General features: G+C 39.0%; 2 protein-coding genes across 5 annotated transcripts in view; one reads left to right on the top strand and one right to left on the bottom strand.

The window, feature by feature from the left end:
* Positions 1-4,741: 4,741 nt before the first annotated feature.
* Positions 4,742-49,293, bottom strand: rcbtb2 (regulator of chromosome condensation (RCC1) and BTB (POZ) domain containing protein 2). Of its 4 annotated transcripts, none has more exons than XR_013817005.1 (13): positions 49,110-49,280; positions 45,957-46,088; positions 41,719-41,869; positions 34,558-34,724; positions 26,922-27,080; positions 23,044-23,151; positions 20,885-21,027; positions 18,189-18,379; positions 16,265-16,391; positions 11,859-11,998; positions 11,542-11,672; positions 5,611-6,956; positions 4,742-5,259 (listed from the first exon to the last, which is right to left on the bottom strand). XR_013817005.1 is itself a non-coding variant. In XM_079822956.1 (12 exons), the coding sequence occupies exons 2-12, from the start codon at positions 46,080-46,082 to the stop codon at positions 6,816-6,818; spliced, it is 1,584 nt and encodes a 527-aa protein (XP_079679082.1). In that variant the 5' UTR covers positions 46,083-46,088; positions 49,110-49,293; the 3' UTR covers positions 4,748-6,815. The 4 variants fall into 4 exon arrangements, 2 of the variants coding, with proteins under 2 accessions (XP_079679082.1, XP_079679083.1); XR_013817004.1 differs by having other exon boundaries at positions 4,749-5,265; positions 5,574-6,956; positions 49,110-49,293; XM_079822956.1 differs by having other exon boundaries at positions 4,748-6,956; positions 49,110-49,293.
* Positions 49,294-61,063: 11,770 nt separating this feature from the next.
* Positions 61,064-64,898, top strand: part of cysltr2b (cysteinyl leukotriene receptor 2b) — an 11,902-nt gene continuing 8,067 nt past the window's right edge. Inside the window, exon 1 of the mRNA XM_079823187.1 lies at positions 61,064-61,218. The gene's annotated coding sequence lies outside the window, so the exon portion shown is untranslated. The remainder of the gene's footprint in view (positions 61,219-64,898) is intronic.

The raw sequence follows: 64,898 nt of genomic DNA, 5'->3' as shown, positions 1-64,898 counted from the left end.
TCATGCCGTTCATCTTCGGAACACAAATGAAGATATTTTTGTTGAAATCCGATGGCTCAGTGAGGTCTGCATAGCAAAACACTGCTTCATGAAGCTTCATAAGCGTTGTGCACCCGCCTATAGGCGCATATTACTAAACACACCCTTTAAAAAACACAAAAAATACTGCCATTGACTTTAGACCAGGTTTTTGTTGGTCAATGGTGCCAACAATGCGCCTGAACATACCTCGTTTCCGGGCGCAAATGCATTTGCTATTTAAACAACGTGGTGCAGGACGTGAAAATGATAACTGCTTCGGGCTGAAACTATCGTCTTGCCTGGTGCCAAATTGCACCGGGTGTATAATAGGGCCCTGTAAATTGACGAGTAGATTTTTCCTCGTTTTAATGTGCTTCTGTTCAGAGAGATTTTTAAATGAATGCAGAGGCTTTTTAGGTCAGGTAGAACCTGCGATCTCTGACCCAGTTTGTTTGCTGGCGTCCATGGCTGCAGTAGACTGTGTTTTCCGCCTACTATTGGGTAAGTTGGCAGTAGGCGGGACCAAACAGACCAAAAAAAACAGACATGTCGACAGGGAACGCACATTTCAATGTAGAATAACTGTAGCATTGTTTTTCAGAGAGATGAGTATGTGAACTCAGCATGTTTCCTAAATACCTGCAAACATATGGTATTTTTATGCTTTAGTACAGTCAAAAACTTACATAGAGCACCTTTAAAAGGTACAGTATGTAATATTGACAGCTAGCGGTTCAAATGGGTACTGCAGTCCAAATTTAAAATATTGGAGAGAGTTGTTTCTCCCGCCCCCCTCCTCCTAATGTGGGTTACCAGGTTGAGCACACGTGGCATTTAGAGCACGAACTGTATATGGAACAGGAAAGAGCGCAATTGACCTATCGGTAAGCCCCTCCCCTCGTACACAGATGAGCCAATGGCAGTTGAGTATCAGTTGCACGGGGACCAGAACTCGGACATCTATAGGTGTCAGCACCATAGAGAAACATTGGAAAATCCGAAGCTCTCATCGGTTTGATGGTGTTTATGCTACAAAAATGCTAAAATGTCGTGCCTGAGGTACTGTAAAACTGACTCCAGGGATCCTGATAGGATTTTGTGTTTGTCATACTCTCGTTAAGTTACGATTAAAGTCGCCGCTAACATACAAACCATAATAACTAACTGTTCTCACGTCATGTAACACTGTAGGTCAAAAACACGAAGGTCTACATTTCAGTGCCTCTCCATATTAAACTGGTTATATGTAAATTAATTTCATTTTAGATATGTTTAAGGTCTACATTATCTGTCCTTCTAAGGAGGACTCCTATTTTGATGGGTATTATAGTCTACAGGTAACGAAAGGAAGAGCTCGCACGCAGTTTATCAGAGTTGTTTTGCAGATACAAAGTTTACCAGTTATTAACTGCACCCTCTAAAAGTCATAAGCTCTGTGTATATGTTTGTTTACTGTTAGTTGTAGTGTTTTTGTGTAATTTGCTGTGTATGTTAATGCAACGGAGAAAGATAGTTTGAGAATGAGACGTTAATGCAGTAGCACACTTCTTATGCTTTGTTTGTTCATCTCTTACGATGATTTTTTGGAGTGAATAACGATGCAATAAACTTGATAAACCATCAGTAAAGTTTGGCCGTCATTCGGACAGGGTATACGCTACATTCTGTGTCCAAAAACATCTTGGGATAAGGTTTGCACACTGACAGCTGTCATTGTAAGATATAGCAACTCCGTTTGTTTGCCGAGTTAGCAACAGTAACGAAGGGGGGCGGGGCTTCCCGATAGGTCAATTGACAATGGAAAGAGACGTGCCTAAAGGCCTGTACACACCGGGACGAATATCGCACGCGCTTATCGCCAGCGTTTTTCGTGACGTTTTTCGGCGCGTCTTGAGTGTTCACACCCAAGCGATTTCCACCGGCGATGCGCCGAGTGAACGTGCACATTCAGTAGATGCGCTCCCGGTACACAAGGTGGTGCTGCGGCACTTACGCTTCTGACACTCGCTTGTCACACAGAAGAAGAAGAGAGAAAGTATTTACGTGCTTGCCAAAACCATAGATATATTATGTCTATGGCAAAAGCATTCACACACTTTTTGCTAACTGGCAAGCAGCATTAGCAGCTCCTCTTCTTCTTTGTCTACTTACTACTTCTTCTTCGTATCAGTGTGTGCTCGGCAAGACTGATTTTGTGCTTGAGCGCCACCAAGTCGTGTTTTACTGTCACTTCAGCAGCTCTAGGCACGTGAACAAAAGCGCTGATCTCATTGGTCGGCCAGTTTTTAACGCGCCGCGTCAAAATAAAAAAACGAACCCGAGGTGTGTTTTTTAAATGACGCTTTTACGCCTGGCGTTTTACGCGTCGGTGTGAACACTCACATTGGCGCCCATTGTTTAGTCACGAGGCGTTAAACGTCGGCGATAAACGCGCGCGAAAATCGTCCCGGTGTGAACAGGCCTTTACGCTGTAAGTTGAACAACTAAACTACATTTGCAATGTTTTTATTGCCGGGGCTTTTTAGGTCAGCCAGAATCTGTGATCGCTGACCCAAATTGTTTGCTTGCTTCCATGGCTGCAGTACGCTGTGTTTTCCTCCAACTGCCAACTCGGGGTGTTGAAATACTATTGGGTGAGTTGGCAGTGGGCGGGATCAAACAGACCCAAATAAAAACAGACATTCCGACACAACACATTTCAATGTAGAATAACTGGCAGTAGCATTGTTTTTCAGAGAAACAAGAATGTTTCCTAAATATCTGCAAACATATTATGGTATTTTTATGCTTTAGTACAGTCAACAAAAAAAAAAACATACAGCATTTTTAAAACTTTATAGTTGTAGTTTTATTAACGTCCTTGATGTAAACGGGACTTTAGTCAAAGTGTGTTCAATAAAAACTTATTAAAATGTATTTAAATGATATATATACACAGTGAGGAAAATAAGTATTTGAGCACCCTGCTATTTTGCAAGTTCTCCCACTTAGAAATCATGGAGGGGTCTGAAATTGTCATCGTAGGTGCATGTCCACTGTGAGAGACATAATCTAAAATAAAAAAATCCAGAAATCACAATATATGATTTTTTAACTATTTATTTGTATGATACAGCTGCAAATAAGTATTTGAACACCTGTCTATCAGCTAGAATTCTGACCCTCAAAGACCTGTTAGTCTGCCTTTAAAATGTCCACCTCCACTCCATTTATTATCCTAAATTAGATGCACCTGTTTGAGGTCGTTAGCTGAATAAAGACACCTGTCCACCCCATACAATCAGTAAGAATCCAACTACTAACATGGCCAAGACCAAAGAGCTGTCCAAAGACACTAGAGACAAAATTGTACACCTCCACAAGGCTGGAAAGGGCTACGGGGAAATTGACAAGCAGCTTGGTGAAAAAAGGTCCACTGTTGGAGCAATCATTAGAAAATGGAAGAAGCTAAACATGACTGTCAATCTCCCTCGGACTGGGGCTCCATGCAAGATCTCACCTCGTGGGGTCTCAATGATCCTAAGAAAGGTGAGAAATCAGCCCAGAACTACACAGGAGGAGCTGGTCAATGACCTGAAAAGAGCTGGGACCACCGTTTCCAAGGTTACTGTTGGTAATACACTAAGACGTCATGGTTTGAAATCATGGTTCCCCTGCTTAAACCAGCACATGTCCAGGCCCGTCTTAAGTTTGCCAATGACCATTTGGATGATCCAGAGGAGTCATGGGAGAAAGTCATGTGGTCAGATGAGACCAAAATAGAACTTTTTGGTCATGATTCCACTAAACGTGTTAGGAGGAAGAAGAATGATGAGTACCATCCCAAGAACACCATCCCTACTGTGAAGCATGGGGGTGGTAGCATCATGCTTTGGGGGTGTTTTTCTGCACATGGGACAGGGCGACTGCATTGGATGACCGGGGCCATGTATTGAGAGATTTTGGGGAACAACCTCCTTCCCTCAGTTAGAGCATTGAAGATGGGTCGAGGCTGGGTCTTCCAACATGACAATGACCCGAAGCACACAGCCAGGATAACCAAGGAGTGGCTCTGTAAGAAGCATATCAAGGTTCTGGCGTGGCCTAGCCAGTCTCCAGACCTAAACCCAATAGAGAATCTTTGGAGGAGCTCAAACTCTGTGTTTCTCAGCGACAGGCCAGAAACCTGACTGATCTAGAGAAGATCTGTGTGGAGAAGTGGGCCAAAATCCCTCCTGCAGTGCAAACCTGGTGAAAAACTACAGGAAACGTTTGACCTCTGTAATTGCAAACAAAGGCTACTTTACCAAATATTAACATTGATTTTCTCAGGTGTTCAAATACTTATTTGCAGCTGTATCATACAAATAAATAGTTAAAACATCATACATTGCGATTTCTGGATTTTATTTTAGATTATGTCTCTCACAGTGGACATGCACCTACGATGACGATTTCAGACCCCTCCATGATTTCCAAGTGGGAGAACTTGCAAAATAGCAGGGTGTTCAAATACTTATTTTCCTCAATGTAAAATTATATATATATATATATATATATATATATATATATATATATATATATATATATATATATATATATATATATATATATATATATATATATATATATATATATATATATATATATATATATATATATATATATATATATTGATTGTAATGCATAATAATGAATATATCACTTGTAAAAAATGAAAGTGGAAAAAAGAAACAAGTGCAATATTTGTATTACAATGTTATATTTGTAATTATAACTTTACCAAAACAGTTGCGTAGCACATCCGTTTCAACAAAGGACATTTATTTAAATATTCAAAGTGCTGTATGACATTTGCTTAAAGGAAAACAAGCAGTTTGGTATCATCTTAAAACAGATTATTCAAGTGTTAAATTATCACTGGGAACATTTAACAGACCCTCTCTTGGCAATCGGGCAGGGTTAGCAGTCCTGACCCTCAGTGACGGGGTTGCAAAAGAAGGAAATCACGCATCCACAACAGAACAGAAACCCCTGACTGTGTGTAAACAAATATAAAAAAGACTGTAACAACTCACCTTCAAGAACACATGGAGAGAGAGTGAAAGCGCTCAGGTTGTGCTTGATTAACACCTCTTAAAGGGATGGTTAACCCAAAAATGAAAATTAGCCCATGATTTACTCACCCTCAAGCCATCCTAGGTGTATATGAATTTCTTCTTTCAGACGAATACAATCAGAGTTATATAAAAAAATGCCCTGGCTCTTCCAAGCTTTATAATGGCAGTGAATGGAAAGTTCTGTAATCTCTAACTTCTGCTAACTCTTGTACACGTGTTCTCATGAGAACCAAGTTTTGCTCCATCCTTTGCGCTTCCGCGTTCAACACGCGTAAGACAGTTAGCGATTAGAGTTTGTAAAGTTTTAAATATGGATATTGTTCTTACACAAACGCATCGGAGCCGTGTGGAGCACTTTTATGATGGATAGATGCACTTTTATGGATTTCAAAACAGAAGCACCATTCACTGTCATTATAAAACTTGGAAGAGCCAGGACATTTTTAATATAACTGATTGTATTCGTCTGAAAGAAGAATGCCATATACACCTAGGATGACTTGAGGGTAAGTAAATCATGGGCTAATTTTAATTTTTGGGTGAACTATCCCTTTAACTTACTGTAAAACCTTGGATTAAAACATGCTTGTTGTTGCAAGTGCTATTTCAGCATTAGGTTGGTTGGCTGATGCTCTCATGAGTGATACAAAAAAATATCTGAAAGGAGTTTGGATTCACTGTGGGTACAAGAAAATCCTTAGCTGTCAACGGAAAGTTAATTATTTAACAGAATATGGGCATGATTAGATTCGCATCACCACCACCAGACGGCGCCGTTTCCCAGCAATAGCAGTGCAGGTGTGCGAGTGCCATGAAGAAATGTCCCACTCATATTTCACTCCAAATTTAAGACATTTATTTATTATATCCCAATATATTCGAATAAAATAAAGTAAATATCATCTTTTCCTATTGATTTTGGGGTGAAGTATGGTTTGGACATTTTCTCGAGTTTTGGGGAGATTCACTCGTGTTGTAAAAATATGACTGGACAGAAGCACGGACATTGACCTATTCAAAATAACACTGTTACACAGAAAGAGTGCAAACATATCAAAAGTAGCATTCCTGTCAGTAAAAAATAACATAAATGACATTAGTTGGATCTGAAATTGGTGCCAAAGTCATGAGATACTAAATTGAAAAAATAACGCTATACCGCTCTTATATGACATATTGCTGTGTAAAGTTACTTCTAATGCCAGAAGAAAAAGAAAATAAGTCATGATATCCTATGACAGCTTTATCTTTGAAACTCCGCAGGAGGTTCGGCTGTTGGCCTGCTTTATAAAGGCCATCATGACAGTAACCTTGACCCAAAACAATTCAGTAACAGAAAAGCAACTCTTTCTCAAGCAACAATTTCCTTCATGAGATGTTCTTCCCTTTTGCTTCCCTTGCTCGTAAAGCACCTCAGAGGTGTTTGTTTGTTTAGCTATTTCATTACAATCTATTTCAACTCGTTTTGCATCCCTTTGAATCCAGAGACACTAGCCTTGAATTCTTCCGCTTGCGTAGGGCTTCAGGTGGGGATGTAATTTAAAGGCACTGGGACCCAGAAGACAACCAGTGCTCTTCACGCTCAAACCACAGGAATTTGGCTAAACTCTCTCCAGATCTGAGGCATTTGAGATAACATGCCTGGATGTGGCAGAGCCAGAGCAGAAGACCTGCCTAGGCTCCATCATCTCTCTGTCAGTTTTTGAAGGCCCCGTAGCGGCTGGCTTTGCTGATAAAGTTCTTCAGCAGATCGTGGTCCATGTCGGCGAAGGCCTGCGTCTGAGTGACGGCCGTCAGGTGGTTAACGCAAAACTTGAAACAGAACTCTTCCAGATCCTGCACATGAAGAGCGGACGGACTGATTCAATGAGAAAGAGAACCACCACCAAAGACCTACAGAATAATATATGAAACCGCAAATATATGTACATGTTTAGGGCTCTGTTCCAAAACCTAGCGAGCTGTCTACCTAGACAGCATTTTTAGACATCATATGTGTGCTATCTTTAGTTATAGTTATTGGGGGGGTGGGATCAATAAAGCTTAGTGTGGTGATATTTTGCATGGGATGCACCGAATCTAGGATTCGGGTTCGCATTCGGCCGAATATTGGGCTTTTTGACGGGGTTCGGTTTCTGCCGAACCTTAGAATTTTTTTCCACGAAACCGAACCCTAGGCTTGCACTATGCGCGGACGTAATGACGCCGCCGTTGATTATGGGAAGGTGTTTACTAGGTGGACCGTTCGAATCCAGTCGGCTGTGAGAAAGTGAAAATTGAACTCGTGAACAGAAAACGTGTTGTTTGGCAGTACTTTCAGTCAAAAGAAGGCGCTTCAAGTCGAGCTACATGTTCAATTTGCAATGCCGTTTTGTCTCGTGGTGGCAAGGACCCTAAACAATAGCCGCTGTTAAAACATTTGCGTATTAAACATCTATAGGGAATCTACAGACAGCAGCCTAATAATGTTGCCTATTCTTAATTTAAATTAAATTGGATGCTCATTTCGGTTAATTTTCCCAACCGACAACCGCTGCTCATTATCCGATTATTAACCGTTAACTGATAAGATTATAATATTGAATTGCCATTAAATAAAAATAAGATTGACGAGTGTCTGAGACCCGTTAAAAAGACATATTTTTCACTTAAATTACCAAATTAAGATGACAAAACGAAAATACACTGAATCCATTTGAAGCTTTGAAGAACCGGAATAGTTTTTTTTTTGTCAAATAAAAACAGCAGGCCTACCTCAACCCTCACCTTGTATGTTTTTTTGTTTTTTTTAAGTAACATGTCTACGTGATGTGGGTTAGCCTGGAGCGCAGCCTGTTGACAGCTAAACCTGCGGCAGAAAACACACTCTCAAGCCTTTATACTTTCGTCTGTCTCCACAGCACGAGCCTCTGCTGACTGCGCACGCGCCTTCTGGAAGTAGACTTTGAAACGACAAAGAACGATTCAGGGTAATTGTTCTATAAACCATCAGGAAATAGCAGCGAGAAGAACAGACGTGACAATGTTTGCTTTAGTAAACTTGACCAAAACCACACTACGAAAAGCCTTAAACAAGGCTTCAGATGGCACTGATGTCCCGGGAATACAGAGATAACGCCTTGCTAGAGTGGCCAGCCTCGGGAAGCGCCTTTCATTTGCTTTTGTACTACTGCTGTATTTTAATACTGCATAGCATATTTAGCAATATGAGCATCCCTACACTGCCGTGGACGTTGTTTACTTCATTAATGTGTTTACTGTGATAATGGACTGAGGACGGGAGTAGGATTCGGTATTCGGTATCCGGTTTCGGCAGAATCTTAACCAGTGGATTCGGTATTCGGCCGAACCCCAAAAATCTGGATTTTGGTGCATACCTAATTGTGAGTATTGTGCATAACTTTACTGTGAGCTCTTATAGGGCCAGATTTACTAAAGAGGGCAAATTAGAATGAGAAGATCATTTGCATAGTGACCAATGCAAATCTACCAAGAGCAGCGCAAGTAAGCGTCTGGTTTAGGGCGGCAAATAATGGCGCAAACACCAGTACATTGACGAGCGCTAAGTTTAGTAAATCACCTTGCATGATTCTCTCCCACAAATGCATATGCAATAAGGTCAGCCACAAAAAATAACTCTGTCCACGCCTTTTCAGCGCTAATTTATCACTGGATGTCTTTAGTAAATCCTGATAGTAGTTTTTAATGCCAAAAGAGGGTTTGCGCTGGCGCAAGCTGTTAGTAAATCTGGCCCATAATGTGAATAATAATAATAATTTGAAATCTTTCTTTCAGACTGTAATTTCACAAACAGCTTGAGTCTAAATCAGTGCTACTGCATCTCTCTCTTTCCCTCTCGGACACGCACAGTGATCCGTGTTTAAAGCAAGTCTGCTTTAATCTCTGTGAAGGCTATATTAACCTGTTAATTCGACACGCAAATGTCGTCACATCAAAACTTTCGCTCACGTTTACCGTATTTTCCAGAGTATAAGTCGCTCCAGAGTATAAGTCGCATCAGTCAAAAAATGCGTCATGAAAAGGAAAAAAACATATGCGACTTATATATGTTTTTTTCCTTTTCATGACGCATTTTTTGACTGATACGACTTATACTCTGGAGCGACTTATACTCTAGAAAATACGGTAATTGTGAGCGAAAGTTTTGATGTGACGACATTTGCGACTGGACTAGAAGTCGCATAGAGAGGCGGTTGCGTTGCATCAAGCGGTTACACCAAGAAGGCCTGTAAGTCATTTATATTAATCTCCTTGGCAACTAACAGGGTGTGGAGACGTGACTCCGGGCAGAGCCTTGTTCAAGCACCCATCTGTGGACTCGTTCCTCCAGCTCTGGCCATCTTGCTTTCAGTCCGCGATTAGCTTTCTTTGTTTTCTTCACTACAGTTAAAGTAACCTCTGCTTTTTGCCCCAGTCCCTCACACGTTTCTCAATCACTCCAAACTTTCTTTCTGCTGCTCAATTATTGTTTTCAGCTGCATATTTTACTACCTGCAGTTTTTAATCTGCAGAATAGGATTTTCTTTTTGGGGGCATTTTGTTTGTGCTCAGTCTTTCTCAGTTGTCTTTAAGTTAATATTTCAGTTAACCGTTTTTTTTTTGCAGTTTTCAGTTGTTTTCAGTTAATTTTTACAGGGGTAGGCTTCAGGAGCAGCATTGAGCGCCCTCTCGCGGCTGTAGACATAAATGGTTTCTCTTGTAATTCAGTATGAATTAATTTTGATATATAAGTCGCACCTGACTATAAGTCGCAGGGCCAGCCAAACTATGAAAAAAAGTGTGACTTATGCCGCGTTCCAGGTAACCCGTAACCCGTGTTTTTCCAACCTTCTACCCGTGAAAGTGGACTGGAACGGCAGCCAAACCCGTGACTTCCCACCCGTGAACTCGTACTAGATCGATGTACTCCCAGTTACGAGTTTTGACGTCACATAGCCCGCGAAGCAACAATGGCAGCCCCCTACGGATGCAGTGTTTATGAAACAAGTATACAAATAACGTAAAATAAAAGGTATAACAGCTTTTCTTGCCGTCTGCGCTGTTTTTCTCCTCCGTTTCCCTCAAATAAGCAAGGAGTAAGCACCTTTGGCGATAGAAATGATTGTCAATGAGCATACACCCTGGACGATCCGCCATGCTTTGTTTACATCTAACTACCACACAATTCCTTGCACTCAGGCAGTTTGGCGTGACTTTGCCTGGAACGCTATAAAGTCGTGAGTCGTGGTTTGAAGTTGTAATTTTGGGGCTCAAAAACCTGCCTGGAACGCAGCATTATAGTCCAGAAAATACGGTAGAATCAAAGAAGCTTATTTGTCATACGACACATGCTCAGCGTTTTTCCCATAAAGGGGCTATATGTGAGAATTTTCATGTATTAACTGCTTTTTTTGCTTGTAACGAAACTTAAAAAACGAGACCTTCCCTGACTTCCTAGGTTGTCTATGAAAGCCTGTTGACTGATTTTTAAGTTAAAAGTGAATCTAGTGTTGTTATAGCTGGTGCCCTGCTATGAACCCTGCCCTCACAGCAAACCGAACCAAACCGTGGCTCCAAAACCGCGATGTGAACCGAACCGTGTCATTGGTGTATCGTTACACCTCTATGCAAGTGACATATCAGTAGGATTTCAGTACAATAAACCTGAATGCTTATTTTAGTATTTCAAAGAAAGTGCTTGTTTGATTTCTCCATATCTTTTTAGATGGTGCATAACATTGCACCATTTCATGCTTTTCATCTTTAGAAAGAGCTTTCCTCCTCCCCATATTGCATGAGAACTGTGACTTGCTTAATAATGTGGAACAAGCTCTTTAAGTGGGTTTTCCATTTACCTAAGTAGACCTGGCAAACTATTGAACAAACCTGTCTGAGATTGATTAACCAGTTATCTTGAAATAAAACACACGCTTTCTTTGAAAAACGAAAATCATTTGGAACACAGTGTAAACACGGACCGTGTAAACTGCAGTGAATTATAAACAGTTGAGAGTGTCATTCTTTCCTTTGCTAGTGTTATAGATGAATGAGTTAAATTGAGTTTTGGTAGTTTTAGTGCATTTTGAATGTGAAATTAACTGCTGTGCCAATATGAAAGTTGGTTATGAGAACTGTGTGAAGAGCTTGACCCAAGTACTGAGAAATGGGTCCTAGTGATTGCACAAAAAACCCTGTAATATGCCAACATCAAAGTCTGCTGAATCAATTGTGAATGTGGTTATTGTGAATATGTCAGTCGAGTTCACATGAGCTATCTGAAAATGTGTCGACTTTGTATTTTTTGTTTTCATTCGAGTATTGAGTTGTTAGCTTAGCATCATCCTAATGTTAATCACTGGCGTTTGGAACAGGACCTATATGTAACCGAATGGAAATGTGGCTGAATGTGTGTCACGCTCACCCGTGCTTCATACTTGACAGCAGCTGACAGCAGTGTTATAGCGTTCTCCTCTGAGATGCCTCTCTTGATGGTCTCCTGACACAGTCTTTTCAGACGGCTCTCGCGGTAGTATGTGGCCAAATCCAGCAGACCTTTAAAATGCAAACGATCACAGGATCATAAACACCAAACAACATCAATAAGACATTTCAGCATACGAGTGCTGATCTAGGGGCTTTCAGTGGACTCCATCTAAAAAACAGTTTTTAATCTGAATTGAATTCAGATGATGGATGTCTGAGAGTGATATGGTAGTCAGCATGAAGGGGGCGGTTTACCAATAGCGTCCTCAGGTGGGAGGTTGATGGTATCAGTATACAGGTATTCCAGGAATGCGCGATACACCAGATAGGAGAACTGATGAATCTCTATGGCCTCTTCATCGGTCTCGTTCAGCAGTGCTCGGAAATGCTCACACCTACCAACACAACCACAAAATGCATTTTTTTTTACTAAAGCTACTTATTTTTGCTGTTTTTTTTATTTATTAAAATCCCATTTATTGTAATAATCTCTTCTTTTTAACCACCATTCAGCTCAGAAGAAGCATTTGTTCACAAATACTAGCTGTATGTTTGTTAGTAAGTGCATCCGGAAATATTCACAGCACTTCACTTCACTTCTTCCATATTTTATGATGTTACAGCCTTATTCCAAAATGGATCAAATTCATTGTCTCAAAATTCTACAAACAATACCCCATAATGACAACGTGAAAGAAGTTTGTTTGAAATCTTTGCAAATGTATTAAAAATAAAAAACGAAAAAATTCACATGTACTTAAGTGTTCACAGCCTTTGCTCGATACTTTGTTGAAGCACCTTTGGCACCAATTACAGCCTCAAGTCTTTTTGAGTGTGATGCTACAAGCTTGGCACACTTATTTTTGGGCAGTTTCTCCCATTCTTCTTTGCAGGACCTCTCTTAAGCTCCATCAGGTTGGATGGGGAGCATCGTGCACAGCCATGTTCAGATCTCTCCAGAGATGTTCAATCAAGAGTCTGGGCTCTGGCTGGGCCACTCAAGGACATTCACAGAGTTGTCCCGTAGCCACTCCTCTGTTATCTTGGCTGTGTGCTTAGGGTCATTGTCCTATTGGAAGATGAAACTTCAACCTAGTCTGAGGTCCAGAGCGCTCTGGAGCGGGTTTTCATCAAGGATGTCTCTGTACATTGCTGCATTCATCTTTCCCTCAATCCTGACTAGTCTCCCAGTTCCTGCCACAGAAAGACATCCCCACAGCATGATGCTGCCACCACCATGCCTCACTGTAGGGATGGTATTGACCAGCTGATGAGCGGTGCCTGGTTTCCTCCAGACATGACGCTTGCCATTCAGGCCAAAGAGTTCAATCTTTGTTTCATCAGACCAGAGAATGTTGTTTCTCATGGACAGAGTTCTTAAGGTGCCTTTTGGCAAACTCCAGGAGGGCTGTGGTGTGCCTTTTACTTCCGTCTGGCCACTCTATCATACAGGCCTGATTGGCTGCAGAGATGGTTGTTCTTCTGGAAGGTTCTTCTCTCTCCACAGAGAAACAGAGTGACCATCGGATTCCTGGTCACCTCCCTGACTAAGGCTCTTCTCCCCCGATCACTCAGTTTGGCCGGGCAGCCAGCTCTAGGAAGAGTCCTGGTGGTTCCAAACTTATAATAATAATAATACATTTTATTTGTACTGCACTTTACATTTGGAACAAACTTCTTCCATTCACTGTGTTCATTGGGACCTTCAATGCTGCAGGAATGTTTCTGTACCCCTTCCCCAGATCTGTGCCTCGAAACAATCCTGTCTCGGAGGTCTACAGACAATTCATTGGACTTCATGGCTTGGTTTGTGCTCTGACATGCACTGGTTTCAGAAAGTAAAATTTAAGACCTTTTTAAGACATTTTAAGACCATAAATATTGAAATTTAAGACCTATACGACGCATTACCAAAATTATTTAAATCAAAGAAATAATAAAAAAAGCAATAAAGCAATGACATTAGTAACCCTCCACAGCCAACAAGGTGCCAAATGCCCAAAACCTTAGGCCCAAAATGAAAATAGGCTAAAACAAACTTGCCCTCAAATAGAATAGATTACAAAACAGCATATTAATAGCCTAATAGAGATTGAACAGGGGATGCACTAGGGAGATAGGATAAACTAGGGATGCACGATTTGGGGAAGATATCTAATTGCGATTATTCTGGTTAAAATGCAATTTTTTTTAATTTTTTTTCAAATGAAAAGTGTATGCAAATAACATTTTATATATTAATGTTAATATATTAACGAGACTAATAATAATGATTATATTCAATAAATACAAATATTTAACAAAATTAGAAATACTACTATTACAATAACATTTTAATTATTAAAAAATTTAAAATAGAGTATTTAAGAATAAATATATCAATATAATAATAATACTAATAAAATAACATTTATATTTTACAGAATACTTACTTTACAAAAAAAAACCTGCTGGGTTACCTGTTAATATGCAGACAGCCTATGACTAAAAATCATTAGAAAGGTCTAAAGATTTATTGTAAAAAATAAAATAAAAAAATAAAGAAATTCTGTGCTTTTTATCTGCGCTTTCGCGATTCGATACTTTTTTGCTACAGTGTAGTTAATAACTTTCTGTGGCCAGCATTTCTGGAAATGAACGAGGAGAACACTTTTTTAAGACCTAACTAAATTAAATTTAAGACCTCGGGTGAAAATCTGGCCGTTTTTAAGACGTTTTAAGGCCTTAAATTAAAAAAATAAAATTTTAGACATTTTAAGACCCTGCGGGAACCCTGTGTTAACTGTGGGACCTTATATAGACAGGTGTGTGCCTTTCCAAATCATGTCCAATCAACTGAATGTACCACAGGTGGACTCCAATCAAGTTGTAGAAACATCTCAAGGATGATCAGTGGAAACAGGAGCACCCAAGCTCAAATTTGAGTGTCATGGCAAAGGCTGAGAATACTTATGTAGGCCTACATGTGATTTTTTTCGTTTTTTTTATTTTTAATAAATTTGCAAAGATTTCAAACAAACAAACTTCTTTCATGTTGTCATTATGGGGTATTGTTTGTAGAATTCCGGATGCACTGTAAATAGTTTATTTTTGACCCATGTAAAGGCCCGTTTAGAACAATAAATAAAGATATAGTTATTCTAAATATAGAAGAATAGCAGGAGGAGTCCACACCACAAGTATGACGGCATAGAGAAACGATATCGTTTGAATCACTTTCAGAACAAATTTTTCCAGCTGATGAACGATAAAAACACTTACAGCCAATCAGAATCCATCCTGCTTTAAAGAAATCTGCATTTCAGCGGCAGATGACAAAACTGAATAAACCGAATTATATTGTCCGCTGGTGTGGACGTGGCAGTTCACGTCACCAGACATTAGACATTAGACAATTGACTGCAAGTAGGTGTTTACAGGGCAATAAAATATCAGCCTTCTCTAAAAACTCACATAACATGGTCTTAGGAAATGCTTCATAAAACTCGTAGTTTTAGAGATATAATCCTCAAAGATTTTAAATGAAGCATGAGCAGACTTGTGGATTCACTTTAATTGTGGTTATATGTTGTTATACCACATCCACATAATATAAACTATATTCTTCATTTTTGTTTTTATGTTTGAACTTATATATCTCCATATTAATTTCAGTCTCAGTAATTCTGAGTCTTGAACTGTAAACTCTCAAGTGTTGGATTTGTAAATATATGTTGGTTATGTGTCTATTCAGAATGACTTATGAGGATCAACCTTTTTATTTTGGGTGTCATTTATGCCCCACTTGCCAAAATAGGGGGTGTGCAGTAAGGGTTAAACTCCCCTAGTATTTATTGCCCCGTTTCCACCGAAATTACCGAATAACAATTTGTCCCAGGAACTCTTTTCCCCCCCGGACCTGCAGCTGTCTGCGTTTCCACCGCGGTCTAAATTACCGTGAAGATTAGTCTGGTGATGTAGGACTGTGCATGACTTCCCAGAGCCCACTGGATTTCGTCCTCCACAAATAAACTTAATAAAGCCTGAACCTTGTTGTCAGTCCATCGGGTGTATTTTTCAAACTCCATTGTTGATTCGAATAGTAAACAACTCTTACTGCACGCACCGCAACAGACTTAAAATAATATGCTGTGTGAGCTCAACCAATCAGCCTGTTTAGTGCCCAAGTTCAACCACAGAAAGTTCCTGAACTTTAAAATAGTACTACCTCACAAGCAGGGCAGTTTTGAGGGGGAAATTTTTACCCGGAACTTTATTATTATTATTATTATTATGTCTAATTTGCAGTTACTTGCATCCCTGTTCCATCTCTACAGATCACATGGTTCCAAATATTAAAACAGTGACGATAGAAACAAAGAGTAATACTTATGCAACAATACGTCTTGTGCAACAGTACAGTCAGGAGTGTGTCTGTACATGTTCATGTCGTAAGTTCAGTGATGGGTGCTAAATTTAATGATAGGAATGACACCGGAGGGGAACACACAAATCTTCTGTTGACAAATCACATTATTTGTTTCCTCATATATACCTGAGGAAAAACCATATTAGAAAGCTCCCTCTGGTTAACAGGAAAACCATCATAAATAATTTTTAGTTAATACACGACGAAAGGCAAAAGGCTTTAGGAGATTATTTGATTGCAGGTTTCAAGTTACCTGATTTTAAGAAGGGCTTTGTGCACGTGAATACACTTGCCATCGACCAGGAACTTCAGGTCAGAGATTTCTGGGCTATCAAACTCTCGCTTTAGCGACTGGGCAACAGTCAGGTAGTCATCTCCATCTAATGAGCAGAAAGGAGTCAGGATATACAACATTAAACAATACATTTCAAAGTGAAGCGTCTAGTTAGGAGACAGAGGGTTCTAGTAGGGTTCCACACACACACACTTACACACATATACAGTGATTAGGCATTAACATTATGACTTTTATTGTGTTGGTCCCCCTTTTACTGTTTCCATGAAAGGGTGTAGATGGTCTGCAACAATGCTTAGGTAGGTGGTACGTGTCAAAGTAACATCCACATGGATGGCAGGACCCAAGGTTTCCCAGCAGAACATTGCCCACAGCATCACTGCCTCCGCCCGCTTGCCTTCTTCCCATAGTGCACCTGGTGCCATGTGTTCCCCAGGTAGGCGACGCACACGCACCCGGCCATCCACGTGATGAAAAGGAAAACGTGATTCATCAGACCAGGCCTCCTTCTTCCTTTGCTCCGTGGTCCAGTTCTGATGCTCGTGTGCCACTGTTGGTGCTTTCGGCAGTGGACAGGGGTCAGATGGGCACCCTGACTGGTCTGCGGCTATGCAGCCCCATACGCAACAAACTGTGATGCTCTGTGTATTCTGACACCTTTCTATCAGAACCAGCATTAACTTCTTGAGCAATTTGAGCTACATTAGTTCGTCTGTTTGATCGCACCACACGGGCCAGCCTTCGCTCCCCACGTGCATCAATGAGCCTTGGCCGCCCATGACCCTGTCGCCGGTTCTCCACTGTTTCTTCCTTGGCCCACTTTTGATAGAGACTGACCACTGCAGACCGGGAACACCCCACAAGAGCTGCAGTTTTGGAGATGCTCTGACCCAGTTGTCTAGCCATCACAATTTGGCCCTTGTCAAACTCACTCAAATCCTTACAATTGCCCATTTTTCCTGCTTCTAATGCATCAACTTTGAGGACAAAATATTCACTTGCTGCCTAATATATTCCACCCACTAACAGGTGCTGTGATGAAGAGATCATCAGTGTTATTCACTTCACCTGTCATAATGTTATGCCTGATCGGTGTATATTACATTATATTATATGAAAGTTGTGATATTGTATTGCACAATTAGTACAAGTAACAAAAAAATTGTCCCATAGAAAGCCATATTTGACAGTAAAGCACTGATTATAAGTTACTGATAAGAAGACAAAAAGTGTCTATTTTGAAGTGTAAATAGCAACAAGAAATATTTTCTTTACACACTAAGTGAAAATAGCAGTATTTTCTTTGCACTAAATAGATGTGTAAATAGTTATTACATGCCATTTATATTTAGGGCAAATAGTGGCAGATTCAATTTTCTCCTCAGTGTATTGTAGTGCATTATTAAACAGTATGCAACAATAACACCATATTCAGCGTTCCCCATATTCATAAATCAATGCTGATTTATTGGGACATACTTGAACTTGACATTAGCCCCTTTCACACACACAGTCTTTACATGTAGTGCTAATTCTTTCCCTTGCCTTGTTTTTATTTAGTGGCCATGATATTTAGTTTTCAGAGTATGTCATGTGCAGAGCACCGTAGTAATGGGAATCGTGCCAATTTCCACGGTGGTGAATTTTTGCATGCTGGTCAGCTAACATTACCCAGCTTTCAACCTAACATTAACTCTCACAACGCCAACTAAAATGCTGTAATACTGGCTCATCTCAGAGCCGGTTGGTTCGTCCAAGACTGTTTAGCAAAGAATTTGTGAGCGATCACCATTGAGCACTAAACACAAGTGTGCTGTAAACATTAACAAGAGCTAAGCTTTAGTATGCAGTGAGAAAGCTGATTTTGGGACGACGCTCTTACCCACAGACAGGAGATGCCAGGTGACCGCCGGCGTGGCGAAGCAGGCGAAGACGTCGTCAGTGCTGGTGAAGTGTGTGAGGTGAGGGTAAGCCACGGCCTGACCCCGACACTGACCCCACATCAGCACCTGACCGCTCTGTGTTTTCGCCGCCGATGTGTGACTGGTGTGGCACGCAGCGACCTCCACCATTCTGCAGGTGACACAGATTCTGTAGTTACATCATTAAAAGCATGTGAAAAGCTTCTCCGTACGTTTGATGTATAAGATAAAAGACATTTCGATTGGTAAACGGTAAAATAACTAGGAAACAATCCACCACATACAGTAATTCATTCTTTATGTTATTTTGACCAGTGATAATTTCGTTGACGAATAATTTGTGTCATAGTTAAAAAAAATGTACTGACGAAAACGAGACAACTAAATGAAAACCAGTTTTGGATGACAAAAAACTATGAGAAAAATCTACTGTCATTTTCGTCAACAAATAAAACCGAGGCGAAGATGTTAGGGAGGGACGATTAGGGAAGAGATCCAGTCAGAACTGATGTCTACGTGTAACAGATGTGCACATTTCAATAGTAATGTGCGGATCTAACCGCTGGACAATGCGGCGCTGTTGCGCTTCTACAGGCTCATACAAGCGCTTCAGTTCAGACTGCTAAAAAACGGCTCACAATCAATGAATAGCGCACATTTATGCCAGGAAATTGTTAATGAACTAATGCTGATGAAGAAATGACAATGTTTACTTTACAATGTTTATATAGTAATATGTCTTAGACGGTTATAACTTGAATGAGCTCCTGCAACTGCAATAGTAAGACATTTCAAAATAAGAGTCAATGTGTATTTCGAGCTTGTTTATAATTAACAGCCACGCATTATATATACGTTTTTGGTTATACAGAATAAACCATTTAAATTCATCTCATTTAATTCACAGTCAGGAGGGAAGACTAAGAACAGTATTTGACATATTATTCAATAAAGTTATGATGGTTAACTAAAACCATAAAAAAAATGAATTACTTGAAATTAAATAAATGTTAACTGAAATTTAAAAAATAATAATACACCTAAAGGGTTAGTTCACCCAAAAATGAAAATCCTGTCATTAATTACTCACCCTCATGTCGTTCGACACCCGTCAGACCTCCGTTCATATTCGGAACACAAATGAAGATATTTTAGTGTAAAGCTGATGGCTGAGAAAGGCTTCAGATAGGCCTCCATTGGCATTCAGTACATTTACACTCACAAGACCCATAAAAGGCACTTAAAACGTCGTTACAAAGTCCATCTCACCACAGTGGCTCTACAATAATTTTACGATGCGACGACAATAGTTTTTGTGCGCAAAAAAAAATTCTAAATAACACCTTTATCCAACTTGTTCTTGTCTTCCGTGTGTGCCTCCACGACGCATGCGCGAGAATATGACGTAGATCCGGCGTTCGGACACATGACCCAGAAGCGATTTGTTTACAAGCAGAGGAAGACGCGCGTGTCTAAGCATTCTACATTGATCGTGCTTTAGGTCTCGGCGTAGTTCTCAAAATGGGGATAAAGTGTGCATTTCATGGATTCCCGAACGCCGGCGCTACGTCATATTCTCGCGCATGCGCCGTGGAGGCACACACGGAAGGCAAGAAGAGGTTGGATAAAGGTGTTATTTAGATTTTTTTTTGCGCACAAAAACTATTGTCGTCGCATCGTAAAATTATTGTAGAGTCACTGTGGTGAGATGGACTGTATAACGACAGTTTTAAGTGCCTTTTATGGGTCTTGTGAGTGTAAATGTACTGAATGCCAATGGAGGCCTATCTGAAGCCTTTCTCAGCCATCAGCTTTCAACAAAAATATCTTCATTTCTGTTCTGAAGATGAACGGAGGTCTTACGGGTGTCGAACGACATGAGGGTGAGTAATTAATGACAGAATTTTCATTTTTGGGTGAACTAACCCTTTAAACTTATTTGAAGGTTTAGCTTAACCTGATATACTAACTAAAACAGAAATACAAAATTATAAAAACTATATAGATGTTTTTAAAAAACAAACAAAAAAACTCTTTCGTGTATTTTTGTAATTATGTCTAAGTATATTATTATAAATATGACTAAAACTAAATGGCATTTTAGTCAAAAGACTATGACATTTGCTGTCACTGATTTTGACACATTATTCAAAAACCGAATCTTGAGTACCAGGAAGAAACTACACAACAAAATAAAGGGATTCATTTGGGATTATTCTAAACATATTCAGAGGCATTGTGCCGTGTCAATGTTCTCTCACACATATACACTACTGCTCAACAGTTAGGGGTCTTTAAGATTTTCAAGTATAGATTATTAACTAAACAGACTTTTTTTTCTAGTCCCAACTGAAGAGCTCTCTCAGTTTCCCACAATTCTTGAGTGGACGCCCACGTGTGATGACAGTTCCTTTTGTGCTTCCTCAACCGTTCATAGTTAACCTACTTTTCTCCCTCAATTTGATTGCGTCTTTGTTAAATGTTAAGGAAATGCATGACATGAACTAAGGGTATGAATATAGTACCAGTATGTCTAAACTGTCACCCAGACGTATTCAGCTGCACAGAAAACCAGGTGAGAAGATGACAGGCTAATTATTTCCACCATATCAACTGTCTAAATCAGTCAGATGTGAAGCCGCGATGTGAATCTCACCTCTCCTTGTCCATGTTGATGAGGGTGGGCACAGCTTGGTTGCTCTTGTTGCCCGTACCCAGCTGCCCGTAGGAGTTCGCACCCCAAGAGTAAACAAATCCCTCGTCTGTAAGAGCCAACGTGTGTGCATACCCACATGCCACCTGTGGAGAGAAGGCAGATCAGGGCTGATAGAAATACCTTATTTGCTGGCGCATCTGCAGCTATGATACATTTACCTGGCAGCTGAATGTTTACACTAATGTGGGGTAATTGAGATAAATGTGAGTAGTATTAGGCCATCCATGAGGTTGAACAGGGCGGTCACAAACCACTGATATGACTGACATGGCTATATACAAAAACTAGTTTGAACAATGATTTAGAATAGTCACAACATTTTTTTTTTTTTTTTTGTCTAATACTTTTGCAATTCTATTTCCTGTTTGTCTATCGATCATTTAAAGGTCATACACAGAAAATAATCTGTCTGGTAACACTTTACTTGAAGGGGTGTGCATAAGACTGACATGACACCTTCATAATCATGACATGACACATGTCATGAACATGAAGGAGTTTTTATGCATGTTCATGACAACTGTCATTAAGTGTCATTCACTCAATTTTGTCATTTTTAATGCAAAGATGACATTATTTGAGATGTCTTAGTTATGACAACTTGACATAAACCAATACATCATAACCTGTCAGTGTCTTTGTCATGACAACTTGACATTACCAAGACAACAAAGCCTGTCATAAACATGACATAGCAGATTAATTATCAAACTTAAGTATTAAAATATTAAATATTATCCAAATTAAGTGCTAATACTCTGTCAAATTATTTTACAGCAGTGTCATGAATATTTTCCTTGACCTAAACTACAGTGGTACAAGTTGAATTTGTCATTAAAATGTCATTAAGTGTCAATACTCTGTCAAATTATTTTATAACAGTGAAAACTCACCTCAAAATGATAGAGTGGCAGCACTGGTTAGGTGTACGCCATTATGATTATGACTTATCCATGATGTAAAAAAGCATTTCAAGAAAATATAAATGTGTGGGATGCGGTTTAGGAAACTTTTTTTTAAAAAACATTATGAACTGAAAAATATTCATGACGCTGTTATAAAATAATTTGACAGAGTATTAATGACACTTAATGACATTTTAAATGACAAATTCAACTTCAAAAAAAGATTTATGACAGGTTATGTTGTCTTGGTTATGTCAAGTTGTCATAAAGACATCTCAAATAATGTCATCTTTGCATTAATTACATAATTGAGCGAATGACACAATGACAGTTGTCATAAACATGCATACAAACTCCTTCATATTCATGACATGTGTCTTATGCACACCCCTTCAAGTAAAGTGTTACCATCTGTCTTAATACCAGGAATGATTTCCTGGTATCAAGACAAACTTAAATAAATATGGATTACAAAATAATTGAAGGAACAACAAAAAAAATATTACAAAATCCAACATGTATAAATCTGTCACTATTTAAAAAAATTACCATTGTTGTTACTGGTAAATAAAACTATTAAACATAATTATTTTATAGTTATATTTTATATGATATAATTGTACAATTATTATTATTATTATTATTATTATTATTAATAATAAATAGAAATAAAGCTGAAATAAAATATAAATATGAGATTTTTAGAACTTAAACCTAAAAACTTAAATGAAAATTAGCAATGTTGCCTTGGCTTCTAACTGAAATAAAATCAGTTTAAGTTGTACTTAAGTACTAAAGTTAATAAAGCTAAAACTGAATTAAATATAGAGTAAAGCTAAATAGACAAATTGACAAAAGCACATAAAATTACTAAAGTTAAAATGATAACAGAAAATCTAAAAAGCTAAATCAAAATATTAACAAATATTATAATAGCATATAAATAATACTAAAACAACACTGCATTTTACTATACTTTACAGTTATTATTTTGAATCAATGCAAACAATTTAATATGCATAAAATTGGGACTTGCATAAAATGCATGTTATTGTTAGCATAGAATATAAATAATTATAGCATTGCTTGCTTGTCCATTGCAAAGTAAAAGCTAAGTTTTTCTCATGAAAAACTCCTCATTTCAGAAGACCACCATATCCCACTGATTAATACCCAGAAGTCTGTGTTTGTCACCTGTACGATGTTGATTCCCTGTAAGGCAGCGATCCGGCAGGGGGTTTGCTGGTTGCCATTGTTGCCCAAACCGAGCTGTCCATTGCAGTTATAACCCCAGCCATACGTCTGTCAACACAGAGCCTCAAGTTAAACCCAGTGCTGATTACAGCATGTAAAGCACAGCAACAACATGAACAACTACAATTACCATTTTACTACGAAAACACTCTCAACATTGGGTATTAACCATAACACAGTTTTAAAGGTCCCATTGCATGGATTGTTTTTATTATTTTATAATGTTTCCTGAGGTGTACTTATATTGTTAGTATAGTTTTTACATCAAATAAATGTCCTAATTTAGAAATAAAAGGCATTTTTTCTATACTGATATTAGCCCTCTGGCTTGAATGCTCTGTTTCAAGGGGCATGTCTGCTGTGAGACTTCAGTGAAAACGCCCACTGTTGTGATTGGCTGACATCTTTGCATTTGAAATGAGTGTTAGATTATGTGGCAGAGGGGGCGTGGTTTAGCGAGGTCTGCAAGCGATGCCAGAGAGAGAGAGACGGACTGCATGTGGACCAGAGAGAGACGGACTGGGCACACAAGATAGCTGAGAAAGTTTTATTATACCGAGTTGTCGAGAGCGTTGTGAGTGCGAGTCCCAGTCACGCGACCCTGTCTTCTTCCTCCTTATTCTACGAACTTTGTAACATGTGGAACCCCTCTCGAAAACTTTTACTCCGTTTTTCTACCATCACAGCCGTCGAGATGAATGACTCGTCAAAGTGTTGATTATAGCATTATTTTTAGATCTTTTCCCATCACACGAAAGGCTGCAGTGATGAGCATTGAGTACACATTAAATCTGTTGATCGTGTGAATGCAGTGATCTAGCGCGTTCTCTCACAAAATACTTTCACCACAACTAACAGCAAACACGACATCGACAGGAATACAGTAAGAGCTTTGTGCAGCATAACAGTGTCATTCATTATAACGGGAGTTTGGGCAAGTGTGCAGATACACTCGCGACGTGTGATTGATAGATCCGAACATTATAAAGAGAATGTTCTTTGATCGCTAATCTAGCGTCTAATCACAATTTAAATAACCGATTTGTTTCATGCTACGAACAGAAACGATGTGAAGTTGATCGTTTTAGTCACTGGCTTGATTCACTGATGCATTACACTGAGGGCATCAAGACGGCCAGCGGCGGGACTGACAGCATTAAACGATTTAGAGAGAAAGTCTGCGTGAACTTGAATGATTAGCTACACATCAGAAATCACTGATCACAGTAATGTTAGGCTGAAACTGATCACAGATCAGGCATTAATGAACACTGTTTGTGGCGGTGCTGTCGAATCCATATGCTAAAGTCTGTTTGTAAAGCCTGTGCTGACATCGCGACTGATAATCTGAATCCATTTTCTCCAAATTCTCTGGTCGGGAAAAGCAGAGGAAGGGGAGGTAACGTTTCCCCGTATGACGACATACAGGGAAGATTCCAGATCGGCTCGTCTGAGCTCTCATTTTCTCAAAGGCAGAGCAGGACACCCAGAACTCGGCTAGAATTTCTAGCCACTTGGGGACCATATACAGGCTAGAGGAACTCATATTAAAGGTAAAATGGTAATTTCATACCATGGGACCTTTACAAAATTCAACGCCACCATATTACTGAATCCAAAAACTATATATGAATGTGGCAAATAAATTTGTAAATCTAAAAAGGCTGTAACTACTTACAGTTCTCACGGTTTCTTGTGTTATATGTGTTTAAGACATACTCAGGCACAGAAATGAGCCTTCTGGCTGAGAGCTGAGACCGTTGACAACAATCACCGTTTGCCACATGTCAAAACTGTAACTGAACTAAATTCCATGTCCCGACAGCATGCCAACATGTCCTGACTGCATGCTCACATTACTTTACTATAATTATTTAAAAAAACAAAAACAAATCAAACAATTATTCATGCCCCATGTCACAGACATTTATTTTCTTCATGTGGCGGCTGATCCAACAAACAGTAATACATGTAATCTTTTAAAAGTAATGCGTTACAAAAATGCATTTCTCCCTAAAAAAGTAACTAATTGGGTTAGTTATTTTTATGGAAAGTAATGTGTTTTGCTACTTTTGAGTTACTTTTTCCTCACCTGGTTTGGGCTTGCTTGTTTGTTTTTTTTAATAACAAAAAAAGCTCTATTTTTGGCAGACGTAAAGGCCCTTTCACAGCAAAAGTGAAATGAATAAGCCTTAGGCTGAAGGAAATGCAAGTCCATGCCTGTACAGTACAACCCCATTTTCAGAAAAGTTGGGACATTTTGTAAGATACAAAAAAAAAAAAACACAGTATTTAGGTATTTAAACTGGTAGCATGATGGTTTGTCATGCAATGCCATCTGAGGGCTTCTTGCAACCTTGCATTGAGAAATTGAGAAATCAGAATTGTTTGACAAGTCTCTCATGAAATTTGGCACAAGTATTGGGCCATAACCAATCTGCAAAGGTGGTGGATGCTCCATTTACACCCAAACACGATACCCTCGCCCATTACCAGTTCACCTGCTTATTGTGGATGGTTTCAAAACTATTTAGCTAGGATATTCTATAATATTTTATCCATCCCAACCATCAAAATTGGTTTATATTTATTAGGAAATACAATTAAGTTGGCCAGTGAAAACATTTTGTCAGTTAAATAAAGGTTAAATAGAATTAACAAAATCACAAATTCTTGATTTGATTGCATTTTACCAAAATGCTAATTTACTTTTCTGGAAATGGGGTTTCAGCTGTGCTACCATTCTGGATCACAGAAGAATAGGACGCAGAAGAAAGTGTATCACTCTTACTTCAGCAATAAAGAAAGAAAAAAAAACACAAATGTGATGTTTTGTTTATTTATATGGTTGAATTGGATCAAAAGATCAGCAGCACAGACATTGGTTAATTAAAAGAGATTAAATGGGGGGAGGGGTATTCTGTATTTTGACTTATTTAAATAAATAAATAAATGAGCTGGACGTATGACGGAGTATTTCTGTGCCAAATACACTCCTTCAGGATTTGAACAAGTTTCGGAAAGTTTGCATCAAACTAAATCAAATGTCTGTGTTTTGTTAGCAATTGGCGAGTAAGTGCATATAATGTCAACAACACGAACGTATAGTGAATCGAACATTATCCAGGGAGTGTGTGTTTGAGATTCTTAAGCTCCGCCCACTGCACGCCTTCGCGAGTTTGGCTATTTTCATAAAGAATCGGTACAGCGTATCTGTTTTTTATAAATATGATAAAACTAAAGACTCTTCAGAGATATGAAGGATGCAATACTACTCTATAGGTACTCAAGATTAACATGAGACTGGCAGAAACTGTGTGTGTTATGACCCCTTTAAAGACAAAGTATACAGTATTTGTGTTATTTCACATTCAATTATTGCGTAATATTCTGATATTCTTATTCCTTTTGAGGAATACTGAATGTGTTTATGTGGAAGTGAGATGAGTAAATGCATGTTCACATTTAGTGTAGCGCTACAATAACATCATGTTCACACACAGCGCACACAACGCCTCTGCACTTACTCACGATTCCTCTCAACATGAGGACAGGAGAGCTGTCGGTCAATACATGGGAAAACAAAGTAACTGGTGTTGCTTATTTGTAAAAGTAACTCAGATATTTTGTTGTAAATTTGAAAGTAAAGTAATGAGTTACTCTACTAGTTACATAAAGTAATCTGATTACATAACTCGTGCCAATTGTAATGCGTTACCCCCAACACTGCTTGTGAATAAATTTCATTGAATTTATAATTTTTTCAATCGATTGTCATCTGTACGTATTGATTAAACCTGTCATTAATTTAAACTCACCTCTCCATTGTCCAGGACGGCCATGGAGCAGAGCTGTCCGCAGGCGATGTTGACCACCACCTTGTTCTGCAGGCAGCTGCTGACCCTGCGCGGGGTGGGCTGGTTGGCCGTGGATCCGGAGCCCACCTGCCCGGAGTTGTTGTAGCCCCAGGCAAACACCTGTGTACAAGAGAGGACAGGAAATGAATCAGAAAATTGCAAATAAATTATTAAAGTAAATGATAGGCCAATTAAAAAAAAACAAAAAAAAAAAAAACCTTCCAATAATGTGAATGCATAAATGTGCATATCTGTCTGGCAAAAACCTTATATCTACATATTTCGCAACATTCATAGGTACAATAAACTTTTTAACCTGTAAGTTGATGAAAACCTAATGCGATGCAGTTACTCAGATGCCATTCTAAATGACGGACAAAACGTATGCCCGAAATTCACTGGTCAAAAACTCAATTTGAGCTTGATTTTGGTAAAATGTTAATAATAATACAGCTGCAAGCAGCAATTATTGAGGTTCAAGCGTTTTAAGACCTTTAAGCACATGCATAAAAAGTTACTACGTTTTATTTAGCAAGCTTGTAACCACTTAAATCATAGAAGAAAATGACAATTTATAGGAAATATATAGTTTATAAAGTAGGGCTGTCAAAAGATTAATCGCATCCAAAATAAAAGTTTGTGTTTACATAATATATGTGTGTGTACTCTGTTAATTATTATTTATATATAAATACACACACAAGCATGTATATATTTAAGAAAAAAACATTATTTTTATATATAAAACATTTATATTTATATATATTATAGATTATATAAATGTATATACAGTATACATGCAAATATTTCTTAAATATATACATGAATGTGTGTGTATTTATATATAAATAATAATTATGCACACACATATATTATGTAAACACAAACTTTTATTTTGGATGCGATTAATCTTTTGACAGCCCTATTATAAAGTTAAAACATTTATAGCCCCCCGGCCCCCACCTATGGGCCGATCTCCATAAAAGTTTGCATGCTTGTTTAAATCATTTGTCGCATGTTCCCACCTATTTTCCTTAAGTTTAGAGATTTCGTTTAGGATCAATAGGCTTTTGGGTGGACTTGGCAATGCCCATTTTCTAAATGACCCTGCTATTGCTATCCAAAGGCCAAAGTAAAAAAAATTTTTTTATAATTATTGACCAAGAGAGTCCCGAGAATTGCGCTGCAGTGGTTTTATCGTGGTTGAGCCAAAAACCTAGGACTAGTTTGCAAATGTTTTTGAAAAAATCTCCAATATTTAACAAACGATTCCGATTGACAGTGGCGGTAAAGTTGCTCAGAATGAGGAGTTCTACCATGCGGTATGAATGCCGCTGGCTTGTGCAAATAGTGTGGTATACAATCCTTTACGCACGTGAAAACGGCAAAGGCAAGTTTGGAGGCCAAGTCAACACCTCAAACTCATTGTTGTTAGGGTTGGGCGATGTCCCCTAAATTGGCAGTTGACGATGTTTACAGTAAAACATCGTGACGGTCGATGATCGTCGTTTGGGGGGGGGGGGGGGGATTAGGTAAATAGGTAGATAATATACTAGATCTCTTTACATAAATACTATTTTCTACTTAAAACTATCATTTCGTTATTTTTACGAACCCAAATAATGACTCATCCGCTAGGTTGCACGTGAGGGGGAAAAAATAGCTTCCTTTCACTTAAGAGTTGAGCTCTTTTTATCTCTTTACATAAATACTATTTTCTACTTTAAAAAAATTAATTTAGTTATTTTACTAGCAGTGTTTTAATGTTTAATGTTTTAGTGTTATATAAAAAATATTTTATTTTACTAACCCAGTGTCTTGTATGTGAATGCTGTTTCACGTGAATATTACCAAAGGAGTGAAGAACAAAGCTTTATTTAGCCTAGAAAGGAAATAATGGTCAGATAGCACCTTTTCATTCTGTTTTGCGATCTGGATCTGTTCACTCGATTTTCCGTGAATTTTAACAATATGCCTAGTCCATTTTATCCCAATGGACATGGACATCTCGAATCTTTTCCAAAAATTTCCTAAGTCTATTATAACTATTCACATCCTTTACTGTGGTAAAGTATAAAAACACTGTGGGACGAATACCTTTTTACTTCAAATTTTATTTAACACAGTTTGTTCTTGTTATTAAACTTGGTAAGGCGCGTCAAGTTTGGTTTATTTGAATAGCGCATTTCACACACGCCGGTGATTTTAGTTTCGTTTTCTCTGGCAGTGAATAATCAAACATTGCCTAATTGTCTTGACCTTGTGGAAGATAAAATCCGCACTTCAGACCTTTTACAACAAGTGTTGCCTTGCAACATCAGGAGAAAACATGAAGATGAAGATATTCGAAAGGTGTCTATCCAGCTTGTGTCCCACATTCCTCTCAAACGCAGAGCGGTATGACGCATCTTTGTGGAGAAATAGTATGAATCATTATTTTTCGAACTACTTTTTTATTGTCTTATATTCTTGAGGTAACCATTATTTACTGAAAATCGTTTAAATGTTTTATAGGCTGTGTTGTTTCACTGACGGAAGTGCTAAAATAAACACACGGATGTTTCAGCCTCAAACGATTTCAAAATGTAGGCTCTATATATATATCTGGCATAGACTACAGTATTTAAAATAGCATATATGCATTAGTTACATTCTCAATTAAATTTACAGAGCAATCCCTGCTAAGTTTTTAGTTTAACTAATACTATAGAAGAGGATTAGTGTGTGTCGCACTCACAACGGGGGCGTGGCATCTTGATGGTGGAGCTCCATCGTGATGATATCGTCCATCGGCACAACCCTAATTGTTGTGCTCCTCAAACCATTCCTGAAACATTTTTGTTTTGTACCAGGGCAAAATATTTGCTGAATGCCTGATCGGTGTATATGTGCAATTTGATAAAGGCACTAAGCCATATTGCATTCGATTTTAGTTCGTTTGATAGAACAAAACATGCTAGGGAACTTATATTAAATTGAGAAGTTTAAAAACACTTTCGGCTCATAATTAACCTGTGGTGGTTTAAGTTTAAGTATACGGTTCTATTTTTCCACACATATTCCCTACTGTGGCAATATTGTATTATTTATACAATGCCAACAGCGCGTATAGTGCCAGAAGTATGGATGGCATGTTGTTTTTAATGACTACATGCTTTGTCATCAACCTTGCGTAAAAGGCAGACACATAAACAGCCACTCCTTCAGAAATGCCTCTAGCGTTCCCAACTACGGATTCTTGCAAGATCCCTCAGTTTTGAAGTTCAGCCAACTGTGTGAAGATGCACAGCTGCTCGTCTGTATAATCAAATACTTCAATGAGATTTATGATGTATGTTTAGTACCATGGAAACATCTTTACTTCGAGCTAGTAATTTTCAAGAACCGTGTCTCAGAATTTGTTGGGAATTTTCCCATACCGGTCTCTCCATGGGAAAATGTTTCTTTGGAAATGCACGAACATTGATAATTATTTTGGAATCATGTTTACTCACCCATTGACTTTAACTTTTATATCTGTATGAAGCATTTAATCCGAGCGTTGCCCATTTCCAAAGTCGAATACTCAAGCAAATTATCTTATTTATTAACGTAAATGTTTGTAATTTTGTTTTTCCATGTTTCACATTCACATTCAGAAACTGAAGTAGTAAGTAAAAAAAAATACAGACCTCGACCAATGCGGACAATCACCAGATTCAAGTACATCATAAGATGTACTTATACACAACCCGACAAGTGACAATTTAAAGGGGTGGTTGCATGCAATTTCGCTTTTTTAACTTTACCTAGTGTGTAATGTTGCTGCTTGAGCATAAACAGTATCTGCAAAGTTACAGCGCTGAAAGTTCAATGCAAACGGAGATATTGTCTTTTAAAGTTATGGCATTTTATTGCCTACAAAAACGGCCGGTTTGGACTACAAGCAGCTTCTTCCCGGGTTGGTGACATCATAAACACCTGCTATTAACATAAAAACTGCCCCCGCTAACACGCAACAAAGTGGGCGGGGCCACGTCGCAGTCATTACGAAAGAGAGAGAGCTGTTGCAGAACTACAAACTATATTTGGCCATCTAACCAATCTAAGACCATTGCGTATTTCGGAGGGATGGCTTCACAGAAGCTGGAAGCAAACGAGCCGTTCAAAGGACAGTGGAGACAGCGGTGTGGAATAAGGGTAAAATATACAAAATATATGGCGTTTTAAAAAAAAATAAGTATTAAGACATGTTATACTGCGCCCCATAAACACAACCAAGCCTAGAAAAAAACCACGGAACCACCCCTTTAACATGTTCAATAGGCGAAAACAAACTCCGACAGATGCCAACGCCATCTGATCCAACAAAATCCAACAAACCCAACAAAGTTTCTGTCACCGTCTGCCGGTGTAGTGTGAATTGGCTTTAACCAAATACTCAGTAGAAAATTTAAGAGAAAACTATTATACAAAGTTTTTGGAATTCTCACATTAATGTTAAGCTAATTTTAGTATGTTAAATGTAATAATTTTGTTAACACATTTTCCAAATTTGATGATATCACTGTCAGAAATCATGAGATAAATCCCAAACAGCCCTAGTGCAGTTAATTTTCCAAACAACACATCACGGTTATTTTAGAGACTCTAAAAGAGACTCTGAGTTCTGGATTCCGGTTTATTTCCTGTGTGACGACTCCTATGTTATGTGGGGTTTTCCCCGGGCTGAGGTGGATAGTTGGCTCCGCCGTCCCAAGTGACTGTTCTCGGGGGGTTTCATTGAGCACACCTGTTGCTGACTTCCTGTTCGGCCTTTTGAAAGGAGTATGATGAAAAGGCCACTGAGGGCCGCAGATTAGACTTGATTTCATTTGGTTTCCTTTAAACTCGTTTCTTTGTGGTAGATCCAACATTTCTACAGCACATTACCCTTCCATGCCTTCATTACACTTTACACCACTGACTCCTGACTGTAACACTGTTTTTTTCTGTATAGTTCTATTCTGTTAATACATTTTGCATTCTATGTTGGCTCTCGTGTGTCCCTATTTTAGTTACGTCCCTTTTGAGCCACGGGGTGTTTCCTGTGTTTCTAGTATCTCTCATTTACCGATTAGTGATACGCGCCTGTGTGAATGACACTAGATATGCTAGGTATTAGAAATGTGCGAATGAGCTCTAACGTTACCCGAATCACTTCAAAAGGGTCCTATTATGCTCTTTTAAATCTTGATTTTGTTTTTGGGGTGTACAAGAATATGCTTTCATGCTTGATTGTTTAAAAAACACATTATTTTTCACATATTTTACATTATTACAGCACCTCTCACTCCAGTCTGGCCCAAACGCGCCGTTCAGTTTCTGTTTCGATGAAGCCCCTCCTTCCAAAATATGAAATGTGCCGTGATTGGTTAGCTGGGTCCAGTGTGTTGTGATTGGCAATGCTTAGCGCGTGTTCGGGAAAGGTCACGTCTCGTAGCATAACTGCGAGCTCTACTCAGATGTAAATATTAAGGACGTCAATTTCAAACTGGGGCTGATTAATCGAAATTAAACCACACACGATTTGGTAAAGGCTGTGATTATTTTATGCTCAGCTTCTCAGTGCAACACAGCTCTGTGATCAGCAGTAAATGCTGCTCCATCTGAAAGCCAGAGGACGCTCTCACGCATAAACTCCAAATATGCCACGCAGAAGTGCGATAACACATCATTCCAGGAAATCCCTATAGGCATCATACTATCGCTGTAGCTGAATAAACTTGTTTGATTGTTTAACCAATTAACCCTCAGAGCCCGACGGCATCGCCCACGACGTCACACGGCACCTCCGATAAATATCTATATTATTTCATGAAACTTTTATCGATTTTCTTACCGTTTTTTCCAGCAGAAAGCTAACGAGCTAGCCATCACGGGGGTGTCTTTGGTGTCTTTGTAGCCTTTACAGAAAGTTTTCTATCCAGCCTGGAACATGTGCATCTTTTTGGAGTTGTTCAGCAATAAATCAAAACGCTTACATCCAAGATATATCCACTTGATGTCCATAATTTATAAATTTTCCGTCATTTTTGCCGCTAGCGCGATGCTAGCTGCCATTTTGGATGAGGGTTTGACCAATGACAGGCTGATCCATCATCCACGTTGGTGAGAGAGAGACGCATGGCTAGTGTTGAGGATAGAGAGAGAGAGACGCGCTGCAGTTTTTAGTAGTTTTGTGGAGAAAGTTTGAGGAAAAAGTTTGAGGAGAAAGTTTGAGGAGAAGTTCCTGATAGGAACTGTTTTGAGGCTTGGCACCAGTAAATATCCAAAATCCAAAGAGGCCAAAAGCGCCAGGACTTTTTTTGGAAAAATGTAAATAGTTTTGGTTCTGTATAAGTTATCATGTTTATTCCTGAGTTCCAGGACTCCAAAGACTTGAACAAACTGTTTTCCAGAGGAAATATGCTTAGCTTTTATTTATTTGTGTGTGTTTTCAATAAATATTTGAGTGATTCAATTTCCGTTTTATGTTTTCATTTGTCTTTATGGTCCCATAACTTATTTTACATTCAGGTGACATCAATGCAACACAAATATACTGACAGAGCAACTTGTCTTGAAAAAAAAGAGGTGTGTCAATTGTCTGTGCACAACAGGGTTGATGTTTTACAAGCTTTTTTAGTAAATAACACCAGGCGGAAAATTAATTGTAAAAATACTCTTAGGTCTTAAAGGGTTAAACTCCAAGGAACCTGTCAATTATATACTTTAAATTTGAAATGTCCATGGAGGAGCTCTGACATCATATGTGGTACCATTTGAAAGCTTAGAAATGTCTACTTTCTGGAGATATGCATCAATTTGTTTTACACAAAGCAACTTATTTACATTAAATTACTCTGGGACCATTTCCGCCAAATTGAAAAGCTTCCCATACCCACATACAGTGGTCTAAGTACACAATTTTGGTTTCATTTTACAGGAAACCCTTTGAAGTTGGATAAAACACTGCTAAAAGTGATAAACATGTAAGTATATGTTGTCTGAGCTGTAATAAACCCCACCAAAAAAGAGGCGCTTTTTGATTTTTAAAAATGACACCAAAATGGTGTATTTAGACCACTGTATGAGAAGCTTTTCAAATTTGGGGAGGCCAAATCCTTAGTACACTATGTAACTACAGAAGAGTCAAGTTTTAAATAGGAAAAATATTGAAAGTCTTTGGTCATTTTTGAGCGAGATGCTAACGGTCTAATCAGATTCAATGATCTATGCTAAGTTATGCTAAAAGTGCTACCGCCAGACCCGGAGATCGGCTGAATGGATTCGAAAACGGTAAAACTCAACTGTTTAACTCTAAGGGACTTGGAAAATGAGCCTATTTTCAAAAAAAGTGGAGTGTTCCTTTAAGTGAGTTTGGAGTAAAAACATATGTTGGACAAGAGGTTAATAAATGCTTCTCATGTTTGGAAATACTCTGGCGTGCATATTTACTACTATATGTTTATTTCTCTTGCGTAAAGCTCTTTGATCAACATGTGTTTGTCCCACTCTAATCTGTCTTAAGATCCATTTCCTCATGTTTGTTTGATAGAATCGTAACCCACATGCAGCATCTCTCTCTTTTTTTTACCTCTCCCTCTGTGGTGAGGGCTATGGTGTGGTGAGAGCCGCAGGCCACCTCGGTCACCCTCTTGCTGATGAGGTTGGTGGAAACCAGGGCAGGAGTTAGGCCGTGGTTGGTGGTGCCGTTACCCAGCTGACTGTAGCCATTGTGACCCCAGGCATAAACTTCTCCATCTACAGAAACAGAGGACAAGATACAGATCTGAGGACAAATCAAAGGATCAAGTCCTTTATAAGGAGATACTTGCTGGAAAAGCAGATCAAGAATGTACTATACAAGGCCAAATAGAAGCAAAAATTGGCTTTGATGAGTAAGGCCCAATCCCAATTCTATTTTATACCCCTTCGCCTGGCCCCTTGAAAAAGAGTGTGGGACACCGCTACTATACCATTACACATCATCATACCCCGTTTCTTTTATTAGTGTCCTGTAACATTTAACCAGTATGAACAACGATGAAGTGCACATATCTAAAAGAAATCAGGCGCGAACACGTTTAACAGATTACTCACTTCCAACGTTGTTTTTGCGCTGTATTTGGACTTTTTGCTTTTTTACTGTTGTGCTGCGATAATGTTCATACGTTAAATGTCAAGTCAGTCGTTGCCTTGGTAACGCAAGAGTTTACAGACGTTATGAAGGATGACCAGATATACATTTTTAACTATTATATATTATATAATAGTAAGTTTAGCAAAGCTACGGAGAAACTGGCAGCCAGGCGAGACACAAGTGGTCCATCTCGAGTGGCAACACACACATTCTAGCAACACGGTAGTCGGTGGAGGGAAACTCCTCATACCCCTTCGTTCGAAGTGTGGTCCTGAAAAATCTTCGTTTGAAGGGCTATCTGGCCCTTCCCGTTACCCCTACCACTCCAACCAAAAGAGAATCGAGACAGAGAAAAGATTCGGAAAGAGAAGGGCTATGGGGTAGAAATGGAATTGGGCCTAAATGAGATTGTGAATCAGAGTAAATTAATAAATACGACTGAACAAGAACAGCTGAAGCGCATGATTTAATCAAAACTCAGCCCAAAGCTGACCATCTGAAAACATCTGTTGTGACTCAACTTTTACCTCAGTGGAAAATTGAATGTTGATCAGATATAAAAATATCTGTTCTCCAAAGCTCCATGTTGGGACACGTGTAAAATATCTCTCACATTAAGTCACCACCAAACACAGAAAACTCCACAAAATGAAACCTTAAAGTTGCCATGAAATGGACATTGTGATCAACTTTGCTTCCAATATGGCAGTGTATTTCTTGTTTTAAACAAACGAGACACAAGAATGCAGACTTCAAAGTCTTAGCATTGTTTTTTAGAATTATATTCAAAAATGAACACTGACTTCAGAGAAATCACACTTTCAAAAGCCACATCTGATACACAGTTAAGTCAGCCAAATCATGTTTGATTGTTGAATACATCTCCCATGAAATGCTGTGATGCAATCTCAAGACTGAAAACCATAAACACTAGATTGAAGATTAAACTTCAGCTTTAGAATTTGCCAGATACTAAAATTCCACATTTTCAATAGAAATTTGACACCACAATAAAAATGCCATAACGCCTTCCTTCCTGTTAAAAATATACTAATACTAATAATTAGGGCTGCAACGACGCGTCGACGTTGTCGATGACGTCGACTACGAAAATACGTCGACGTGCGTGAAATGCGTCGACGCGTCGGCGGCACATTATTTACGTTCTAGAATGGAACAGAAGATCTAGAATAATGGCGGCTTCTGCTCCCGGGCATAGTGAAAATGATCATTTATCATATAAAGCCAGACCGCGACATTCGAAAGTGTGGGAGTACTTTAAACAGAAGCCGAATAAAACTGTGCTTTGTTCGCTCTGTAACGCCGGTTTCACACCGCGCGCGGTGGCAGAGCAGAAGCTGTGCGCGTGGAGAGCGGGAGCTTTCACACTGCAGTCAGTGTTGCCAAGACCGCTTTTTTCCGCGGAATTGGGCTACTTCTACACTGTTGCCGCGGGCTGTGTCTCATGTCCGCGGGTTGAAGCAAAAAAACACACATATTTAACCCCCCGAACGCGATGTTTACCAGAGAACCTCCCCGAAACGCGATTGGGCTTGTTTTGGGCTAGTTTTGAGTAACGAATGGGTGGGTTTTGTTGTGTAAACCTGGCAACCCTGCTGCCAGTGTTCTCTCGCGCAGCTGAACCGTGGCGCGTGTATTGCAACAGACGGTCACATTTTCCGGGGTTCTTCTCCGACCCCAGTACGTCTCGTGCTTTTATTTATTATGGGCTGCATATATCTCCCGTATATGCGACCTGGTTCCGCTCTGTCCCAAACACATATGCATAATAACTTGCTGTATATAGGTAGTTTACATGATTAAAGTAACATTACAATTAAGATATGCCTCTAGCTTTAATCATTTAAATGTGTCTTTGAAGTTTGGGCAAAAACTTCTGGCAGCTTTAGTCGTTGTTTATGCACATGTATCTTCAAAATAGACGACTAGTTATACATTAACACTATGCTGAAAGCTCCTGTATGTGAACCTTTTGCAGATAAATACAAGTGCATTTTCGTTTACTATTGACACAAATCAATAAGTAAATCATACTCAACTACTATAGTAAACAACTTTTCCTAATTAGGCCTACTCTGTATACATTTTATGATGAATAGTATCATTATATATTATGTTTAAAAAGCTTCTTGTGTTCATATATTTCATTATAAAATGGCATACTATGTACACTACCCTTCCTGAAATACAATTAATATTGTCATCATTCATTGATTTCATGTTAAAATAATATACAAATTCACTACCCTCTTTGAAATACAATAATCAGTAAAAAAGAATAATAAGATTAATCTGGAAAAATAATCGTTAGATTAGTCGACTAATCGAAAAAATAATCGTTAGATTAGTCGACAGAAAAAATAATCGTTAGTTGCAGCTCTACTAATAATACTAATAACTATTATTTAAAAAAAAAAAAAAGAAACCATGATGGAAGCCATTACACGTCTATACACCGCTCTTGATATTCACCATGTTTTTCCGTTTTGCTTATGATCATTTCCAAAATCAGATCCACACCCACTTCCCCAAGGTCTGTTTATATACATTTACTATCTTGACAAACTAGTATAAATATCATTAGGGACAAGAAAACAGAGTATACATCATATTATACTACGGGGCCGTTGAATGCTTGAATCTGATTGGCTGATGAACGTTCTGAGGTGTGCAATTATTTTCTGGGAGACGCACAGCGAACGTAGTTCCAGGCAGCTCTTGACCGCATTACACTTCCATATCACTTCGCATAGTGAACTGTAATAACGGAAATTACAGGACTGAAAAACAACAATATGACAGACGATTTTCCTAAAGTAAATCTTAATATTTACGGTGAATATAAAACGTTCAACAACTGGGCGGCAGCAGTATTAGACAGTCCAGATGAAAAACAACAAAGGCAAGCTTTTCTGTCTCATTACTGAAATCACACATGCTCGCACACGCACTACAGTTTGCACAGAAAGGTGTCAGCGCTGCCCTGACGATTTGATCAGTTCGCCTATATAGTGGAGACACTTAAAGGCTACACGTGACATTTTTTCACTAGCGAGGTAATAACAGCGCTGTTTAGAGACGCACAGAGGCAGCCTAATTCACACAAGCACTCTCTCTCTCTCTCTCTCTCTCTCTCTCTCTCATAACTTTATTAATAACTGCAGAGGAATGCTATCAATGGCTCAAGCCTTCGTTAACAGCTTTAAAATGACGTTTCGGAACTAACAAAAGAGCCATTGGATGAGACGCGGAAGAAATAGTCCTACTCACAATAGCGATTTAAGTACAAAAACCGGACGAATCCCTTTAAATATATCTTCGGATCGATGTCTTGAGGTGTGGTAACCGTAGTATAAGCGGAATAATTGACTCCGGGCCGTTCAATTATTAGAACAATAATGCACACCCGAGGTGTAACAGCCACTCCGCTTCGTGACCGCATCACCACCTCGGGTGTGCATTATTGTTCTAATAATTGAACGGCCCGTCGTCAATTATTCCTTACATATAGGAGCAGTTTAATGGGCAGCACAGTTAAGATAAAAATAATAATTTGTCAATAATTTCCATTAACATTATAATTGTGAATATTACTTAAAAAGTTTTGCAGCATGAAATAAAATCTGTCCCCATTATCAACAACAAAAATTGTATGTTTAATTTAGCCATTTATTATTATTTTTATTATCAAAAAGACAATAAAGCCATAACTATTAAAGACTAGTTATGTAACGCATTACTTTTAATTTACAACAAAATATCTGAGTTACTTTTTCAAATAAGTAACGCACGGTGCTTTGTTTTCTAAATGTGAACCTGCATTTACTCTTCTAACTTCCACAAAAACATAATTTTTTCATTCATTCTGTATATTTTTACAGACTGCCGAAAGCTACAGAAAAGAGAAGCAAATGGATCGCTGCAATTCACAGAACAACTGGACTCCAGGCAGCGAAACAGGGATTTACACTTATTATTTTGTGTCAATATGTTGAATTTTAGGGTAAAAAATCATACATTATACAGTATATTGTATAGTTATATATATATATTGACAAACTAAATCAATTAAATATTTTCCTTATATTCGGCATGATTTGATTTTTTTAAATAAACACAGACAAAAACTATATAAGTGTATATTGTATAAAAACTATACAAGACCTACCTATATTGTATTTATATAAAGCGTTCACAGGCAAAGTCTTTATTTATTTCCCCGGCGTCGGGCTCATATAAATGTCAGGAAACATGATTCCTGGCTGCATGTCAATATCCATGGATCACTGGATCTTTGGTAAGTTGTAAGGAACACTATATCGAGACCAACCGTTAGTTTAAACTGAGAATGGTTTGTTTTACTCATGTTTTCGCAGCTTCCCCAACTGAGGGGACGTGTTCTGGCGGGAATGTGACATCAATGCATACCCTCTATACCAAATCATTACCATTGTTCCATTCCACATTAAAAGGCACAATATGTAAGATTTTTTGACTAAAATATCTAAAAACCACTAGAACAATGTTATACATTTTGTTGACCTGTGTACTTACATGATTTAAAACGTTTCCAACAATGTTTAAATCCAGAGAAATCAGTTATTTGAACCAGTTTTACGGACGTGTCCCTGACGGGATTTCGTTGAAACCATGGAACCGCTTTAATATAATATGTATGTATTTTATTAGACAGGCAAGAAACTGTTTGGATATACATTTATCAACAGAAAATGAATCATTGTTATACAGTGCAACACGGTTAGTCTTATTGTTTGAATCACTTGTTTTCTTGATTCACCGCGAGTAACACGTTTACCATGCCTCAGAGACAATTAGGGCTGAACGATTTTGGAAAAAAATCGAATTGCAATTTTTTTTAAACCAATATTGCGATTGCGATTTAATATGCGATTATTTTTAAACTCTTTATCTTCTGTATTATTCAACAATACATCATTGTATAGTAATGGTGGAAATCTCTAATTGGTACTTCACGATCCGATTCAATTTCTGGGAGTCACGATCCGATTCCAAAACAATTCTTGAACTTTTTCCTTATTAATTAATCGTATTAATTTATTAAAAACTTCAAATGTTTTTTTATTATGATATATGTAATTTTATAAGCTTTTTAAAATAACTACACATTATAACATTTTAATTAAAACAATTGCATGTTAATGATTTTAAATATATAAACTAATATAGCTGCAAAACATAAGCTAGTTAATCATAAAGAGGAACAAAAAAACATATTAGAGGCAATGAACAAAGAGTGCTTTCAGTATTTAAGAGTGTCTGAACTGTGAGTGATTTTTCTCTTTCTCAGCTTTACTGTTGTTTGATTATTAATCATGACATCATCATAGACAGCGGGAGACCTGCATTCACACTAATGCACAGATCTCTTTTGAAATATAAGATGTTTTTGCCCTGTCTGTTTAATTCATTAAGACATTACTGACGGTGTTTACATTAATATTCGTCATAAAAGCATTTTGAGACTCACACAGACGCTCACGAGCACTCTTCACAAAGCGCCGCGTGAGCATTTGAAATGGAAAGCCTTCTGTCAGTGAGTTTCTTATATTTTAATATACAAGCACACTGCATTCCTAACGACATGAATTAAGCCTTCGAGAGAGAGAGAGAGAGATAATGGAAGCAATCAGAATACGGGTGTTTCTAAAACGCGCACCTGCAGTTAAAATCTAAGCTCAGAATCGATCCAGAATCATTGGAGAGAGAATCTTTTCTCCCACCTCTATTGTAGCCTATAGTATGAACAACACAATATTAGATAGATCAAACACAAACAGTTTTTTTTTCCTTTTAGGCATATGATATGTGTAACGTGCCAAGTTGATGCTTCTTCTGCAGACTTTACTCTCGCGTGTCACATGACCAGACTGTAATCGCAGCCTTTGCGGTTAGGAAATCGTGTTTTATCATCTTGCGATATTATCGCAAATGCAATTAATCGTTCAGCCCTAGAGACAATGCTATTTTGTGAAGTGGCTAACACATCATAAGAGAGCGCTTTCTCCATCATACAATGTATTTTAAAACTAATTGCATGTCATTTAGCAAGTCATTTAGTCATCCTGTTATTATGATATTCTAATATCGATCTAGATTACTGTAAAGTGCAACGAGTCTCTCATAGCAGCCACCGAGCGAACGCACAGAGTAACGTTATAACATAACTTTGTATTTAGCATGATAGCTTATGTAAAACAGCGCTGCGTTACCCCACATACACAACGAGCGGCGACTGCAGCGTCAGCATAATAAAAGAAGCTCAGTTTCACGCAGGTCTCTCTCATTAGCATTTGCTCTCAAGGGCTCTCGAGACGTCCTGCTTCATACCACCGTAACGTTAATAAAACTTTAATACATTCGCTCATTCATGGACATGATTTCTGCCCGAGTCCGTCGGATTTCTTTCCATCGGCTGTGGAGGTGAACAGTCAAGGCTACAACTCCCATGATTCCACGCTCATTCACGGCATCATCAAGCTACAACTTTGTTTTGAATAAGCGACCTCTAGCGCCGAAATTTACATACTGTGCCTTTAAAAAGATTTGTCCCACCTGCAGTGGCGATGACCATGTGTGGCCCTGTGCCGTAGCTCAAAGAGACAATTTTCTTCCCACACAAGATGTCGATCCGCCTGGGCTCGATGGAGCTCTGCGTGTCCCCGAGCCCCAGACAGCCACTGCAGTTTGTCCCCAGTGCAAACACCTGCGGGCGGACACAGAAAAACATGAGTTTGGGTATTAATGGTTCTCACATGAGTTTCTTCTCACAGAAGTTTACTTCGATTTCATTATGGATCATGGCATATCTGGCAGATATACTAAACAGGGAGTGTCTCAAGTTCTGAGGGTGATTTACAGACAATGCACAAAATAGATGTTTCCATTATGACCAATGCAAACTAGCTGCAGCACATTTTTAAACACCTGGCTTGGTTATAAGTCTTGGTTGTGGCAAATAAAGTTTATGTAATGGCGAACATCGCACGTTTTCAAAACAGCTCCACACGTGATGAAAATTGAAAATAATTTTTAATATGCAAAACTGTTACCCAATCATAGCGGTGGCCATTTTCTTTCAAAGAGAAGGTGAAAAAAGGATAGAAAATAGCCTTTTACTTCTAAATTAGGATGTTTTTTGATGTAAAAATCTTGCTAACAAGTGGACCACAAAGAATAAAAAAAAAAAAAATGCAGTTCATGACTAGCCTGGCTCCGCCCTCCTACGTACTTCCGCTCAATTTTCATTGTCCTTCAGTACTCGTCTGGGATTGCGGTATATTCTCTGGTTTTCTCCGGTCAAATTTTAACCGGTCCAATCAGTGAACAGAGGGAGTGGCTGAGAGCGATGACGTTGATGTTGTGCGCTAGTTTGAGATGACATACTTCACGACCAAACGTTAGCGATAGGTTATGGCAGGTCCAGAGTGGCTCTGAGCAGATCCAATAGTTTTAAAGGGTTAGTTCACCCAAAAATGAAAATTCTGTCATTAATTACTTACCCTCATGTCGTTCGACACCCATAAGACCTCCGTTGATCTTCGGAACACAAATGAAGATATTTTAGTTGAAATCTGATGGCTCTGAAAGGCCTCCATTGGCACAATGCACTTTACACTCTCAAGACCCTTAAAAGGTACTAAAGACGCGTTACAAAGTCCATCTCACTACAGTGGGTCTACAATAACTTTATGAAGCGACGAGAATAGTTTTTGTGCGCAAAAAACCCTAAATAACGACTTATATAGTGATGACGATTTCAAAACACGGCATCATGAAGCTTCGAAGAGTTATGAATCAGTGAGTCGAATCATGATTCGGATCGCGTGTCAAACCGCCAAACTCCTAAAAATGCGTGACTTTGGCGATCCAAACTGCTGAATCGACTCCCTGATTCATAACGCTTCGAAGCTTCATGATGCCGTGTTTTGAAATCGTCATCTCTATATAAGTCGTTATTTAGGGTTTTTTTGCGCACAAAAACTATTCTCGCCGATTCATAAAGTTATTGTAGAACAGCTGTAGTGAGATGGACTTTGTAACGACGTCTTTAGTACCTTTTAAGGGTCTTGAGAGTGTAAAGTGCATTGTGCCAATGGAGGCCTTTCAGAGCCATCAGATTTCAACTAAAATATCTTCATTTCTGTTCCGAAGATGAACGGAGGTCTGACGTGTGTCGAGCGACATGAGGGTAAGTAATTAATGACAGAATTTTCATTTTTGGGTGAACTAACCCTTTAAACTTCAACAGAGGACCCGCCTTCAAGGAAGTGAACGCTTGTCAATGGAGAGTGGCCAGACTCTCTGTACAAACTAAATGTATGAGAGTCTGGTAGGACCAGGCTAGTTCATGACCTCTTTAAAGGCTCTACTCGCATAAATTCTGTGTCTGAAAGGGAAACTCCGACAAATGCATGTGCAATAAGGTCAGCCACAAAAATACAGTAACTGTGTCCACGCCTTTTCAGCGCTATTCGTTTTTTAACGTCAAAAGAGGTTTGCGCTGGCGCAAGCTATTAGTAAATCTGGCCCTGTGTATACATTTACAGAACGGATAGTCATGGCTCCGATTGGATGAGTGACAGTCAGCCTCTCAATGCTCAACTCTGACAGCTCCTTCTAACGTAACTGCAATCCTGTTTACACAGCATTCTTAAAGGGACTTTGTCTTCTCACGTTAGCAATTGATCCCTTGTAATGTGTTGAAGCAACACATAAGAGGAGCTTTCTCAAGAATCGCTTTGATGATAAAACCTTTGCTGTCAAGGTAAATGGTACATTGGGTGCTCGCCATGTTTTGGTTTTGTAGTCAAATATCTATAGAAAACAAAGGAAAGCTAAGCTAAAAAAGGAAGTGTCCAGGCTCAGGACGTGCACCAGAGCTCCTCTCCTGAAGCAAACAAGGCTTGTGTTAGTATTACAGGCCTAAATATAGCCTCATTCTATCTGCTTATCACCAGCCCAAGATCACTCTGGCTTTGTCTCTACCAGTATTTGTGTGCAGGGCTCAACAAAATATTTATGTCTGCCGTAGATTCGATTTTTACTGACACAGTCATGAGCCAACTCTTCTATGTGTAATTTACATTTTTAGACAGTACAGAGTTTTATATGCCGCAACATGAAAGTAATGTAACTATTTGATGTTAGCATATAAAATGACATACTATATTGTCTAAAAATGTAAATAAAACACTAGAAATAAAATGAATAGTTTTACAATATGTACATATGAAAGATGGATAAACATTTTTAGAACTGCTTAAGATTATTTTTACAATATCTGCTTTTTTTAACAATGAATTAAGTTGAGAGAAATATTTATTGTTTTTGTAAGAAGCCTCATCTGCATTTATTTGATCAGAAATACAGTAAAAAGAGTAATAGTATGAAATATCATTACAATTTAAAATAACTGTTTTCTATTTTAATATATTGTCCAATGTAAATGTATTCCTGTGATGGTAAAGCTGAATTTCCGCATCATTACTCCAGTCTTCAGTCACATGATCCTTCAGAAATCATTCTTATATGATTTGCTGCTCAAGAAACATTTATGATTATTATCAATGTTGATAATAATGTCAACATTTGTGCTGCTTAATATTTTTGTGATTCTTTTCAGGATTCTTTGACAACAACAAAAAACAGCATTTGTTACATGACTTTTCTCTCACTTTTGATCAATTTAATGCATCCTTGATAAATAAAAATTATTAATTAATAAAAATAAAAATTCCAAACTTTTGAACCAATTGTAGTGTAGATACCAATTTTGAAATATATATATATATATAAATATATGTAAAAAAAATGTTATAATAAATATTACAAAAAGGCCAATAATAAGTATGGCTATATATATATATATATATATATATATATATATATATATATATATATATATATATATATATATATATAAATCCTTAAAATGTATATTTTAATAAAAGGGTTAGTTCACCCAAAAATGAAAATTCTTCCATAATTTACTCACCCTCAAGACATCCTAGATGTATATGACTTTCTTCTTTCAGCCAAAAACAATCAGAGTTATATTAAAAAATATCCTAGCTTTTCCATGCTTTATAATTGGAGTGAATGGTAGTAACTGATTTTTAAGTACTCTAAAATTGTCTGGGTTATTTTTTTACCCAGACTGCTGGGTTCTGGCTGTTGGGTCATAAATAGAGCCTGAAGAAAATAAATAAACTGCATTTGCTGCAAGGAAATGGAAATAACCATTAATTTTATATTTCAGAGGTCACTCTTCCGCCGGAACTTGCGTATGTCCGTAACCGGAAGCCAGTTATTATAGTTTATAATGGTATAAATGTTGTTTTTTTTTCATACAAAAATGCATGGCTTCACTTCAGAAGCCCTTTATTAACCCCCCGGAGCCATATATTATATATATATATATATATTATATATTACGTTTATGATGGATGGATGCTCTTTTTGGGCTTCAAAATCTCAGTTACTATAATATAATTGTGTTTGGCTGAAAGAAAAAACTCATATACACCTAGGATGGCTTGAGGGTGAGTTAATGTGGGATAATTCACATTTTTTGGTGAACTAACCCTAATAGTTATACATTTATTCTAAATTTAAAAAAAATATGTACAACAATTCCCAATGCTTCTGACTGGTTTGTCATTTTGAATCTCATCGTCCTGATGTGTGTGTGAGTGTGACAGAGCAGGAGCTCCACCCAGCCTAATGAACAGCGAGGATCTATCCTCATTTATGCTTGATCTGTCCATTAAAGGCTTTCAGCATTTCTGCACCTCATCATTGACGGTAACGTAGATGGCCTCATTAGCAGCGCTGCCGAACACACAGGCTTGACGGACGAGCCGCAGCTCCTCAGGGGGCAGGAGGGCGAACACCGGCCACTTTCCCACGTCCAGCATACTACTCTGTGATAGAACACATACACTCAACGTTAAAGAAAGCATCAACTGCATCTCAAAACAGAATAGTTAGCAGCTTAACTAGACAGCCTTTTTGGGAACCATTGGTTTTGAGACACAGCCTAACTCACATGTTGGATATCTGAAATACATGTACATATACACTGAACAAAATGATAAACGCACTTTTGTTTTTGCCCCCATTTTTCATGAGCTGAACTCAAAGAAAGATCTAAGACTTTTTCTATGTACACAAAAAGCCTATTTCTCTGTAAGCCTGTTTTAGTGAGCACTTCTCCTTTGCCGAGATAATCCATGTGTGGCATATCAAGATGCTGATTAGACATCTGTGGCATTGTGCTGTGTGATAAAACTGCATTTTAGAGTGGCCTTTTATTGTGGTCAGCCTAAGGCACACCTGTGCAATAATCATGCTGTCTAATCAGCATCTTGATATGCCACACATGGATTATCTCGGCAAAGGAGAAGTGCTCACTAAAACAGATTTAGACAGATTTGTCGACAATATTTGAGAGAAATAGGCCTTTTGTGTACATTTAAAAAGTCTTAGATTTTTAAGTTCAGCTCATGAAAAATGGGGGCAAAAACAAAAGTGTTGCATTTATAATTTTGTTCATTGTATATATCTATAAACACAATGTTTTAAGCACACAGAGTCATGTATTCTTTAAGGGGTTTTCAAACTGGGGTCCGGGAGTGTTAAGGGGTCCATGGAAAAGTTTAGGGAAAAGCAGTGTACATATTTTTTTAAATATATATAAATAATAATAAGATTAATGTAACTAACAAATAAATTATTACAATTAAAAATTAAATAAATGTTAATTAAAATTAATATATTATATAAAAATAAACAAGTAAAAAATATTAAAATAAATAAATAAAACTTGATTAAAATTAATAGTAAATTAATATATTTTTTTATTAAAATAAATTAAATACAATTTGATTTAAACAAAAGTAAATAACTAAATAAAATAAAATAAATACATACGGTAAATAAATAATTAAAATAAAGAAAATTTTATTTAGAAATAAGAAAAGCAGTGTACAATTGTAAAAACAAATAAATAAAAAGATTATCGTAAGTTTTTGGTTTTTCAAATATTCCCTTTCTTGCAGTGTGTAATATAGCTGTTTGTGAATGTAATCGTTGTAAATGTTGTAAAAAGTAAATTCAAAAGGGCATGATAAATAAAATTATCTCCCAAAAGCAACAATCGACTCTGAACCGCCTATATGAGTCATTTGTATTTTGAATCCCACTGCGTGACGGTTCTACATTACTAGGAAATATGTTGTCTGTCCATGACCAACTTGACCCTCCCTCAAATGTCATTTTACTGACGAATGCTTCTCAAATCTCAGAGTTTAACACGTTTCGCAAAACGCTTGCTCCTGAAAGATGGGTGACAGACAGCGAAATGTAAAAGCGCCAATGAAGCCGAGTTTATCATTGCACTGTTTTGTTGTTGTGTTTTTCATTAAGAATAATAGCAAAGAAACCCACAATTCAAGCAACCCACCTGGAATCGGCGCTAATTCTAAACTGAAAGTAAAATGGGCACAGTCACACTGTCATTCATTCATAGCCGCACTGCCATTCACAGTGCGTGTCCACTGGCATGCTTAACTTCCATTGGATTTCATTGAAAACACTCGCTTTGCTCCGCACCGTTATGAATGTCCGAGCGGCCGTGAGCATTTTACTTTCGGTTTAGAATTAGCGATTTAAAAGCCCCCGCCGGTGATACTGGTGTTGTCACACGTCGATTAACCAGTGGGAAAATTTCCTCACCGTCACATCCCTAATGTGCACTGCAATAAATTAGAAATATACGGGTTTGTTGATGGACATACACTTAATGCTGATGGTGAGGAATTACAGTTGAAACATCTCCTAATGTACCTCAAAATGAGTAGCGTATCACTGAGAAACGTCCTGATCAAGTCGTCCTTGTGATGGAGGATTAGGTTGTATAACTAGTTCTTCCAATGTTTCATTATCGGATTGATACGGTAAAATCGGCTCCATAGTTACTGTCTTTACAGTGTAAAAAATCACAACAGACTGGGTCGTCTGGCCAATCAGAAAGGAGGGATTTAGAGAGAACGATTCATCCAACTAGTCGTTTGAGAATCATTGAAAAAAGTGGTGATGTGCGACGTATATTATGAAAATTTATCAAGTGTTTTTTGACCTTTGATGCATGTTATAGGAGACCTCCAAAACAAAATTAGGAGCCTTTAGCATAATGAGGCACTTTTAACTTTTGCACGCAAATGATCATATTTTGGGAGTATGTGACCATCTAAAAGATTGAACAGCCCTGCTTTAAGGTACTGTGGAGAGTACCATGTACATCATTGAAAGAAAGATGTAGGCTAGGCTACCATCAATAAGTGTTTACTATCAATATGTAGAAATGTAGCACCATGGTGTGCTTGAAAATAAGTAGCATGGTCCCACAAAAGTACTTAATTCTGAGGGAAAAACCATGACATATGAACTAAATCTTTGCATTTGAATTGAAATAATATAACACCATTGTTAAATGTAACATTTTACTTAAGTAGTTCTGAGTCAGGTTAGTTTACCTGGCGTATATTATATAAAGAAATACATTGCTAAACAAGTAATATGTGACCAAACAACAACATCTACACTAGCTGTCTAGTCGAGGTTAGATAGTATATGAATGTTTTTTGTAAATAAACGCGCGTGTTGTTACTCGGCTGTTAGCTAATAAGCTAACATTTACATTCATAACACCTCCTGTGTTCACAGAGATGAAAACAATCCACAATACGGCATAAACCTCAAGCATAGGTGTTAAATGACCAAGTCTGCAGACGAATAGCAGTTGTTATAAAATATCTAGAGGTGTTTGAATGAGTTAAGCTGCTAGCTTATGTTAGCCGGCTGGATAGATAGATTGACGTCATGGAGAAGTGTCAATCCAACTCACCGCGAGATTTTAAAATTAAAACTCTCTGTATGTTTACCTTGTGTTAATATGAACGCCAAAGTCTTCATTCCTGGTGTCAAGGAGAGATGTAGATGTGGAAAAGCGGTCAGTTTTGCATGGCTAGGAGAGAGGAGAGCAGAGCAGTGGATGTGTGCAGTCTTCTTCCTTCCCTGCTGGCAGTGTGTGTGTGTGTGTGTGTGTGTGTGTGTGTGTGTGTGTGTGTGTGTGTGTGTCATATGGGTGGATTGTAACCTGAATTTGAGCCAAATTTCCCTAACCAAACAAATTACTAAGGCAACTTCAGTAAAATGGCATGGGCAGAGGTGTAAAAAGTAGTAAAACAAATTATACTGTCAGATTATACACAGTCCAATCTAGCCAAAAACAAACTTAAAGGGATAGTTCATCCAAAAATTAAAATTAGCCCATGATTTACTCACCCTCAAGTCATCCTAGTGTATATGACATTCTTCTTTCAGACGAATACAATCAGAGTTATATTAAAAATGGCCTGGCTCTTTCAAGCTTTATAATGGCAGTGAATTGCTTTTTCTGTTTTGAAGTCCATAAAAGTGCATCTATCCATCATAAAAGTGCATCTATCCATCATAAAAGTGCTCCACACGGCTCCGGGGGGTTAATAAAGGCCTTCTGAAGCGAAGCGATGCGTTTGTGTAAGAAAAATATCCATATTTAAAACTTTACAAACGGCAATCTCTAACTTCCGCTAACTGTCGTATGCACTTTCACGAGAGACTGGCTTTCCAGCGTATTTTACACCCCTGGATATTCATACTCTAAAATCATAATAAATTGTGGTTAAATGTGAAATATTATTTATAAATTCTTAACAGTGTAAGCTAAAGGCTATTTGGACTCACTATTAGGCAACACTTTACTTAAAGCCTTTATGTATAATGCACTTTAAAGGTATTCGTACGGGATAATGCATTATAATATTTATTCACAGATTCATGTTACAGCTGAAATTGGTTGTTTGTCATGTTTTAATGCATTATACTTTTTAAAGGTGTATTATAATATATTATAACTGTGGTTACAATTATTCACAGGCAATGTCTGTATTTGGTATCTGAGCGGTGACTGAGGGTCTGACCCATGTCAGGAATGCAGTAACAGCTTCCAGAGAATAAATATTTACTTGTTTAATGAGTTTGCTCACACAGCTAAGAGAATTTTGTACATGTCAGTTTGAACTTCTTATTGGGGCCCGAGCACCGATGGTGTGAGGACCCTATTGTAATTGCTCAGTATTATTATTGTACTTCTCCGAAATGAATCACATTTTTGAGGGCGTAAACATGCTCGGAAACTTTGAAACACGCGTCAGAAGTGGCGAAAATTTACGTCTGATATGGGTTTCATAATTAGGTGTGGCAAAATGGCTCGATAGCGCCACCTACAAAATTTTAATTTAGCGTCGTTCGCGCTAGGTTTCACGTACAAATATGAAATTCGGTACACACGTAACAGCCCCTGGGAAAAAGGGCGTGTCTGTGGCGGCCTGACACATTTCGATGTTTCACCATGACACAGGAAGTTGTTGTAACTCAGGCATACAATGTCCGATCTACGGAGCCCTGAACATGACATTTAGGGAAAAAAAATATTCGTAAATCATGTAGATGATTTAGCAAATCAAGGGAATTAAATAGTAAATCTTCTGCACGATTTAGAGAATCTAGGGAACAAAATAGTCAATTGTGCGCACAATTTACTTTTTTTCCTTGCATGTCATGTGCAGGGCTCCGTACCGATCTGCCCCAAACTTGACATTTTATTAGAGTCCTGGCCTGAAGACCTCCATAGATATCCATAATAAAGGCTAGATGTCTCGTCCACGCTGCTGGCCAATGGAGGTCGACGTCCGCACCTGGCGGCCATCTTGTCAAAGGCAGCTCGCTCACTCGTAACATTGTTTTCATGGGTGCTTGCACTTTTTAAATAACCATAACTTGCTCAATTTTCTACCGATTTTCAAACGGGTTCGTTTGTTATTGTTACACAGGAGTTTCCTGTGTCACCTCCACATTCACAGAGGGATCCATCTCCAGAGTATTGACTATGGCCATGCAAACTACATTTCCCATAATGCTGCTCTCCTGGACTGATCACACACCTGCTCTTCATTGATTACACTCACACCTGCACTTCATTTCCACATGTATAAGAATCCCTCTCTCACACCCATTCAGTGCGAAGTCTTGTTTTGCCCTGGCATACATACTGAGCGATTGTCTACTGATTCTGTTTATTCTGGTTTAGATCTTGGACTGTTTTTGGAACTCTTCGACCACTCTCTGGCTACCTCGACCTTGGACTGTTTCCTGGCTAACTGAACATACTCTGGCTCCCACGACCCTGCACTGTTACCCGTGTTTGAAACCTTGCTGCCTGCCCCGATCATCAGCACTAGCTTACCTGAGTATTCTTTGCCTTGCCCATACCATTCCTGTCTACCTATCAATACCCTGTCTGTCTGACTTTGTCACTAATTAAAGCTGCAAATGGATCTCTATGACTCTGTGGATTCGTTACAGAAGACTTCGCCACCTCAAGGTCCAGCAGCCGTCTCACAGCTCACCACTGAGATCTCTGCACAGGCTGCCCAGCTAGCTCAACACCAGCTACAGTTGAATCGCCTCACGTCACTCACCGAGGAGCTCGTAACAGCCCTGCAAGGGCTTCAAGCCTCAGCGATCAGCGCCCCCGTCGATCAGGCCTCAGGGGTATCACCGCCCTCGGCGAGCACCTCAGTCAATCCTCGACTCGCTCTTCCAGAGAAGTATGATGGCGCTTCAGCTAAATGCAAAGGCTTCCTGCTCCAATGCCACCTCTACTTTGATCAACAGCCAGCACTCCATCCCACAGATTCAGGGAAAATTGCTTTCATGTGTTCGCTCCTCACCGGAAAGGCGCTGGAGTGGGTAACTGCCATCTGGAGGCCGGATGGATCTCCTTTCTCCACATTTGCATCATTTACCCAGCAGTTCCGCAGCGTTTTCGAGCACTCCACTGAGCTCGGTGATGCCGGTGAACGCCTTCTCAGTCATACTCAGGGGAGAAGAACCGCCGCCGATTATGCCCTCACGTTTCGCACCCTTGCTGCACAGACCAATTGGGTTGAGGACACCCTGAAAACCCTGTTCAGAAAAGGTCTCACCAATGAACTTCAGTCTGAGTTAGCTTGCCGCGATGAGGGGAGAACGCTGAACGAATACATCAACCTGGCCATTCAGATCGACAACCTTCTTCGTTCTCGGCGCACACCTCGAGCTCCCTATCGTGCTCGTCCCGACGACACGGATGCACCAGAGCCCATGCAGCTGGGTTTTACTCCTCTCACTCCTGAGGAACGCGAGCGTCGCCTGCAGCAGCATCTCTGTCTCTACTGCGGACAGTCTGGTCATCGCAGACTCTCCTGCCCAGTTCGTTCGTCTCTTCAGGCTCAACCGGTGAGTACCCTGGCGGACTCCAACAATCGGTGGTCCGGGTTCACGCTACCTGTTCGTCTCTCTCTACCCGGCAGAATGATTGACACATCCGCTTTGCTAGACTCAGGAGCCGCAGGAAATTTTATGTCTCATGAATTCACTGTACAGCATAAACTCCAAACTAATCCCTGTGACTTCTCTCTGACAGTCGAGGCGCTAGATGGTCGGCCCTTGGGAGAGGGAAGGATTCAACACCTCACCGAAGAGGTAATTCTGCACGTCGGAACACTTCATTCTGAATCAATCAGGTTTTATGTTATTCACGCCCCCAAACACTCCATAATCCTGGGTCTTCCATGGCTGCGTACTCACAACCCACAAATCTCCTGGCGGGAGAACCAAATCATCCAGTGGGATTCTTCGTGCCATAGAAGATGCCTGGCTAAAATCAATCGTACTCCCCGCAACATTCTCCAGTTATCCACGTCGGAGTTCAGTGATTCAGGACTGCCTGCTGTGTATTCTGATCTCTCTGACGTTTTCAGCAAAGTCAAGGCTGCCCAACTTCCAGAACACCGTTCCAGTGATTGTGCCATCGAACTATTACCCGGCACCACACCGCCTAAGGGCAGAATTTTTCCCCTGTCTCAACCAGAGTCCGAAGCGATGAAGAAGTACATAGAGGAAGAACTAGCCAAGGGGTTCATCCGGCCCTCTACCTCACCCGCCGCTGCGGGCTTCTTCTTCGTTAAGAAAAAGGATGGCACACTGCGCCCCTGCATCGACTATCGTGGTCTTAACGAGAATACAGTCAAGTTCAGGTACCCACTGCCCCTGGTGCCAGCCGCTCTCGAACAGCTCCGTCAAGCCAAGTATTATACCAAGTTGGATCTCCGTAATGCCTACAACTTGATTCGTATACGCAGAGGAGACTAGTGGAAGACGGCCTTCTCTACCACTAATGGGCACTATGAGTATCTCTTTATGCCATTCGGGTTGTCCAATAGTCCTTCTGTCTTCCAGGCGTTCATGAATGACGTCTTTCGGGACATGCTGGAGAGGTGGGTAATCGTCTACATCGACGATATACTGATTTACTCTTCAACCATGGAGGAACACGTCAAACATGTCAGATCGGTTCTCAGACGACTCATTCAATATCAGCTCTATGCCAAATTCGAGAAATGTGAATTCCATCGCACAAGAACGTCTTTCCTGGGATACGTCATCAGTCCAGAGGGTGTGGCGATGGACGAGAAGAAGGTTCAGGCGGTCTTAAATTGGCCGGTTCCCATAACAGTCAAACAGTTGCAACGGTTCCTGGGGTTTGCGAAATTTCTATCGTCGGTTCATCAGAAACTACAGTACAGTAGCTGCCCCGTTGACCACCATGACCAAACGTCACCACCATCGCTTGAGCTGGACACCTGAGTCCACCAAAGCCTTTGATGAGCTCCGAACACGCTTCACCTCTGCTCCCATCCTGCGGCATCCAGACCCCACACGTCAGTTTATCATCGAGGTGGATGCTTCAAACACTGGAGTAGGTGCAGTTCTGTCCCAGCGTCAAGGCATGCCTGAAAAAATGTATCCTTGTGCCTTCTTTTCTCGTAAATTAACCTCCGCTGAGCGCAACTATGACGTGGGCAACCGTGAATTACTGGCCATGAAACTGGCTTTAGAGGAGTGGCGGCACTGGCTAGAAGGAGCACAGGAACCCTTCATCATCCTCACCGACCACAAGAACCTCGAGTTTCTCCGGACGGCCAAATGCTTGAATCCCCGTCAGGCCCGGTGGGCTCTATTCTTTACAAGATTCCAGTTCACTATCATGTATCGTCCTGGTTCCAAGAACATTAAGACTGACGCTCTCTCCCGCCAGACCGATGAGACACCCCAACCCACGATCACCGAGAATATTCTTCCTGAGAACCTACTCGTCGCTCCTGTGCAATGGGACATCATTACTGAGATTGAACAGTTCAATCGCCAGGAGCCACCTACCTTGAATGGTCCACCTAATCGCATGTATGTCCCTGCTCCCTTACGCACCCGCCTCATTGATCAGGTACACGCAACGCCCAGTTCTGGTCATCCCGGTATCACCGCCACTGTTCACCTTCTCCGCAACCGGTTCTGGTGGCCCACTCTACTCGCCGACACCACCCACCACATCCAGAATTGCGCCAGTTGCAACACTTCCAAGACGCCTCGTCAATTACCTGCCGGACTTCTAACTCCGTTGCCCATTCCGCAGCGTCCATGGTCCCACATCGCTATAGATTTCATTACAGATCTCCCAGAATCCCAGGGAAATACCACCATATTGACAATAGTTGATCGCTTCTCCAAGGCATGTAGACTGGTGGCCTTACCCAAACTGCCCACAGCACTCGCCACGGCTGAAATCCTCTGCAATCAGGTGTTCCGATTCTACGGCCTTCCTGATGACATCGTGTCAGACCGAGGGTCACAGTTCTCCTCCAGAGTCTGGAGGGCTTTCTTCAAACACCTCAATGTGAACATCAGTTTGACCTCCGGATATCACCCCCAATCCAACGGGCAGACCGAACGTTTAAACCAAGACATCATTCGCTTCCTGCGCACATACTGTCAGCAGCAGCAAACAGAGTGGAGTCGTTACCTGTTCTGGGCTGAATACGCCCAGAACTCTCTGGTCAAACCCGCTACTGGTCTAACTTCGTTCCGGTGCATACTAGGTTTCCAACCTCCACTATTTCCTTGGTCCGGGGAACCCACAGAACTTCCCGCTGTCACCGAATGGCTCCACAGGAGCGAAGAGGTCTGGGATCAAGCGCACACCCACCTGTTACATGCAGTCCGGCGCCAGGAACACCACGCCAACCAGCATCGTCGTCCTGCTCCGCAGTACCGTCCAGGTCAATGGGTATGGTTGTCCACAAAGGATCTCAAGCTTCGACTCCCCTGCCGTAAACTCAGTCCCAGATATGTCGGTCCATTCGAAGTCCTAAAACAAATCACTCCAGTGTCATTTCGTCTCAAACTTCCCACTAACTACCGCATTGCCTCCACGTTCCATGTGTCCCTGCTGAAACCCGCTAACAGTCCCGAGAGAGTGTCAGAGGAGAGAGCCACACCACAGACCCCTCCACCTGTCCTGGTAGACGGCGAGGAGGCATATCGGGTAAAGGAACTACTAGACTCTAGACGTAGGGGTAACATTCTGCAGTACCTTGTCGATTGGGAGGGGTTCGGCCCGGAGGAACGGTGCTGGATCAGGGCCAAGGACATCCTGGACCCCACACTCACAGAGGAATTCCACCGATCACATCCAAATAAACCTGCTCCTCGACAACGTGGAAGACCCCGTCGCCGTTTGCCTCCTCGCGCCAGGAGTCGCTCGCAGGGAGGGGGCTCTGTTACACAGGAGTTTCCTGTGTCACCTCCACATTCACAGAGGGATCCATCTCCAGAGTATTGACTATGGCCATGCAAACTACATTTCCCATAATGCTGCTCTCCTGGACTGATCACACACCTGCTCTTCATTGATTACACTCACACCTGCACTTCATTTCCACATGTATAAGAATCCCTCTCTCACACCCATTCAGTGCGAAGTCTTGTTTTGCCCTGGCATACATACTGAGCGATTGTCTACTGATTCTGTTTATTCTGGTTTAGATCTTGGACTGTTTTTGGAACTCTTCGACCACTCTCTGGCTACCTCGACCTTGGACTGTTTCCTGGCTAACTGAACATACTCTGGCTCCCACGACCCTGCACTGTTACCCGTGTTTGAAACCTTGCTGCCTGCCCCGATCATCAGCACTAGCTTACCTGAGTATTCTTTGCCTTGCCCATACCATTCCTGTCTACCTATCAATACCCTGTCTGTCTGACTTTGTCACTAATTAAAGCTGCAAATGGATCTCTATGACTCTGTGGATTCGTTACAGTTATAAACATCAGAAATGTAGTTATGACACTGCATATTTACTAAAAATTATTCATAATTTGTTCAAGCATCCATAATTATAGCCACATTAATAACGTTTGTAAGAAACAAAACCATTTGTAAATCCGTCAAGATTTCAGTGAGATAAGAGTATTTGTGTTCATGCAGATCACTCGCCTTACATCAGGTACCACAGAGCCCTGTCTGTGACAAGATGGCCGCCGGTGATGACGTTAGAGACTCCGCCGTAAGACATCTAGCCTTTATTATGGATATAAATAAATAAATATGCATCCTTTCCTGTCATTCAGATCTGCAACACATTTAAAAAAAAGTTGGGACAGTAAAGCATTTACCACTTTGTAATGTTGCCATTCCTTTTCACAACACTTAAAAGACGTTTAGGGACTGAAGACACCAAGTGATGAAGTGTTTCAGGTGTAATTTTGTCCCATTCTTCCTGCAAACAAGTCTTAAGGTGGGCAACAGTACGGGGTCTTCGTTGTCGCATTTTGCGCTTCACAATGCGCCACACATTCTCTATTGGAGACAGGTCGGGACTGCAGGCAGGCCAGTCAAGTACCCGTACCCTCTTCCTCCGCAGCCAGGACTTTGTAATGTGTGCAGAATGTGGTTTTGCATTGTCTTGTTGAAATATGCATGGACGTCCCTGGAAAAGATGTCTTCTTGAAGGCAGCATATTATGCTCCAAAATCTCTATGTACTTTTCAGCATTAATGGTGCCTTCACAGAAGTGCAAGTTACCTTTGCCAAGGGCACTGACACAACCCCATACCATGACAGACCCTGGCTTTTGGACTTGTTGCTGGTAACAGTCTGGATGATCCTTTTCTTCTTTGGTCCGGAGCACACGGCGTCCATTTCTCCCAAAAAATACCTGAAATACTGATTCATCTGACCACAGTACACGTTTCCACTGTGTGATGGTCCATCCCAGATGCCTCCGAGCCCAGAGAAGTCGACGGCGCTTCTGGACACTGTTAACATAGGGCTTCCTTTTGGCACAGTACAGTTTTAACTGGCATTTGTGGATGTAACTACGTATTGTGGTACTTGACAAAGGTTTGCCAAAGTAGTCCTGAGCCCATGTGGTGTTATCGCTTATAGATGAATGACGATTCTTGATGCAGTGCCGCCTGAGGGATCGGAGATCACGGTTGTTCAGCTTAGGCTTGCGCCCTTGTCCTTTACGCACTGAAATTCCTCCAGATTCCTTGAATCTTTTAATTATGTTATGCACTGTTGAATGTGAAATATCCAAATCTCTTCCTATTTTTCTTTGAGGAACATTGTTTTTAAACATTTCAATAATTTTCTCACGTATTTGTTGGCAAACTGGCGATTCTCTACCCATCTTTGCTCCTAAAGGATTAGACCTTTCTTGGATGCTGCTTTTGTACCAAATCATAATTACAATCACCTGTTGACATCACCTGTTTCAAATCACATCATTATTTAATCATTTTACCTCATTACTAGCCCTAAATTGCTCCTGTCCCAACTTTTTTTTAAATGTGTTGCAGGTCTGAATGACAGGAAAGGATGCATATTTACAAATGACATGAAGTTGACCAGACAAAACATGAAATATTTTGTGTTCATATTGTCTGCAATGAAATACAAGTCAAAGTAAATTTAGAAATCACTTCTTTTTTTAATTTTTTTGCGTTTTCCATACTGTCCCAACTTTTTCTGATTTTGGGTTGTACATGCCAATACAGGAAATGGCATGCTTTACACAGTAATTCACTCCCTGAAACACATTTAAATATGCCACAAAGTCCCAAACATGCTAGAAATCATGCAACACTCTGCTAAGTGCCAATATATGCAAATACGATTAATGCCACGAAACAGGAAGTTGTTTTTACTCAAGTATATAGGCTACAATGTCTGACTTCCCATTTTTGATAATAGTCCTGACCCGAAGACGTCTACATGACAATATTCAGTTATAGTAACAGCGCCACCCACTGGCAACAGGAAGTGACGTGTTTAAGACTGTGATGCACTACTAGCAACATACTAAATTATGCTACATGCTAGAAACATTCAAAAACATGCTAGCAACACTTAGCTGTGCTATTATCGTAATGAAACAGGACGTTGTTGTAACTCAAGCATACAATGTCCAATCTGCCTCAAACTTCACATGTTTGATAAGTGCTCTGGCCTGAAGATCTACTGTAGTTATAGTCATAGCGCCACCAGCTGGTAGCAGGAAGTGTGGCAAATGCAAATGACTGATGTAGTCCTCCTATTTTTATATACTGAAATGCATATTGCCCACCGTGCTCTGTTTTCCTGAAGCCACCTGCTGGTGGCGTGGCGTGGTATAGTATATTTTTTGTTTGTTAAACTATGACAGCGAATCATGTGCAGAGGTTTGCATCAGTGCCATGTAAAGCCTGTGTGGATGTAGTTTTCATGTTCTGTCGCAGTGAAGTCCTGACAAAATCCAGTCTTGAAGGGAAAAGATATTACCTATGTTTATCTAATTGTGTTTGCAGTGGTTGTTTATTATTATTATTATTATTATTATTATTATTATTATTATTATTATTTAGAGGCAGGAATAGACTCCAGGATAATTCTACAGTGTCCCAGATGAGAAGAGTCATTCTGGAATTTATGACTCACGACCCTTACCAAAGTTTCTTACACAACAACGTGTGTCCAAGATAATTTGCCTAATGAACAGAATACCATGTTCGGATGTTGCTAAAGCTACCTGTAATGTTAACCTATCATATTGTTTCTCAACGGGGGCGTTCAGAGCACAAAGGGGGGCGTTGGAAGCAAGATTTTTGAAAGGGAGGCGTTCAGGTGTTCTTGGGGGGCGTTCACGAGTTTACAACAAAGATCCAGGCAAGACAAGATTAAACATGTAAGCTAATTTCTTGCAAAATAATGATAGGTCCTATCAGAACCTGTAAGAATCATATCGACTGATTATCCATATGTATATATGACCATATAGGTACTAGTCTTTCTGTTTCCTAATTTCAAGACTAAATCCTCTTACTAATTGTCTATGGCCTTTGGAAGTATGGAGAACTTTGTCTTCATTAAACAACCTGTCAGATGATTGAACTTCAACTTTGACTCCTGGTCTTCATTTTGCACACTAGCCTTGGTTTATATATACTGTTTATCTGTAATTCCTCTACAGTGTCTTTACAGAAACATTTTAATAAGCACTGAGAAATAATGATTGGTGTGAAAAAAATCTCAAAAAGTCTCCAATCTGCCCATGGTATTAGGCCTACCATCCAATATCATGGTATTACCGTAGTACTTTTTTGTAAGGAATATGTAAATGTATCTCAATTTCCAGATCATATTTCATACCAAATTCAAAAGCAATAAAGTAGGGGGATTTCAGGGTGATTGGGACACTTTTTGCCATTGAGATGACTTGAAATTCATCACCCTGAATTCACCCTATGTGATGTTCTTTGATGCAACAGAAGTAGTGAGAAATGTTTTCTTACATGTTGTAACGTATAGGTACATCAGAGTAAAACTGGTTTTGCCTTTTTATTATGATAGGACAGTGAGTAGACAGGAAGTGGAAGAGAGAAAGGGGAGAAAAGTCCGCAACAGCCATTAGGATTGTTTGTGGTTTGGTCTTAGTGACTTAGGAGTCCTCTTGACTACCTCTAACTTTTTGACTACCTCTAACTTTTTTTTATTTTTTTTGCAGATGTAGGAGCTGGCTTTATAGCACTAAAATGTTTTGTGAAATACAGTCCAAATTTAGGACTGACTGACAATCACATAAATGTTGACTGAAGTCGAAAAATCTGAAGTAATTCGACCCCTATAGGTGGTGAGTGAAGCTATGAGGGACTGCTCGCCTCCCATGCCGGATACGCCGGTTTGAATTTCGCTTGGAGCAGTGCGAGTATAGGGTTACTGTGTGTTGGTGCCGTGACCCGGATGGGAGTGAGGTTTAGGGGTGTGAGTGTGAGGCCAGCTAGTGAAGAGTTGTGCAAGTAAACCTCACTGCTTTTATGACTAAAGAAACACTTCACTTTGGGAATTTGTATTTATATTTATATAGGCTAAAGTCAAGGTAAACAGCTGTTTATATTGTGAATTGAAACACAAACATATCCCCTGTATTTAATTCCACTGGTACTGAGAAACGGCTTATTATGCAAATATATAAATCACAGCTGATTACCATCTAGGAATTGTTCAGGTTATAGTTCTTTCAATCACATGGCCATATGGTACACAGTAAAAGAGAGCAGATTTGGGCTTATCTTGTGTGAAAAAGGAACAATATAGAGCAACACAAAGAAAGTAAGAAAAATGCCTGTGTGAAGGAGAGGAAGATGAGTACAGACAAGGGAGAGGATTGGGACAAGGGCTAAAAGTTCAAAACTGTTCAAAGTATTGGAAAAATTGTCATAGCGATCGTAAAAAAAAAACTCTAAATAATGTATTAAACTGAACGAGATGAGATGCAAATCAAAAGTTTGATAGTAAGAGCTTTATTAAAGGCAGTTTTACAAACTACGCCCCTGCCTATATGCATATAATTGCTTGTGGGTGTGTCTGTAGTCTGTGAAATCGAGTCATTTCTCTGGAGCAGCAGTCGTGTGGAGTCATGCCTTTATACGGGTTCATCTTACCAGTCCTCCTGCTGCACAGGATTTAGCTTAATCTTGTGGGAATTGGAATTTTTGGATTTATTTCCTTTTTTGGCAACCTCTTCACAGGTACGTGCATTAGAGGTTTTACATGTTTCAATGGGCTATTGATAGAGAAGCATATACTGTAATATTACCATATGTATTATCATTTATTATAACGATGATAGTGTTAAAATATCTCTTTGTAGACGGTTCCAGAGAATTTATTTATTTGGATTTATCTCTTCCCTTATAGGCAGACTTGTCAAACCAGACCAATTATCTAAAAATGATCTTTTCTCAATAATATACAGATAAACATATGTTCAAATGTTGTGTTTGAGGCATCATTTAAGTAAGCAAGACTTTGAATTAAACAGGCTGTTATCAACAACATCAACAGCTGTACTGAAAAAAAAAATCTGAACTTCTCTGAGAAATACAAACCTTCCTCTGTTTGCAAACATCTTTCCATCTTCCTTGTTTTTCTTTGCATACCACAAACTCATACAGTTTGTGATCAGTCATGGTTAAGTGCTTTGGGTTGCTGTGCTGAAAGAGGATATTCTTACTCAAACCTTTTTGCCTTGGGCAGATATGTTTAATCAGATAATCAATACCAGATTGCAAAATGAATGTTTATCCAACTAATGAATGGGTTTAACTGTTTAGAAGTCAAACAAAGCGATAAAGAAATACAAATAAGAAAATATTCCAATTATTTATTTATTTGGATACAGTATGTGTAACATTCACCACTGACGAGGCAAGTTGTTGGACCCAAGTGCATAAATCAAAACATAAAAGTAGGACTTGACTAGAAACAAAGACTTGCCTGACAACGGGTTACAATGACAATAACAGACGAGGACACATGGCAAACATGAGGGCTAAATACACTGAGACTAATGACAAGACAAGTGACACCTAAGAACCGTGATTAAACAATGAACCAATGACATGACACAACACAAGAGGGCATGGGAATCACATGACAATGAAACATGACGAGACAGTGAACATGACACACTAAAACATAACCAAGAACATGATAAACTTAAAACATGAACAAGAACAATGAACATGAACCAACACCAAAACACCCTGTGACAGTATGTCCAACAGTGGACACAAGTGATGAGCGTTTCCGCTACATTGCAAATGATTTACTGCGTTCAACAGTATTCTGTGGTGGAAATGACCATTTTTAACATTTTGGAATAAAACATGGCTAATCACTTGTTTTTTTTATTTTTTATTTTTTTATTCTCATAACCATCTTTTTAATACACACATTTAAGCAATATTTTCATAATTTGACAAAATCATTAAAAAAAATGTTTTTGTTTAAATAAAAACATTTGTTTCGGTTTTTTTTTGGTAAGATGTAAAGAAAACAAAGATCATTCATGTTTAGTTGAATCCCCACCTTGGAATTATACGGTTCTCTCTGCATTCTGAGCGTTTTTTCAGCATTTTTTGCATTCCACACAGCAAAAAATTATATGGGGAACAAGTCTCTTTCACACATGAAAATGACCCTAAATGTATTCTAAAAGTACAATATCAAAATCCTCTCACATTTGTAAATGGGGATTTTTGGAACAGGTCAAACGCAGATCACTTTCCGCTTGGAATTATAAGGTTCTATCTAGCAAAACATTAATTGAAGCAATAATATTGAAGAGATTTTTGACAAAAACAGATTACTTCTCATTTAAAATTATACATAACATAAAATTAGTGTTGTAACAATGTGTCAACATGTATGAGAAAGTTGAAATTAATGCTTTCTATGACATTTATTTCATAGGACAAGTTAAGCGTAAAAGGCAGTGCTAAATATTTTGTCCAATGCAGATGTTAATTTTAGGTACACTGTAAAATCCAACAGTGATTCTAACCAACATTTTTAGTTAACTGTACTTTGTGTCTTTACTTAATTGTAAAAATCTAGTAATCTGTACTATTCACCAATTGTTTACTCAGAAAAAAACAAGTTAAGATTAATTGATTGGATTGAGTGCCATTTTGTCAAGCACAAAATAATACACAATCACCATTATGGTGATCAGTGTTCACTTTGGTTGGCCTTTGGAACATTCATATTATTATAACTCTGGTCCTAATGATGCAACAAGAAATCACAGTTATTTGGTTTCAAGGGAAGAGAAATAGGTTGCTTTTAAAAGTTGACCTATAGCTTCTGACTGAATAATTAACTATAGTTAATGATTTAGTCAAAAATGAAGATCATCTTTTAAAATTAACCTATTTTCCTTCATATCATATAATGATCGTTTACAATTTTATTGCTAACACTACGTCATTAAAACTAATTGGGTTGATATAATCCAATCTATATTTGTAACAATATGTAGCAGCTGATCATGCTAGTCACACACAGACTTCAACATTCAGCAATAAAACACAACAATGGTAATATCTATGGTAGCAATACTAAGTCAAGAGTAAACCTAAATTAAAAGATCAAGTACTCTCTACCATTTTTTTTTAGTTACTAGAACTCTTGTGTAAGTGAACTATACTAACTAATAATTTGTTAGCACAACATACTATTCCTATTTAACTTCACTTGATTTTTAGGGCAATCGGTTTGCATGCTTTTTTCAAGTCTAACTTAGATTTTACAGTGTAGGAATATGGTGGATAATTAAACACATTATTGCAGAAACCATTTATATATATATATATATATATATATATATATATATATATATATATATATATATATATATATATATATATATATATATATATATATATATATATATATATATATATATATATATATATATATATATATATATATATTGTTGGTTTAACTTAAAAAAGTAAGTTAGGCTACCTTAAAATTTTGAGTTCATTGAAATTTACAACAAATTAATACAACAAAGGAGATTGGTTTAATAAATAGGAAACTCAAAATATTGTTATCTGAACCACATTAATTATCTTGATTTGACAAATGAGAAAAGGTTGTGATAGCAAATCATAAAAATAATTTGGAGTTTTAGTTGGAGTTTGAATAGTCTTGGCTCTGGTCCTTATAGAGCCAAGATAGAGTTCGACGTTGTAGATAGAACCTTTTTGTTTTCTAAAAAGAAGTCCCAAAATGTACACAAAAAAACATAAAAAACACAAAATAATGTAAATAAGTTGTCCCAGAATAAAAATATATGAAAAACGAAATAATGACGGATATAACCTTATAATTCCAAGGTGACGCAATGTTGCTGGCAAATTCTTTGTAAAATGTACCATCAATTTCTGAGGGGAAAATGTTTCTTCACCATTTTTATAGCTTGTATGGAAACTATGCACACTATACATTTTATCTCAAGTGATTTACCTTGATTTTTCTTCATTTTCTTCACACATTGCAACTCTTCACTGTCTCCTTGATAAACAATCTTTGGTAAAACCTTTAATAAGTGCTAAATCGATGCTTGTGATTGATGCCACGACCGAGGGACAGTTTTTGAAAACCTTATGTAAATCATATTCGGTAAATATTGAAAGGGTTTAGGCCTATGTCTATTTCAACCTTTGTTTAGATCATCATTTAAATGTGAAATGCATACTCCTGTATCATGGATTTTCATAGTGTCAGCTCTGGAAAATAAAAAAATAAAAAAATCTGCCTTCAAAGTTACAGTTTTCACAGTTGCTTTGGCTCTTTTTTTCTATTGACACAATCTCGAAACTACTGCCGTTGCCACAATTTATTGTCATTGTCTCATGGG

This window comes from Gobio gobio (genome assembly GCF_949357685.1).
Source record: "Gobio gobio genome assembly, chromosome: 8".
In the NCBI taxonomy this organism is placed as follows: domain Eukaryota; kingdom Metazoa; phylum Chordata; class Actinopteri; order Cypriniformes; family Gobionidae; genus Gobio; species Gobio gobio.
The sequence above is the reverse complement of the archived record's forward strand: the minus strand, read 5'-3'. Positions and strand labels throughout refer to the sequence as shown.

Coding starts and splice junctions, on each gene's coding strand:
- rcbtb2 (XM_079822956.1), bottom strand. CDS start 46,082: ATGCTGGACGTGGGAAAGTGGCCGGTGTTCGCCCTCCTGCCCCCTGAG. Junction 11,999..16,264: donor AAAGCCCTTCTTAAAATCAG/GTAACTTGAAAC, acceptor TTGTGTTGGTAG/GTGTGAGCATTTCCGAGCAC. Junction 6,957..11,541: donor CTGTCAAGTATGAAGCACGG/GTGAGCGTGACA, acceptor CTTCATGTGCAG/GATCTGGAAGAGTTCTGTTT.